This window comes from Zea mays, chromosome 8 (assembly GCF_902167145.1).
Source record: "Zea mays cultivar B73 chromosome 8, Zm-B73-REFERENCE-NAM-5.0, whole genome shotgun sequence".
In the NCBI taxonomy this organism is placed as follows: domain Eukaryota; kingdom Viridiplantae; phylum Streptophyta; class Magnoliopsida; order Poales; family Poaceae; genus Zea; species Zea mays.
In genome coordinates, this window is record NC_050103.1 from 103371034 (window position 1) to 103441334 (window position 70301).

At 45.8% G+C, this 70301-nt stretch overlaps 6 protein-coding genes and 1 long non-coding RNA gene across 13 annotated transcripts in view; 3 read left to right on the plus strand and 4 right to left on the minus strand.

The window, feature by feature from the left end:
- The first annotated feature begins 8546 nt into the window (after nucleotides 1-8546).
- On the plus strand, nucleotides 8547-12945 carry LOC100274472 (uncharacterized). The gene is made up of 10 exons (NM_001148831.1): nucleotides 8547-8653; nucleotides 8745-8955; nucleotides 9246-9339; nucleotides 9423-9526; nucleotides 10180-10428; nucleotides 10524-10637; nucleotides 10878-10961; nucleotides 11388-11558; nucleotides 12348-12461; nucleotides 12541-12945. The coding sequence occupies exons 1-10, from the start codon at nucleotides 8550-8552 to the stop codon at nucleotides 12679-12681; spliced, it is 1386 nt and encodes a 461-aa protein (NP_001142303.1). The 5' UTR covers nucleotides 8547-8549; the 3' UTR covers nucleotides 12682-12945.
- A 1087-nt stretch (nucleotides 12946-14032) lies between these two features.
- On the minus strand, nucleotides 14033-16555 carry LOC100276536 (uncharacterized). The gene is made up of 2 exons (NM_001150300.2): nucleotides 16277-16555; nucleotides 14033-14699 (listed from the first exon to the last, which is right to left on the minus strand). Exon 2 carries the CDS (start codon nucleotides 14678-14680, stop codon nucleotides 14381-14383), a length of 300 nt encoding a protein of 99 aa, NP_001143772.1. The 5' UTR covers nucleotides 14681-14699; nucleotides 16277-16555; the 3' UTR covers nucleotides 14033-14380.
- LOC103637145 (uncharacterized) lies at nucleotides 16137-18178 on the plus strand. The gene is made up of 3 exons (XM_008659399.2): nucleotides 16137-16386; nucleotides 16849-17569; nucleotides 17838-18178. Exons 1-3 carry the CDS (start codon nucleotides 16137-16139, stop codon nucleotides 18091-18093), a joined length of 1227 nt encoding a protein of 408 aa, XP_008657621.1. The 3' UTR covers nucleotides 18094-18178.
- A 7808-nt stretch (nucleotides 18179-25986) lies between these two features.
- On the minus strand, nucleotides 25987-27233 carry LOC100286041 (uncharacterized). The gene is made up of 3 exons (XM_008658034.4): nucleotides 26795-27233; nucleotides 26577-26613; nucleotides 25987-26469 (listed from the first exon to the last, which is right to left on the minus strand). The coding sequence occupies exons 1-3, from the start codon at nucleotides 27194-27196 to the stop codon at nucleotides 26288-26290; spliced, it is 621 nt and encodes a 206-aa protein (XP_008656256.3). The 5' UTR covers nucleotides 27197-27233; the 3' UTR covers nucleotides 25987-26287.
- Nucleotides 27234-57463: 30230 nt separating this feature from the next.
- On the plus strand, nucleotides 57464-63248 carry LOC100381733 (Protein NRT1/ PTR FAMILY 5.10). 2 transcript variants are annotated; one of them, XM_023300787.2, is made up of 5 exons: nucleotides 57464-57838; nucleotides 57937-58154; nucleotides 61570-61668; nucleotides 61870-62090; nucleotides 62199-63248. In XM_023300787.2, the coding sequence occupies exons 1-5, from the start codon at nucleotides 57706-57708 to the stop codon at nucleotides 63019-63021; spliced, it is 1494 nt and encodes a 497-aa protein (XP_023156555.1). In that variant the 5' UTR covers nucleotides 57464-57705; the 3' UTR covers nucleotides 63022-63248. The 2 variants fall into 2 exon arrangements, with proteins under 2 accessions (XP_023156555.1, NP_001168010.1); NM_001174539.1 differs by having other exon boundaries at nucleotides 57522-57838; nucleotides 61570-62090; nucleotides 62199-63224.
- Nucleotides 63249-63940: 692 nt separating this feature from the next.
- LOC103635620 (uncharacterized) lies at nucleotides 63941-68118 on the minus strand. Of its 6 annotated transcripts, none has more exons than XR_004851998.1 (8): nucleotides 67610-68118; nucleotides 67088-67182; nucleotides 66800-66941; nucleotides 66625-66707; nucleotides 65379-66438; nucleotides 64956-65047; nucleotides 64363-64460; nucleotides 63941-64220 (listed from the first exon to the last, which is right to left on the minus strand). It is a non-coding gene; the product is annotated as an uncharacterized lncRNA (long non-coding RNA). The 6 variants fall into 6 exon arrangements; XR_004851999.1 differs by having other exon boundaries at nucleotides 65379-65453; nucleotides 66354-66707; XR_002264688.1 differs by lacking the exon at nucleotides 66625-66707.
- A 1682-nt stretch (nucleotides 68119-69800) lies between these two features.
- The window catches only part of LOC103635621 (amidophosphoribosyltransferase, chloroplastic-like), a 1918-nt gene continuing 1417 nt past the window's right edge, over nucleotides 69801-70301 (minus strand). Inside the window, exon 1 of the mRNA NM_001323269.1 lies at nucleotides 69801-70301. This exon is cut by the window's right edge and continues 1417 nt beyond it. Coding sequence (NP_001310198.1) covers nucleotides 69950-70301 — 352 coding nt within the window. The 3' untranslated portion in view covers nucleotides 69801-69949.

Sequence of the window (70301 nt, forward strand, 5' to 3'; positions counted from 1 at the left end):
TGTGCATCGCCATCGAGCTAGGGGTTCGGCGCCCGACGCTCGTGGCGACTCGCAGCTTTTCATCGACCAAGTCATGAAGAACTCCCACTGTCGCGACCCGAAGATGGAGGCCTACTGCGACGAGGTTCGGCGCCTGGAAGACAAGTTCTACGGGCTCGAGCTCAACCACGTCGCTCGACGGTACAACGAGACTGCGGACGAGCTGGCTAAGATAGCCTCGGGACGGACAACGGTTCCCCCGGACGTCTTCTCCCGAGACCTACATCAACCCTTCGTCAAGACCAAGGACACGCCCGAGCCCAGGGAGGCCTCGGCCCAGCCTGAGGCACCCTCGTCCGCCGAGGGTGAGGCACTGCGCGTCGAGGAAGAGCGGAATGGGGTCACGCCTAATCGAAACTGGCAGACCCCGTACCTGCAATATCTCCACCGAGGAGAGCTACCCCTCGACAGAGTCGAAGCCCGGCGACTGGCGCGGCGCGCCAAGTCGTTCGTCTTGCTGGGTGACGAAAAGGAACTCTACCACCGCAGCCCCTCAGGCATCCTCCAACGATGCATATCCATCGCCGAAGGTCAGGAGCTATTGCAAGAAAGAACACGGTAAAACTCTCTCTTCTAGTCACTAATTGCTTTGAGTGGAACTGGGACTTGGAGAGATTTTGATTCAATCTATTTGTGTCTTGTATTGAATGCACTAGCTCTTGTATTGAATGTGTTGGCTGAAAACTTGGATGCCTTGAAGTGTGGTGGTTGGGGGGTATTTATAGCCCCAACCAACAAAATGGTCGTTGGGAGGGGCTGCTGTCGATGGGCGCACCGGACAGTCCAGTGCATCACCGGACACTGTCCGGTGCGCCAGCCACATCATCCAATTGTTAGGGTTTGACCGTTGGAGCTCTGACGTGTGGGGCCACCAGACAGTCCGGTGGTGCACCGGACAGGCACTGTTCACTGTCCGGTGCGCCTTCTGCGTCTGTTCTGACTTCTGCGCGCGCAGTCCGCACTGTTCACTGTTACTGTACACTTTTGCAGTCGACCGTTGGCGTTGTAGCCGTTACTCCGCATAACACACCGGACAGTCCGGTGCTGCACCGGATAGTCCGGTGAATTATAGTGGAGGGTATTTTCCAGAAACACGAAGCTGAGGAGTTCAAGTTGATCCACCCTGGTGCACCGGACACTGTCCGGTGGCTAGAGATGGCAATGGGTACCCGCTACCCGAAACCCGGTGGGTTTTTACTCTATTAGGGTATGGGTTTGGGTCAATTTCTGTACCCATGGGTTTGTTAATGGGTTCAAATGGAAACCCAACGGGTACGTGGGCATGGGTTTGTTCTTTCACTACCCATACCCGCAAACCCATGGGTTTTTAAAACCCACCTTAAAATCAACATTCCTTATAAATATGTCTCATAATATTATTAATTGAATATGTTCTAATTGAAATAAACTTCATGTAACAATTTTTAGGCTAAAATTAGTTATCACTTGTTGCTTTTATACTAGCTTATTAATGTATTGATTGTCATTTACATGATGAATTATTTTTTATGTTGATGTTAGTGGGTATGGGAAACCCGTTGGGTACCCGAAACCCGCATGGGTATGGGTTTGGGCAAAATTTTATACCCGTCATGGGTATGGGTTTTTTAGCGGGCGTATTTTTTCTTCGCGGGTACGGGTTTGGGCAAGTAATACCCAGCGGGTTTTTACCCATTGCCATCTCTACCGGTGGCACACCGGACAGTCCGGTGCGCCAGACCAGGGCAGCCTTCGGTTTTCTTTTCCTCCTTTCTTTTGAACCCTTTCTTGGACTTTTTATTGGTTTGTGTTGAACCTTTGGCACCTGTAGAACTTATAATCTAGAGCAAACTAGTTAGTCCAATTATTTGTGTTGGGCAATTCAACCACCAAAATCATTTAGGAAAAGGTTTGACCCTATTTCCCTTTCAGTTTTCCTAAAGAATGATGAGTTGATACTCTCCACTAGTCCTCATTGGAGCACCCAAACAAGGGTGTGGCTCCCCTTGACCTGTGCAAGGACTAAGTGCTCTCTATGAGCTAGTTATTTACCTCTATGGAATGGTGCACTCCTCACAACTATGTACACCCTTGAGTTGGGTCACCCACAAGCAGAGTGGTCACCGAACTCTTGATCACCACCAAAACATCTAGATGATGTTGATCACTAAGAGCAATAAGCACTAACTATCACTTGACCTAACCAAGTTTAATGAGGGTGATGAATGCACATAAGATACACTTAGTGCGGTAATAAGGTTGCTAACCAAGATATTATCAACTCTCAAGTCCTTCACTAGGCAAAGGCTCTTCTTCACCATCTAATAGATTTCTTCAGAAGATGAAATGGATAAGAGACATCATATGGATGAGTTGAGGAGGGTATAAATAGCCCCAACAAAGGAAGTAGTTGTTACCCTTCCACTTAGCCTAGTCGAGTGCATAAAACATGCCCAGTGCACACCCACTCTTTGCACCGGACATATTGTTGCTTATGGCTAGTTTTAGAAACTAGCGATTACTATACTAGTTTCAGGTGCTCACACCGGTAACCGGACATAATTAGTGACTAGAATGCTTGAGGTGCATAGTTGTAGACCTTTTTTAGAACCTTGTCCGGTGGCATATTGGACATATATGGTGAGTACTCTACCTCACAAACACAATTTACAACCTTTCTGAGTACTCTATCCAATGTCATGTCTGTTGGTATACTAGACAAATTTTCTCTTCAAGAGCTCCACACCCTCCTCACTAGGAGCACTTTTGTCTACTACGACAACGTCGGCGCCGTCTATCTCTTTATCAACTCTGTCCAACACGAGCGTACAAAGCATGTAGAGATCGACCTTCACTTCATCCGCGAGTGCATCACTATCGGTGACATTCGTGTCTGACGCGTCGTGACGACCTCACAGTATGTTGACATCTTCACCATGGGTTCTGTTCTTGGTGTTCTTAGAGTTTTGGTTCAGTCTCAACATCTATTGTCGCTAGAGTTTTGACTGCAATTGGAGGTGTTAGACTATTTTACTCTGCTTTTTGTGTGTATAACTGGTCATCAAGAGTCTTTGGGTCTACTTCGGACACCCGGTTCCTGGGTATCCGACATATTGTACACAGATTATTATTAAGAGATATCTTATTCTACTTCTCTTTTTAGATAGTCAAAGAGTGTATTATAAGTTTAGAATAGGAATATAGCATGATAATATATAAGACCATTTTGTATCTTTTACTATACGTATTTATTTTACTATATATATTTAAGATATGTTATACCAAAACTTCAGATGGTTATGAAATACCAAATTCTTAATCAGATAATCGTGTCTATTAAGCAAATTCTACTTCACACAAAAAAATCCAAATAGCGTGTTGACACCTTTTTCGGGCGACAAACACTGCGTGAGAACCGATGGCGGTGCCCTCTGCAGAGGCGCGGACGGTCCGCGGCCAGGGGCCGAACAGTCCGCGACCTGGTACAGGGGCTGGCGTTCCCTGCCTGACGGCCGGACGGTCCGCGCCTACAGGTCGGACGGTCCGCGCGTGCGCAGGGACGGCGAAGGTCACCGGCGGCGCCTGGATCTCGCTCCCGGGAGGGACCCCGTCGGGGAGGAGAGATCCTAGGGGTTGTCTAGGCTCGGGCCGGCCGATCTAGACTCCTCTAATCAGCGTAGAGTCGAAGAGAGGCGAAGAATTTGGGGATCGAGAGGCTAAACTAGAACTAGACTATAACTACTCCTAATTGTGCTGGAAATAAATGCGAAATAGAAGTGATATTGATTCGATTGTTGGGGGTTCAATCGATCGTAGCCCTTCATCTATATAAAGGGGGAGGTCTGGATCCGCTTCGAACTGATTTCCGAGTCAATCCCACGGTTTTAGGTAACAAATCCCGCGAGAAACTAGGAACCCTAACTGTCTCTGCGCACACGCGGACCGTCCGCGCCGCCACCGTGGACAGTCCGGACCGCGGACCGTCCGACCTCAGGGCCGGACCGTCCGCGTGACTCTTTTTGATCTCCAACATATGCCCCCTGCCTTTTGGTGAAGGTTGACGAACCAAAAGCATATGAACTAAACCTGATGTAATTCACCGGCTTTTCAAAATGGAGATCATTCAATAAAGCACCAATGTATAAAGGCCGTTTTGGATTGTATCTTTCTCGGCCATGACCATTTGATCAATGGATCAAAATGAATAGAATGGAGGTGCCCCCAGCCCAAATAGACAAAGGGACTATAAATGTACCATGGATTCGTCGTCGTGCCATTCCACATTTGAGTAGAACAATATACCAACGATGAATAAACAGGTGGAAAGTACTCTGGTCTCATAGGATGAACAGGCGATGCTTGTCGTGTCGCCTTTTGGGTCGTTTTGTTCGGCCGTTTCGTTTTAGCAGGTGACCGGGGTTTCTTCGTTGACCGATCATGTGGAACAGTCTTTTTGCTAGCATTTTTGGAGAGCAACTGATCAAAACTAGAGTCGGCTTTGATCAGCCGACTATATGTGATTCGCCCTTGCGTCTCTTTCCTTGCTCCGTGTAGAGGCTGACGCCTTCGGTCATAGGTGGGTTGTCCGGCTGGGTTAGCCGGACCGTTTGTCTGAGCATCGGACCGTCCGCATGTAGGTGTCGGACCATCTGTGATGCTCGGGCCACGCTGATGTGTTTGGTTCATTAATTGTGCCTGCCCCCCGGCGCCTTCGGACTTTTTAGCCTTCTCGTCCGAAGCCTTTCGAGCAGTGACCTTTTGCGATATAATTGACATGCGAGGATCGCCAATGACGATGTCCTTGCCTTTGCCTTTATCGGCCATTTCGGGCCGAACTAAGATCTTTTTGCATGTGAGTTCTATTGTATTAACAGGAAAAGGTTGTGTGTCTACTTGCATCTCCTGAAAAGCCAATCGGCCCTCATTTATGGCCGATTGTATCTGTCGACGAAAAATATTACAATCATTGGTGGCATGAGAAAAAGAATTATGCCACTTACAATAAGCACGCCTTTTTAATTCATCAGGAGGAGGAATAGTATGAGTTAATTTAATGTTGCCATTTTTTAGTAACTCGTCAAATATTTTATCGCATTTGGCAACATTAAAAGTAAACTTAACTTCTTCTTGTTGATTCTTTCGAATCGACTGTAAAGCAGAACATGCTGAAGGCTTAGCCTGTCCTGGCCAAACCAGTTCGGCGGTGTATACATCTGTGGATTCATCGTCTGAATTATCGTATCTCACTAGATGCATCTTATGGCTAGTTGATTTTGATGTTTCCTTACTTCGGCTTTCACAGGTCATAGCCCGCTGGTGCAAGTGCACTAGCAAAAAGAATTGGGTGACATCTAATTTTTCTCTTAAGTAAGGTCGCAACCCATTGAAAGCTAGCCCTGTTAGTTGTTTTTCTGCGACATGGATCTGAAAGCATCGGTTTCTAGTGTCCCAGAACCTCTGGATATAGTCATTAACCGATTCTTCAGGCCCCTGTCGGACTAAGGCTAAGTCAGCCAATTCTAATTCATGTTCTCCCGAGAAGATGTGTTCATGAAATTTCTGCTCTAATTCTTCCCAAGAGTTAATAGAGTTTGGTGGCAAAGCTGCGTACCATGCGAATGCAGTATCAGTAAGGGACAACGAGAATAAACAAACACGGTAGGCTTCCCCATCAGCCAATTCTCCCAAGTGTGCTATGAATTGGCTTATATGTTCGTGTGTGCTTTTCCCACCTTCACCGGAAAATTTAGAAAAGTCTGGTATTCTAGTTCCCTGTGGATACGACACGGTGTCGAATCGGTGGCTATAAGGCTTCCGATATGATTGCCCTGTACCTGACACACTAACACCGAGTTTGTCCCTGAACACCCCAGCTACTTCGTCTTTGATCCTCTCCGCCATGTCTGGCGACCATCCATTGAGTTTGTGGGTGGAAATCTCAGGTTGCCTGACATCACTCTGTCGGCTTTCCTCCCAGGGATGTTTGAGGTGTGTGTTAGGTGTCCTATTAATGTCACCAGCTCATGCCCTATACCTCTCATGCTCTCTTGTGGCCGAACAGTATTCAGCCCTATGTCCATGAGGTGGTATGGTATGATTATAATGTGTTGCTGGTGGGGCACCATAATGTTGCTGCGATGAATGTGGAAACTGTGCATATTGCGCAGCTCTCGGCTCTGCGTACGCATATCCGGACGGCCCGGTGTAAGAGGCCGGATGGTCTGCGACCTGGCCAAACGGTCTGAAGGTATATCTGGAATGTCCAGCCATATAAGGTGCTACGTGGGTAGTCTCGTACCCAGACCGTTTGTCGTAAAGAACTGGACGGTCCGCGATCGGTCCGAATGGTCCAGGGCTGTACCCGGACGGATCGATCATATATGGCGCGACTTGGGCAGTGTGCACGTGGACTCGTGTAGAGTCGGATGGTCCGGCGTAATACGTCGGCCGGTTCATGCCATATCCGGACGGTCCGACGTAAGATGGCGGACGGTCTGCAACATATCCGGACGGTCCAGCGTGATGCGCTGGACGGTCCGTGATGGGGCCGAATTGTTCGGGGTTGTACCCTGATGGTCCGGCCATGTACGGTGCGATCTGTGTGTTTTGTGTGCGGGTCTGCATCGGGTCGGACGGTCCGGCGAAACACGTCGGACGGTCCGCGGTATAACCGGACCGTCTAAGATGATGCTCGGACGGTCCGGTCGTGTCCAGTACCTGCCGCGTGCCTAGTGGTTGCGGCTGTGATGGTGGCACGAAAGCGTGCATCGGCATACCATATGATGGTTGGGTCAAAGGTGACCCATTTATAGCCGATGTGTTTGACGCGGGTGGTTCTGTATTAGACTCTCGTGATGGAAAGCTAGGAGCAGCTGATTTCTCGTATGCACGTAAATGCATTTTAACATATTCATCTACATATTGCTTTAACTGATCTCCTCGTTGATCCATGAAAGTCGTAAGAGATAGATCTGGAGTACTTACAGCGGGACCCTGAAGTGGAGGTAGGAGAGATTTCATATCGATCTCCCCTTGACGGATGATCTTCTGGTGGCGATCCACCGTGAAGTGTGACAAGTACTTTTCTGCCGCCTCCTTGCGCCGTTCGGAGAGTTTATGCAGCAGTTCCGCCTCTTCCTTGTCGTGTTGTTCGTTCCATTGCCGCATCACCTCCTTCTCATCGCGCATTACGAGGTCTTCAAAGGGTCTTTGGTCATCAGCCGGGAGCGCCTCCATGGCCGGCTTGATGATGTTGGTGGTGGAGATCTTGGTGTGATCCTTAGAACCGGCCATCTATGGGCCGATTTTTAGCAGGTCTAGACACCTATTCCCCAGCGGAGTCGCCAAAAGTATGTTGACACCTTTTTCGGGCGCCAAACACTGCGTGAGAACCGATGGCGGTGCCCTCTGCAGAGGCGCGGACGGTAGTCCGCGACCTGGTACAGGGGCTGGCGTTCCATGTCTGACGGCCGTACGGTCCGCGTGTGCGCAGGGGCGACGAAGGTCACTGGCGGCGCCTGGATCTCGCTCCCGGGAGGGACCCCGTCGGGGAGGAGAGATCCTAGGGGTTGTCTAGGCTCGGGCCGGCTGACCTAGACTCCTCTAATCGGCGTAGAGTCGAAGAGAGGCGAAGAATTTGGGGATCGAGAGGCTAAACTAGAACTAGACTATAACTACTCCTAATTGTGCTGGAAATAAATGCGAAATAGAAGTGATATTGATTCGATTGTTGGGGGTTCAATCGGTCGTAGCCCTTCATCTATATAAAGGGGGAGGTCTGGATCCGCTTCGAACTGATTTTCGAGTCAATCCCACGGTTTTAGGTAACAAATCCCGCGAGAAACTAGGAACCCTAACTGTCTCTGCGCACACGCGGACCGTCCGCACCGCCACCGCGGACCGTCCGGCCTCAGGGCCGGACCGTCCGTGTGACTCTTTTTGATCTCCAACATAGCGATATCAAAATTGATGCTGGGCAAGTTTAAGGTCTTAATTAAAACCTCTAACGCTAATAGTTAGTTGTAGAGGTTCAAACCCACTCAAACTAATGTTCCAGCTAATTGTTAGTTAACTCACAATTTACAATTAGTTAGCTCAACTTATATAATAATTTGTTAGTTAACTAACTATTAAATTTAAAGGTTTCAAATAGTACCTAAATGAAGCGAATTTGGATGCTCTCACCAGTTTCGTAAAAGATTCCAAGGTGATTCGACTATAGGAAATTTAGAAAGAGATCAATTGTTCAGACTTGACAATTGATCTTTGGGCATGAAATTATTTTTACTTAGATCACCATAGACTTTTAGATGTTGGAGTCGAGCGAACCAAACAAGTTTTTGACACCAACCCAGCAGCAGCAGGCGCAGCCAGGAGCGGAGGAGCCAGCACTTGCTTTCCAGCGGCGATCCCCACCTACCACCCCCACCTTCCCGCTTACCAAGCGGAGCAGTATAACGCAGGGGCTTGGTCCAGCGACTTCTCAGAAACGCGCCACCAGCCAACGAGCAAGGGCCGCAGCCGGAGCTCCAATGGCCTCCTTCTCCTCCCTCTCTGCCTCCTCCTCCACCTCCACCCCGTCCTTCAACCTCCCCGCAAAAACCTCCGCTGGCACAGGCTCCCTGTCATTCCACAGGTGAGCGCCTGACCGGCAGCAATCTGCCAACCTTCCTTTCTCGCGTCGTCGGCGTCGGTCAGTAAAGGCTGCTCGTGTCTTCGATTGGCAGGGCGAGGGAGTCGCAGAAGTCCAGGGCCAGGATGGTGACGGTGCGGGCGGAGGCGGTTGACACGACCATCAGCCCGCGGGTGAATGCGCTCAGGCCGTCCAAGACCATGGCCATCACCGACCAGGCCACGGCGCTGCGACAGGCCGGCGTGCCAGTCATCGGACTCGCCGCTGGGGAGCCCGACTTCGACACGCCAGCCGTGATCGCCGAGGTGAGAATTGAGAGCGCCCTTCTTAACTGGTTGGTTTGCGAAGGGAGGGGTGCACGGGGAGAGAGAGGGGGAAAACAACAGGAACGAACAGCTGTGTTAGGTAAAAGTGCTAGCCAGTTTAATTGCAAATACCTTCACGACGACTTTGTTTCGCCGGTTCATGTAGCAATATTTTCGTTTGGATCATAGCAACTCTGAATCTCAGGGCAGAGCCCAGAGCAATGTTTGCTAACATTAGTAGCAGCTGTAGGAAGTTAGGTTGAATATCTTCCTTTGTTGCTTGGATCCAGGCTGGGATAAATGCCATCAGAGATGGGGCCACAAGATACACGCCTAATGCTGGAACTCTGGAGCTGAGGAAGGCTATCTGCAAAAAGCTTGAGGGTGTGTGCGGACGGATTCCTCATTCCCTAATTTGTCAGATTGGTTAAGAAATTTAACGACTATTGCTGGCTTTTGATATGCAGAGGAGAATGGTCTATCATACTCCGCCGATCAGGTGCTAGTAAGCAATGGAGCCAAGCAGTGCATTACACAAGCAGTACTCGCTGTCTGCTCACCTGGCGATGAAGTAAAGCTCTCTTATCTCTACCTAGTTCTTTAGGAGGAATTTTCTTACTCCATGTCAATTGTTTAGGTATCCACGATAAGAGCAGCATATGCTTATCTATTGCAGATAATTAGTTACTAATTAGACACATCATTACTCTTGATACTGCAAATTCTACAGCTAGCTAATTGCTTCAGCTTATGAATATCCAAATCCATTATGGTCCTTGCCTGTATCTAGTTTCTGCTAGTGCAAAAGAAGTTATTCCCATAATTTGAGAATTCTGCTAATTCCAACTTCTACACTGTGAATATATATAGCTTAGGTTGAATCAAACAAACCATGTAAGAATTGTGTCCACATACTGTTATTATATCTGCTTGAAATTTACGATGAATGATCTTACATTCTCACATAGTTACATAATAACATTAATATTTGAAATGTCCATAAAAGTAGCAGCATTGGATCCTTCTGCCTTGATGTACTTTAGGGAGGTGGTTGTGGAAGGAATCTTTAGGAGCCTAGATGGCGGATTTATTCTTCTTAGTTTTAATGCAGTATGTGTAGCTTAATCCAGATGAAATAAAACTGTTATACATCCGTGGTGCTTATTGTTCTGGAACATTCTGCATTTTGTTCTCCAAAAATAATGGATTGATATCTTGTTGTAGGTTTTGATACCTGCACCATATTGGGTCAGCTACCCTGAGATGGCTAGACTGGCTGGTGCAACGCCAGTTATTCTCCCTACAAGCATATCAGACAATTACCTGCTAAGGCCAGAGTCACTTGCCTCAGTGATCAATGAAAATTCAAGGATCTTGATTCTCTGCTCTCCATCTAATCCAACAGGGTCTGTGTATCCTAAGGAGTTGCTTGAGGAGATTGCTGCTATAGTCAGAAAGCACCCTAGACTCCTAGTTAGCACTATGATCTTATTATATTCAATTCAATTCAATTATTTTAGACTCCACCTTGATTAATGATGTACCATGTTATTATCGTTTCCTTCCAGGTTTTATCCGATGAGATCTATGAGCATATTATCTATCAACCTGCTAAACACACAAGCTTTGCTTCATTGCCTGGAATGTGGGAAAGAACGTTAACTGTGAATGGATTTTCTAAGGTTGTTAGCTGGCTGTTATTTTTATTTGCTTTTTGTGGGTGAATCTAAAGGGATGTAAGGGTCCTTCTGTAATAGCACATAAGGCCTGAACTTTTCAGAAAATAATTTAGTGGCATATGAAACTTGAATACATGATAAGTGAAGAAGCAGATTTCACTGTTCATTGCATTATGCTATAATCAAGACCATATGCATGTCCAACTAATATTTTGAATATCTAAATGATCTGTATTCTTGTAGGCTTTTGCTATGACTGGTTGGAGACTTGGATACTTAGCTGCCCCTAAACATTTTGTCGCGGCCTGTGGAAAGATCCAAAGCCAGGTGGGTACTCGTTAAAAATGATATGCATTTAAATATTAGCTGATTTTATTCTTACTCTCTTTGTCCACATACTTACAATTGCAGGCTATAACTAATTTTTGCTTGTTTTTTTTGTGACAATGCTAATCTTATAAAATGAAGGGTCATCTCACAAAAGAACCTTATTTCTTTATTATGTTTACATTCTGACTTTCAGCACGAGAATATATTTATTTTTATGTTTAGTTAACCAATACATTAACATACTAACGTAATATTGCCAACCATCTCTATTAATTAAAATGACTGCAACCTCTATCATGCAGCTCTCATTGTGAATAATGCTGTGTCTTTATGGCATAATCTTGGGATCTTGTAAACACTGACTTGAAATTCTTGAATTAGTTATCACACTGGGCCCTGATGCTAGTGCCTTGTTTACTTCAGTATACCTCTGGAGCCAGTAGTATATCACAGAAGGCAGGGCTTGCAGCTTTGAACCTAGGTTATGCTGGTGGTGAAGCAGTATCAACCATGGTGAAAGCATTCCAGGAGCGTCGTGATTACCTTGTAAGAAGCTTTAGGGAGCTGCCAGGTGTCAAGATATCGGAACCTCAGGTATGTTCAGGGCCGTTCCTGACTTTTTAGGGGCCCAGTGCAAAATTCGATATGGTGGGCCCATCCACACACAAATATATATAATTATACATACAATATTGAATATTTAACGTATAAAAATTATTATGCACCTTTTAATGTTTATAAGATAACAAATGTAAAATATAGCCAAAAACACTTACTTCTCATCTGATATTATTAAAAATATCTTCTAACATTTTGTGATACGAAGTCATCCCTTATATCGTTGAGATCAATTTCATACAACAACTTTTTTCGATATATAGAATCGTCAAGTCATTTAACCTCTCTTAAGTTATGTTTGACCATAAATAGTCCACAAAAACATTTCAATTTTAAAAAGCTTCTGTTTGACGATGCAACTATCATGTGTATAGTAAATAATACTCTGTCTATATCAAAATAAAATTTGTTTGCTTCTTTAGTGGATTTATCATCATCTAGTTGAATATAAACATAAAAATATATAGCAAAAATAAATACTATTTTGAAACGAACGGAGTATTCGATAAGTCATTGAGACATTAGTTTAACAATCTAAATGAGACTGATTGATAGCGTATCGCTCATTGCGTATTTGTGTCTAGAATAGATAGGTTTAATAGGAAAAAGTGCTAGCGTCTGGTACTTAGGGGCCCTCTGATTTTGGGGGCCTGGTGCGGCCGCACCTTGGGCACCCCTACAGGAACGGCCCTGGGTATGTTCACAGTACATATTGAGAATATATAACATACACCAGGAAAGTATCTAAAGCTCTCAAGTTTACAGGGAGCCTTCTATTTATTCATCGACTTCAGCTCGTACTATGGGTCTGAGGTGGAAGGTTTTGGTACCATCAAGGACTCTGAGTCCCTCTGTCTGTTCCTGTTGGAGAAGGCACAGGTAAGAAGTTACTTCAATTTTGGGAACATCAGTATAAGATACAAGAACATTATAGTGCTTATTGTTGATTGCATTATAGGTTGCGCTTGTCCCTGGGGATGCATTTGGCGATGACAAGGGTGTTCGCATTTCATATGCTGCAGCTATGTCGACACTGCAAACTGCAATGGGAAAGATAAAAGAAGCGATGGCTCTGCTCAGGCCCCCTGTTGCCGTTTAACAAAACCAACGTATCGCTAATCAGTTGTGGACCAAAGGCTTCTGCAATGCACTATCATATTAAATACATTCAGTTGACATGATCTATCTTCTTCCCTTTATGGAAAAAAATGTTGCTGCTGTCATTTGGCTTTGGTTTGTATCTGAAGATTTATATGTACTTGCTATAATATAGATGAACTGTGCAACGCTTTTTTTACCTGCAAGAATAGAAATGGTAAACATGACTTTATTTTGACAATTTGAGTCGTGAATGTTTCATATTATTTGTGGAGTTTTTTACTTGTTTGAAGCGATAAGGAATTTCTCATGTAGAAGTGCGTCCATTTATGTAGTTCATATATCTTATTATGGAGAATACAAGAAAGAAACCATGAACATAATCTATGAAATAAATTAGGACTCGTTTGGTTGCCATGGTGATTGTAGATGATTAGGGTCATATAATCTCTTGCTAGTCATTGGTTGCTTGGGATTGGACGGGAATGGGTGATTTTTGACTAGCAAGGGATTATGGGCATGTTTGGTTTATGGCTAAATGTGTCACACTTTGTCTAATGTTAGTCGTTTGAATTAAATAACTAACCTTATGTAGAAAAGTTAGGCAAAGTGTGGCAATTGAGGTAATGAACCAAACATGCCCTATATATCCCTTAATCCCCATGCAACCAAACAATCTCTCAGGCTTTGTGGCTTTGTTCGTTTAATCCCTAATCCATGGGATTAAGGAGGATTGGAGTGTTTTGAAGGGGATTTTGAGTTGTAGGGAATTCAATCCGCTCTCAATCCCCGTGGACTTGATAAAAACGAACAGGGCTTTATTTGGAAACTTAAATTCTCTATAGGATTGAAGGGAGGAATAAACTAATTTTCTCCTCAATCTCTTCTAATCCTAGAAAAGCTTTAAGGGAGGAATGAACTAATTTTCTTCTCAATCTCCTCTAATCCTAGAAAAGCTTTGAGTTTTCAAACTAACCCTGCAAAACAAAAATGAAACAAGTTTTATCAAGTATCGCCATGCGCTTACATGAACATCAAGATTTGAATCGAGAACTACAGGTGAACAAAATTGTACTGCCCGGCTCTTATCAATCCCCAGGTTAGTGGAGATGCAATGTAAACTGCCTGATAAGACAGCAGGTGTCCACTCCTTTCGTGTTTGATGATCAAATCTGGAGAAGATTCCCATGGCACATCTTCATTCATGTTTTCAGAACCGTTCAGGAAGTCCAGCTCAAAGGCTTTGTTTCTGCCTTCATTTGTGCCAAGTAACCATACAGGGTTAAAACAGAGAATACGGACCCAATATGTTAAACCTGACATAGTGTAGACCTAGAAAGATCAATTGCAATGCACCAAAACATCACTTCCGTTTTCAATATCAGATCGAGGTCAGAAGTTGGATTCGTTCATAATAATATACATAAAGGTACATGTCAACTTATACATATTTGAAAATAGGAAAAGACACTTAAACATTTATCCTAGCTACATAGATACGCGAGCATATATAACTGCAACAATCCAGATATCGCTCCTGAAAGATATTATCCCTCTCGAGCATTTCCTCGTCTAAGTCATTAAGTATATAGTAATGGACTTCCAGACGTCTACTATGAAAAGAAATATATATCAAATGAAGGAATCTCCTCCCTGATAAATAGAGCACAAAGCCCAGCTGACAACTGTTGAAGGTTACCCTAATTTGCGACAATTACTTCGTCAAAGTTCCAATCTCTAACAAGGTCCCTGGACACAGCACGGCTGCGTTGAAGTCGAGGAGTGCCCTCCGTGCCAACTTGACCACTCACAATGGGTGGAAAGGGGGTCACTTTCGATGTCCCAGCACTAGTAGAAGTTCCAGCTGGTGTTACTCTTCGAGCTAAGCAGGCCACAGCAGCTCCACATCGGCTTTCCTCCTCTGAACTTGACACCGAGTAGCTTCTAAGAGAGTGTGAGGAGCTGCTCATGCCATGGCATACAAGACAAGCAAGACTCATGGTTGTTGTGTTGCTGCTACTGCAATTCATTATAAACAATAATTTAACAATTTATCAGAATGTATAGGAAATTCCATGCTGCCAAGGCATATAGAAAAAATGGTGTTGACGTGGCACCAAAGTAGCAAAAAAAAAAAAGATCCCAATACAACTTTCTGACCGAATTTAAATAATCTTAATCTCACAGTGCATAGAGTAAACAAACTTCTACCAGCATTGCTAATTCATTCAGTAATAACTGGTGGCAACAAACATAAGGCATGAGCTTTGCCCATTTTTTCTCATTTGTTTATAATGAAATGGAAAGTCAATAAATAACTACTCCCTCCCTTCTTTTTTACATGTCACATTAGGTTTGTCCTAAGTCAAACATTAGTATCTTTGACCATTCATTTCAAAAAAAATCCTTATAGTTTTACAGCACATTATATATTATGAAAATATTTTCATAGTGAATCTTAAAATATAAATCTTATATCATGAACCTAAATATTTTTTTTGAAATCGATGGTAAAGATACAAATGTTTGACTTAGGACAAACCTACGACATGTAAATAAAAATGAAGTACCATGCTGCATATCATCATCAATGCCCAACAAGCCAATGCATCTGCTGAACTGTGGAGAAAACGGTGGTCCAAGTCACAGAAATTCATAGGTGTGCAGGTTGCAAAATTTGATTGGCAATCACTAAGATTTATGTTCAGGGCTCAAATTTGCACAACCCAAAAGCACATTTAACACAATACTTTATGCAACTGTGAACCAAATATAAGGGCATGTGTAAGCATTTACAGTATGTACATGTTGGTAAATATTAATGACAAGGGTTAAATCTTCTTAAGACAATATTCTTCAATGTTCAGATTTATACAACCAAGAAGCATATATTACTACGAAATAAGATGTGAGGCTAATTTAAAGGAATAACAGATCTACTATGTGCATTCTGGCAATGACAAGGGCAAGCTGAACCCCTGGAGTGTCACCACATCCAATGAACGAAACCATCTATGGCAATGGATATGTTGAACTTTTAACAGTGTTTTGCTAAATGATTTATAAATTTTATTGGAGTCGGCTTATCCCGACAAACCTAGCTAAATTCGCCTATGAGAAGCAAGGACCGAGTTCTCATTTCTCAATCCCAGTGGTGGACCCAGTATAGGACATGGATATACACATATAAACCCAATATTTTCGCAAACTCCGAAGTTTCATGCATGTAGTCAGATCCAAACACAGATAGCGCATCTCCAACAGAATACTCAAAGCATCCCCAATACCAAAAAAACAGCAGGGAACTGAGAGGGCTCCAACAGATTAATCATTCAATTCAATACCCAATACCTAAATTTTCGACTTAGGTAAATACTCAAACCCAACCTCCTCAGATGGAGGGGATGCATCCCCTCAACTATAGCGAGTCTCCATCTATAGCCCCATTTACCTCAAATGAAGGGATGCATCCCCTCCCCTATCCGGCGGTTGGTTGTAGAGGGAGGAAATCTCCGGCGGCGAGGTCGCCCACCGCACAAACGCGACCCGCCGGAGCCCCCATACGACGTAAGAGAGAGAGGGAGGAAGAAGAGCACCTGCGACGAGCTGGGGGTGGCTTGGGCGGATATGGACGGCGAGCTCGCCTACAGATCCTCGCCGGGGAGAACGCGATGTGGCGACGATTTGGTTGACGAGGACCACCGCCGTGTGCTTCACGCAGGGCTACCGCAGAGGAAGGAACGGCGCTGGCGGGAAAAGAGGGTAGGGGGTGGAACGCCGTCGGGCCGAGAAGAGGGCTGGAGATGTGGTAGGAGAGAGGAAGAGGGAGAGGGAGAGGGAGAGATAGAGGGGGAGGAAGAGATCGGGGAAACCCGAGGAGGGAAGGAAAGGAAAGGAGAAGAGGAGGGAAAAGAGAAAATAATTTAGACATTAACTACTGTTATCAGCAAAACAAACAAATAAATTTAGGATCTTTTAGAATACAGGAGATATATAAAAATTACAGAAATAAATTTATTTTTTATTAGAAAAAAAACACAGGAATCCCACGTTCACGAAAAAGCCTCAGCACCATGTATTTGATTATAAGGCCACCATGTGTTTGATTATAAGGCTATTTCTAGCCGCTTATTCATTATCTCTACTAATAATTAAGAGTGCAGTGTAGACTGCCCCCGCCATCCCTTACCTCCGTGGATCCCGCGCGCACCCGGCCGCCCACCCCCACTCCTCCGCGGATCCCGCGCGCACCCGGCCGCCCACCCCACTCCGCATCGATTCCCACCGCGAATTCAGCCGCCATGCCGCTCCCGATCCCCTGCACCCGCCATCGACTGCTCCCCTTGCCCCCGCCTCGCCCCTCCAACCGCCACACCCGCCTCGGACGGAAACGGCCTCGGCCCCGGCCCCGACCCCGGTGTCTTCCTATCGCCGCGCGCGCTCTCGCAGCTCGACGAGCTCGCGGCCTTCCGCTACGAGCACGCCTTCCCGCACGGTCTCCTCACCGTGTGCGCCCTCTCGCGCGGCCCCGACGACGACGCCATGGCCGAGGCGCTCGTCCGCCTCCTCCTTCTCCGAGACCGTGCGCTGGGCCCGGCCCAGCGGTACGCGCAGCTCCTCACGTTCGTCATCCGCAGGTACCTCCACGACCGTCGCGGGCTCGCGCCGCACGCCGCGGTGCTCATGGGGTTCTACCGCCCCACCGACGTCGGCGCCGGCAACGCCAACGCCGCCCCGGAGTACGACAAAGGGGAGGGTGGGGATGAAGGGGAGATGGCGTGCACCGCGGAGGTGTCGTTTGACGCGGTGGGCGCACCAGGGGCCCCGCCCACTCCGCCGCTCAACTTCCCCTACATCTGTAACATGACTGTGAAGACGCCACTGAGAAGGTATTCTGGGTTGAGCAACCACTTTGAATATTTCTTGTGGAAAAATAAGTTTGATGCATGAGTGGATTGCAAATGTTTCATCCTTGTATGGAGAAACATTCTCGTCACATCCGAAATAAAAGCAACTTGTGTTTATATGAAGGATCAGTCGCCATTAAGACGATTCTATTGATCTGTTCTCAGTCACTGTTGGTTCAATGCATATCAAGTAGTGTATTCATTACATCATGTTTAAAATATGTCGACTGTAATGTTTTTGAACTATCAGGAGAGGAATTGGAAAGCAACTTCTTAAGGCATGCAAAGATCTGGTTTTCAAGATGAATGACAAAAGACGTGTATACCTTCACTATAGAATAATTGACCGAGTCCCATTCAACATGTACACGAAAGCTGGATACAGTATTATCCAGACTGACAGTATATTGGTCTGGCTGAGCCTTCAAAAGCGCAAGTACTTGATGAGCAAGGAATTACCCCAAGCTCCTGTTGTTAGTGAGACTTCAACCAAAAACTTTGAGTGATAATATTTGACAAGCTGAATGTGCCACGGGACCAACAGGTACACATAAAAGTAGATTTTTGTGTATAATGGGGGTTCTGTTTACCACACATCTCCACTATTGTATAGTTTGTGATGAAATCAACTGTCATTCATTAATTGGCCGTCGCCAGATGTTTTAACAAAAAATGAGTTGATAGTGCTTTTAACCTATGTACGTATTCAATATTATAGCCTACGGACTCACTAATTTCATGAGGATTAATTGACAATTTAAGTGTTGTAAAATATTTGATGGTTCAGTGTAATAACTCATATGGCCAGTAATCAGAAATGGCTTCAGCTTCCACATCCAACTCACTAATTGGATGCTTATGATTCAACGTGTGTTGCTGTTTTATGTGTGAATTACTGAATTGTATGAACTTTCTGTTGATTCTGTTTTATGTGGTGTAGGATTGTTCAGGGGCGGGAGGTAGGGGCCCGCGGCTGATTCCCCTGCTCAATCCCTGAACAATCCCGGCCCCGAGCTAGCCGCAAAAAACCGCCATCCTCTGAGCACCTTAGTTCCCCTACTCAATCCCCTGAACAATCCCGCACCACTTCATTGCCTCGCCCCGTCCTAGAGGAAGGACGAAGAAGTGCGAGCTTGCCCCGCCACCGGATAGGAATGATATCTGCTAATTGCTCAATCGCGCAGGCCTCGACCAAGGTATGATCTTCATGCTCAGGGATTTTTGTTTGAGGTGCTTGGTTGTTTCCTTTCTATGGATGTTCTGTGAATGCTTGTAAGCTGGTAACCCCAGAAATACTCATGTTAAGCTTTCAATATAAGCTGGACCGTTTGGTCCTTGGTCTAAAAAGATTAAAGTCAATGAGTTATTTCTTCTTTGTGCACCTCCTCTTCGTGTATCAGTGGTGACGCCGCAATGACAAAAGATGGATAAAGTAGTATTAGAAGGGAACAAGAATTCATGGACTCAAATTGATACCTCATCCCAGATACCAGTATTTCTATCCCTAAGATGCCAGAAAAAATAGAAATGTCAGAAAGGCGTTGATGTTAAAAATAGTAGAACATAATGAAAACAGAAAATAAAGAAAAAAACCTTGTTGTTGCAAAATAAGTAAAAACAAATACACTACTTTGACTGGTTACATAAGTGCAAGAGAAACAAAAGTTGGTAATTAGTTCTAATTATTTGTCAAAGATTACTTGAAAGGTTAGAAAAGATTCAGATATTGCAGCAGTCTTCAGTGTAGGGTTTCTGACCTTAGTTACTGAATAGTTTGGGAACTCAAAACATGTGATACATCTTAGGAGGCCAAAGATCAACCAATGAAGAATGTAGCTTTATCAAACAGAAATCATCAACTACCTTATTGGGCACATCCAATCCCATCCTTCAACATATTGTGTAGCAACATCTTTTCCAATCTAAAATGACCACATTGACATTTGTAGTAGTGCATCAGTAGTCCCTTTAACTAACGATATTCCTTTTTTAAATAGTAGTTATGAGACCAAATAAATATTGCAATTAGCAGTTGCACTTTAAATTGCAATATATACTTCCCAAAATGTACTTCAAATAGTAAAGCATATCCCAAACTGCCCAGCAAGGGCAGATCCAAAATTGACATGGCAGCTGGGCCTCTTCTAATAGGACCAACTTCTTATTTTATTTGCTAAATATGTATTAATTTGTTGTGGGTTTGCTACTATTCATTAGAACTTACAAACAACGAAATATGGCCTCCAAAACAGAGTATATGCAAGCCATTGTGTGTTTTTACCTATGCTTTCAGCACATGTGATGCAGGTAGCATATCAGATAAAAGTATATATTACAATTCAAGTAAGGTGATACTATGTAGCTCCTAAAGTGTAGTACCATCGGAGGGAAAACACATTGGCAACTAAGCAACACAAGTCTTGTTTGAGCTTTGCTAAAAAAATAAGCACAAGGCAATCCAAATCTGCACAATACAATAGGAGCTGTAAAATCACTAGAAGCAGATAAGTAGAAACAGCAAAGGTAACTTTACCTAAGTTTCTACAGACTTTAGTGGCCTTAAAATCACTAGAAGCTGGCAGATCTGCTGATAGTTTAGGACTCCTAGACGCCAAGTACTTTTGAAAGTTCTGAAGAAAAAGATCCCTTTCTTGCTCTGTTGTCAGAACATAACTTATTTTAATAATGTGTTGTGAATAAATTTAAACTCATAACATGTAGAAATAGTCTACCTTCACATATGTTTGGAATAATAACATGCAAATTTGCTATTATTTTCACTACGCATGATGTTCTTGTCTGTGCATATGCCATTGAAGGCACACTAGGGCGAAAAGGGCAAGAATAGTTAGCTTTAGCTTCAGTCAACATATTATCAGAAGCTAATAGTGCCACCTCAGATGCACCAAAAGGATCATAATCTAGACTTGCATCTTCCTCAATTGTTGGTAAGTTGACAGCGCACCAACTCGAAACAAATTCATCGTGAGGAGCAGCTATAATCTGGATTAAAAATGGAACCTACACAATTTATGAACAAAAAAGTTGAAGCAAGACATTATTTTGGCTTAAAACACATCCAGTTGCTAAGGAAAATACAACAATTGTGCTTCTGTGTGCTTCCCATGTGAGTTCCTGTTGTCCTGTTAGAGACGTATTTGCCTATCATTTTTATCTAGGTTCGGCAATATACAATGACTTATCAGTATCGCTAAAAAAGATTAGATTAATGTACGGTTATCGACATATTTGCCTATTATTAAAAATTGTAAGACATCACAATTTTAATTGAGGTTGCATCAATAAACAGGTTGATGTAGACCAATATGGTTTGTGTGTGGTTTACATGTTTTAAATATAAATATACGTGGGCAACTAGCACATCTAAATGTCAAACAAATCCCTTTTGATCTTTGAGCTTACAAGTTTCTACGATAAAAAAGTAATTTGATTACCAAGCAACTACTAACTTTATGTATGCCAGACCTCTGAACTGAATGTTATTTAAGTCTTTTGTGTGCATTGAGATATTAAGTTTATACAATTTGTATGCCTGTATTCTACTATACCTGATTACATGTTCATGTCATACATCTTAGGACCTGGCAATCTATTTTGACCTGTATTGCTCTTCTTGTTTATAGGCACATGATGTTTCAGTGATTTTGAATTTTAGTGAGAATTGTACACCAGAATTTTTGACGCCTTAACTGGATGGAATCGTGAATAAATTACTTATTCTTCTTCAGGTACGCAATTACTTGTGTTGAATTAGGTTTCAGGTTGCTTCAAATATATTTGTTATCGTGGTTAGTAAATAATGCTAACTGCTCATGTTCATATTCTAGAATGGCAAGCAAATGGTGCACGGGAGAGCATTGACAGCTCTAGCGTCAGTAGCAGATTCATCACATGCGTTGTTCACTTGGGAGTTTTATGCATAATGGATCTCTGTTATTTTGCATCATGGCCTCATGGGGTTGTCGTATTGTTGTTGCGCTTTCTAACTTACTCATAATAACAACTTTATATATCATTGTCGGGGACCATAATTAGGGGTACCCTCAAGACGCCTAATTCTCAGCTGATAACCCCCATCAGCATAAAGCTGCAGAGGCCTGATGGGTACGATTAAGTCAGGGATCAGTCCATACGAGCGACTCGATCACGCCTCGCCCGAGCCTAGCCTCGGACAAGGGCAGCCGACCCCGAGGGATTTCCGTCTCGCCCGAGGCCCCCCTCCAACGGCGGACACATCTCCGGCTCGCCCGAGGCCTTGCCTTCGCTAAGAAGCAACCCTGACTAAATCGCCGCGCCGACCGACCGAGTCACAGGAGCATTTAACGCAAAGGTGGCCTGACACCTTTATCCTGACGCGCGCCCCCCGGCAGAGCCGAAGTGACCGCCGTCACTTCGCCGCTCCACTGACCGGTCTGACAAAAGGACAGCGCCGCCTGCGCCACTCCGACTGCAGTGCCACTTGACGGAGTGGGACTGACAGGCAGTCAGGCCCTGCCAAAGGCACCATAGGAAGCTCCGCTCCGCCCGACCCAGGGCTCGGGCTCGGGCTAAGCCCCGGAAGACGGCGAACTCCGCTCCGCCCGACCCAGGGCTCGGACTCGGGCTAAGCCCCGGAAGACGGCGAACTCCGCTCCGCCTGACCCAGGGCTCGGACTCGGGCTAAGCCCCGGAAGACGGCGAACTCCGCTCCACCCGACCCAGGGCTCGGACTCGGGCTAAGCCCCGGAAGACGGCGAACTCCGCTCCGCCCGACCCAGGGCTCGGACTCGGGCTAAGCCCCGGAAGACGGCAAACTCCGCTCCGCCCGACCCAGGGCTCGGACTCGGGCTAAGTCCCGGAAGACGGCGAACTCCGCTCCGCCCGACCCAGGGCTCGGACTCGGGCTAAGTCCCGGAAGACGGCGAACTCCGCTCCGCCCGACCCCAGGGCTCGGACTCAGGCTCAGCCCCAGAAGACTACGAACTCCGCTTCACCCGACCCCAGGGCTCGGACTCCGCCCTGGCCTCTGCCGAACGACCTCCGCCTCGCCCGACCCAGGGGCTCGGCCTCGGCCTCGGCCAAGGAAGACAGACTCGACCTCGGCTTCGGAGGAGCCTCCACGACGCCCAATCTAGGGCGCAGGCCAGCCACGTCAGCAGGAAGCGCCATCATCACTCTACCCCGAGCCGACTCGGGCCGCAGAGAACAAGACTGATGTCCCATCTAGCTAGCTCTGCCAGATAGGCAATGATGGCGCCCCGCAAGCTCTGTGACGTCAGCGGCTCTCAGCTCTCTTACGGAAGCAGGAGGACGTCAGCAAGGACTCAACCGCTCCGACAGCTGTCCCTCCGCCAGGCTCCGCCGCTCCTCCGACAGCCACGACACCACACCAGCTGGGTGCCAAGATCTCTCCGGCTGCCACATTGGCATGTACTTAGGGCGCTAGCTCTCCCCCGCTAGACACGTAGCACTCTGCTACACCCCCATTGTACACCTGGATCCTCTCCTTACGCCTATAAAAGGAAGGACCAGGGCCTTCTTAGAGAAGGTTGGCCGCGCGGGGACGAGGACGAGACATGCGCTCTCTTGGGGCCGCTCGCTTCCCTCACCCGCGTGGACGCTTGTAACCCCCTACTGCAAGCGCACCCGACCTGGGCGCGGGACGAACACGAAGGTCGCGGGATTTCCACCTCTCTCACGCCCGTCTCCGGCCACCTCGCTTCCCCCCTTCGCGCTCGCCCACGCGCTCGACCCATCTGGGCTGGGGCACGCGGCACATTCACTCGTCGGCTTAGGGACCCCCCGGTCTCGAAACGCCGACAATCATATACATTGTTTTTTTGTTTGTCTATCTGATCATAAGTTTGTAGCAATAACTTTTTTGTTTGTCCATTTACATGGGGCAGCAGGCTGCTGCGCTCTTGGGAGAGCAGCCCGTCTACCACACCGTACATCGTTCCATTGGCTGCGGGGCCGCCATGCCCCCAGTGGTGCTGCCCGACAAGTAGGCTGGGTATTTGGGGGATTATCGGCGAAGCATCATGGCTCCCGACGAAGCTGGGGCTGCGACCAGCGCGCTGGACGTTGCTGGGGGGCCACCTGATGCTGACGGCGGCTGCTGCCTAGGGGCAGCGGCGGAGCTTATGATCGTCGAGATCTTTGATATCAGATTGGTAGGAGCTGCGTTTCCTATGCTGACGATATGTTTCCGTTGCAACGCACGGGCACCCACCTAGTAATATTTATATTTAAATTTTATTTTATAAATAGTGTACTCTACAATATAAAATAGTATTTTGAAAGATCGTATAGATAAACTACTCATACGGTCAAGAGGAGCGAACGTGCAATGGGACAGGATCCTTTATTAGCCCTAGTAGGGTGTATCTAACGTCAATTCGTAATTAACTCTAGACACCTCAGTGACTGCGACACATTAGCTTTCTTTTTATAGATTTTTGTTGCAAATGTTCATTCAGAGAAAAAAATCATCAAACACATAAATATAAAATAAATTTATGTAGTCCCTAAAGAAAATTAAAAATTACATTACTTAAAAGATTACACAATGTATAGGTCAAATTAAAATAAAAATTACACATTGCATAATACATAAAACTTACATTACTTAAAAATACACACTCATAAAAAATAAAATCTAATTTTTATAGTACAAATCTCAAATATATCCCATTAAATCATTTTAAAGTTGATCATGTATCGGGCTGTATCGAGTGCAACCTCATGCTGAAGGATGACTTCAAAGCTCATCGGTTCTTCGGGGGTGATGGTTGGTGTTGCAACAGGGGACTCGACTGTATTATAGTTGTTCATGTCATCCTTAATGATTATATTGTGTAGAATGATACATGTATGCATGATCACGCTGAGTATCTAGTGAAAAAAAACGATCTGGGGTTGTGAGAATATGAAATCAAGCCTTGAACACCCAAAATGGCCTCATCATGTCCTTCTGTGCGTCCTTCAACGTGAAATGTTTTCACGAGCACTAGCCACAGAAGGTAGATGCCATCGTCGAGGTAATACCCATGGTTATACCCGTGCCCATTCAACGCGAAGTTTATATTTGGTGCTTCACCCTTGAGTGCATCAGCGAACAACGGTGATTGGTTGAACTTGTTCACGTCGTTGTTCGATCCTACCATCCAAAAAACATGTTAGATCCGCAAGTCATACGCGGCAATCGCCTTGAGCATGATGATCGGTGACTTAATGTCCTCCTTGTGAACTGTCCTCCCCATCCAATAGGACAGTTCCTCCGCTTCCAATATATACATGCCATCTATACTCTCTATGGTACTAGGAAATCCTCTTTCCTCCCACTTAGCTAACAGCAACACAGACAACTCTACTTCGGTCATGTTGATATCCGAGATAGACACAATAACAATTTTTATTCGAACGGAACGAGCGTGAGAGGAGTATAATAAGGAGGTGTAAGGTGTTAGAGAAATTCCACGTGTGAGTTTATGGGAATGAACTCAAACACTATTTATAGATCAGATTTCGAAATATTTTTATTTTTTTTTAAAAAAATAAAAATTTTAAAATAGTGCGTACTAATCAGAACGTATCGCATGGCACCAAGTAGACTATACCGATCAATTAGGCCGGTATCGACCGATTAATAATACAGACTGGCACGGGACCAACACGTACGGTCAAAATATCGATTCTGGCGCCCGGCTGGTCAGCAGCCTAGACGACCGTGCATGCCTCTACCTACCGATGTTGGAGCTGTGACTGGCGATACCGACCGATGCCACGTACGGGGATGAACGGCGGTAACGCCGCCGAGCGCTGAATCAAGCCAAACCGCTAATCTGCCACGTGCAGCGCAGCTAGCGTTCCACGTTGCATGGCCATGGCTGGCTTTTGCCTGCTCCAGTGCTCCTGGATCGGCCTGCCTGCCTGCCACGATTGTAATCGACTGATGGAAGCGCCCTGAACTGAACTGTAGTGTGCGCGGTGGTCGCGTCGCATCATGTCGATCGATCCCACACACACATGCAGCAAGCGTACAAGGCGCCCGTGTACCACCAGCAGCGAGCTTTAATTTTTTTCTCGTGGGGCGTGCCAAGGAAAATGCCACTGGAACGCCGCACTATGCGCGAGTAGTACACGCACACAAGTGCTGCTGCTTCAAGTTACCATGCATGCATGCATGCTGTCACTAACTCACTATTGTATCAGCTAGCGTCAGCGTCAGCCAGCCAAACATCACATATATATATATACTATTATATAAGGGCATGTACAGTGGGTATTTTAAGTTGTGTCTTACGGTGTGTCTAGGGGGGTGAATGTAAAAAAACTCAAGACACGTATCTTGACGAAGACACAGTGTCTTAGCTCTATGTTCGAGACAGGAGACTATCTGATTGGTCACTTTAATTTATTGAATACTCTGATTGGTACAATGAATATCGTAAGACACATGTTTTAGACATGACCACTGTATTGTGTTGTGTTTTAGTTGTATCTTGTACTTGGAGTACCGTGCAGCCGTATCTGGGTTGTACATGCCCTAATATGTTCATTTATTTATTCATGCATGCACGCGCACAATATAATGAACCAACAAGGTAGTAGAGCAGCAGCAGCTAGGTACTCTTATATATATGTAGGTATCATGTCTTTTTGGCAAAGCTGCTGATGCTGGGAACCACGGTGGATGGATCACGGGCACTTGTGCTGGCCGTCGTGGGTCTTCATGTTGGCGTAGCAGGGGCAGACGTCCTCGTTGCCGGAGGTGCCCGGCGGGACGCAGCCGCAGCGCTGGCAGCAGGTGCCGCACGCCCTCAGGCACATCTTGGGCCGTCCCGACTTGCTGCACCGGTACGAGCAGCTCGCGCCGCAGTCTGCATGCGTTCACCACTCATTACACGTAACGTAACGTAACGTAACGTAACGTACGTCAATATATACTGTGATGATCGGGCATGCATGTGCAGCTAGCAGGGCTTACCGATGGCGTCAGCCTGTCCATGGGGAGAAGTAGTGGTCTGCACACAACAGCTAGCCAAGATATTAGAACAACAACCATTGCAGGAACCAAAACCAACAAACAAGTCAACTATAGCTAGCACGAATGCATGCATATATGTACCATGCATCGATCGATCAGAGAAGCTAGAGCTAGCGCTTTATATATAGTTAAACGATCTCGACCGTGTCTGCTCTCACCTCCACGAGGAGCAGCAGGACGACGAGCGAGAGCGAGAAGAGCAGCCTGCTGCTCGCCTTGGCCATGCTGGAAGAAGGTTGGCCTCTTGCCTGCTTAATTCCTTGCACGAGAGAGGCCAGAGATCGACACGGGCCGGTGGTATGGTTGGTTGCTCTACTGTGGCTTGCGCGAGAGAGAGGCGAGTAGAGACTGGCTCTGGCTGCTGGCGCGCGCGCGGAAGCCAATTTATAGGCCGACCACCAGGCGACCAGCAGCCCGGCCGGCGCGGTTGGAGAGGATTCCGGGCGACGCACACTCGCACGGTGGGGGCGGCACGCTTGCTGTGTGCACGCACGACACGAGCTAGCTGAGCGCGCGTACGCACGCCGTTGGCGTGGTTCCGTTCCGTGTTGTTGCTTCATCTCTCTGATCACCGAACGTTGCGACAGTGCTGCGAAACCAACTGAACCGTCTCACTCGCCCATCGTCCGCTATTTAAGAGCAATTGTAATTGTCGCCACACTTGATCAAGCTAGAGTGATGTCGACACTTACCATTAGGGTGTACGGTGTAGCAATCAAACTAAGGTCGGCCGGTCTCGATAGAGAATTTCATGACACAGTTGCTAAGATTAACACATCAATTTTTTTATAATTGACAAGATAAACAAGAGGCCTGCGGTAGGGGAAATGATCCCGGGATCCGGGACTACCGGAATCGCTTTTTTGCCGAGTGTCATTTTACACTCGGCAAACATTTTATCGATAAAGGATTCTTTGCCGAGTATTTTTTTTGGATACTCGACAAATACTTTGTCGAGTGTCGAAAAGCACTCGGCAAATTAAGAATTGAAAAAAAAACAAAAAAAACAGCAAAACATTTTTAAAATTATAGAAACAACTCTCTCCAAAACCACTATCTATTTACCATACCCATCGCCCTAATCATTTTTCACTATTATTTTGAATCAAATTTACATATTTTGTAAATGGTGAGATTCGAACTCGTAACCTCTCTCTGACGCATACCCTTATCTATCACTACACTACTACATCAATTATGTCTATATTACGTTTTCATTCCTCGTGTATTATAACCAACCGAGAGTAATTTGATTATTTAATGCACTAAATAAATTCATTTGAAAATATGACCAACTATAAAGTTGCATAACTTTTCGAGATCTACAAAATTTATTTTGATAGTTTCTACATCCGAGGCCGTTTACAAATTTTGAATTTCAAATTTGAAAACTTTACACGAATTATTTAATGATAAGATGATTTCAAATAAAAAATTATCAATTACAAAGTTTCATTACATTTGAAAATCTACAACTTTTAGTTTGCTGATTTTTCTATCCGAGGTAGTACGAAAAAAAATCAAATTTTAAAATTCAAACATAGTTTTGCATGACAAAATGATTTCAAACCAAAACATTGTCAACTACAAAGTTTCATAACTCTTCAATACCTACAACTTTCATGTAGGTGGTTTTTTCTTTCGAGGTCGTTTTCAAAATACAAATTTTTAATTTTTTAAATTCAGACGTAGTTTTCGTTGACAATATGACTTCAAATGAAAAAGTTGTCAACTACAAAATTCTATAACTTCTCAAGATCTACAAAGTTTATTTTGGTTGTTTGGTCATTTGTTCATCTCACATGATGGTTCTAACAATATGCATAAAACTTATACATCTCTCTCGTAGTTTCATAAACTACGAGAGAGATATAGGTTGTATGAAAAAATTATTTTTATTTTGTCATATGAAGAAATGTTCAAAATATAAATTGTACATCATGATGAGTTATAAATACATACATTTAACAGAATTAATCATATATAATAACATATTATTTACATATATTAAGACAACAAAATTTATTTATCAATTCACAAGATAATATCATATTAATACAAATATGAAATGATTACATGAAATAACAGTTGGTTCACATGATAGTACACAAACATAGATATGAAATTATAATTAGGAGCTGTTAGTGTAATGGCCGCCTCATTAAAAACCTTCTTAGGTAAAAACTCACACCTCGTGAGAAAACCCTAAGAAGGAAAAAAGAGTGCAGCCCACCTCCAAAGTTTATAGGTTCATTACAGTCCATTACAATGTACTGATCATTAGTTCAATACAACTCATAAAACATAAGACTAGTAGGTTGCAAGACTAAGCATTTTCATTATCCCTAACTGATTGTGTTGCTGGATCATCAAGCCACCGGTTGTCGTGCTCAGCTTCAAGTTCTTGTATGTCTTCCTCCACACTGTGTTGCAGATGAGCATCAGAAAGTTCCCAATCTTTGATGCAGGATAATATCTCTACATATCAGGAGCTAGACGACGTCAACGCTCTTCAATCACCCTGCCAGCAAGACTAAAGGTAGACTCAGAGGAAATAGTAGATGCTGGCACTGTCAAGACATCTTTAGCTAGTAGTGAAAGAATAGGATAAGTTAACTTATGCTGATGCCACCAAGAAAGGACATTGAAGTCCTCATCAAACTCAGTGATAGTATCACTGTCTAAGTAGGAAGCTAACTCAGAGGTAGATGCAACAGTACATATAGCTTGAGGGGGTTGAAGAAGAACATGATCTCCTTCCTAGAGAAGTAGAGAACTCACCATCAAGGTCATCATCACCATAAATGTCATCCCATGCCATTTTTTCTTACTAGATAGGTGAGATGATGGTTGGTGGGCGCCACACATGCGTGTGTCACCAAATTTGGTCTCATATAACTGAAATACCTTGGTTAGCTTAGTACGAACATCAAATGGAAGCCTAGAGTAATTAGTACGAACATCAAATTTGGTCTCAAATCAAAGTCATTCCAGCACTTGGACCTTTTCTTCATGTTGCTACCACTAGCATCAGTAGCCTGATCAGGATTAGGGACTGCTGCTGACGAGCTAGTGGATCCGGTGCCAGTGCCAATTTGAGAGCCGACAACAGTATCAACCTCAATAGGATCTCCATGGGTGTCACCAAACCCCAGGAAGTACCTAGCATCCTGCGCCTCATTGTGGTCCTCAAGCTGGTGCTCCTCCTCTGCAGCCGCGTCAAGGTCCATGACCCCGACTTCGACCACGAGCCCGAGGAGCTAAACCGGTTAGAGGACCGTCGCCTCCGGTTCCTCGACGACTGTAATGCACCAAAAATACAATTAAACTAAATTATACAAACAGTATACTAAAGTGTGTCGAAAACTGACCTTAGACAAGTGTGGTATAAAATATAGGACAACCCGTGACACATTAAGATTGTGAGTTCAGATATTGTAAACTAAATCTAAAAACAAAATGTATACGACCGACTTGGAAGGAACAGAACCTAGACATTACTCCCACCAAGGCATGCATCAAATACCCCTTTGCTGAAGAATCCATGCATCAAATACCGCAGCCAGAAGTTGGTAATCAACACTGCTCCATACAAATTTTTAAAGCAAGGTATAGCCTACACAAGCTTCTTTTACAACCTGGAAACATCTCAGGATCCAACCAAGAACGACGACATGTATCTTCTGATAAACTAAATTATACAAACAGTATAATTAAACAGCCCAGGATCAAGTACTAAGAAAACAGACACCAAATAAAGCATCTACAAGCATGCATCTTCTGATTCCGATTAACTCCCGTTCCCCTCCCAATATTACTGGCAAATTATACTAGGATGGATGCACAGTAGATGAGTAGAGACAGACCTTTCAAAGCCGGAACACCAGAGACGACGTGTGGTGTGCCACACGATGGACAAGAGAACGTCGGAGAACTAGAGCCGGAGAAAACGGTGGGCGCGAACGAGATCCCCAATCGACCGCCTCAAGACCGAGAAGGGCGAGCACGAGCTGGACAAGCAGAGCCACGACAAGCTCGCCAATGAGGTAGATGTCGTGCGCCAGGAGAAGCTCAAGCTCGAGGAGGAGATCAGGGCCCTGAAGGCTTCTGCCACCACCGCGGTCGCTGCCGAGAAGCCCACTCCTATCAGCAGCGTTGCGAACGGTGAGGGGGTCCCCGGTGCCCACACTGCCGCCAAGTCCTACGCTGTCGTCGTCGTCCTCACGGAGATCACTGCCCTCCACACCGCCAAGCTGGACCTAGGGCCAAGGCACACCAGAGACGGAGAACACGACGAGAGGCGAGAGGCGAGAGGAGAAAACGGCGGCGCTGTCGCCAGAGACCGAGAGGGGCGTCAGGTCGGGCTCAAGGACTTGGGGATAGCGGATAGTGTTTGCGTCTGGACGTGGCGGCGCCTTTTGTTTGTTAGCTCTTCGGGCGCCGGGGAATTGGGCCTGCGCCAATGTGTCCTGCGGGAGACAGGATGCACCAATGCGGCCTGCGGGCTAGACACGTGAATTTGGGTTGTCAAATACGCGAGCCGCCGTCGTGCCGACCCATATATCGTGCCGGGCCGGGCCAAAGCACGCGGGCCGCCCTAGCTGCCCATACCCGGCACGCTAAACAAGTCGTGCCGGCCTGGGCCCATAACTAACCGTGTCGGGTCGTGTTTGGACCGGGCTAAATTCGTGTCGTGCCACGGGCCAAACGGGCGGCCCGCACTGTTTGGACATCTATAACGTAATATAAGTCTTATCAAGATAAAAGTCTTGTGTCTTATTGCATCTCTATCTAAGTCTGGACACTCAACACTAATTCACTAGTTGGTCGAACCTTCGGATCAAAATGGCGACAATTATATAACTCATCTAATAATCTATGTTATTTGTTTGACTTTTAATTTATTTAAGTTGGATTATATAATCTCAAGTTAAACAAATAGTGCCTTAGCGAACAACAGCACTTGAGCACTTCCAGTTTGTTGCAATCTATTGTGTAGTACTCAGTGGCAAATGGAGAAAGACAGAGACAAATGACAGGGACAGTTCTTTATTGCAATATAGTGAAGTATATATACAAGAGTTCCCAAGGGGTGTGTCCCTTGGGAAATAACTGTCACTATGACACATGGATGGATTAGATCACATGTACAAAATGTTTTGTAACACTCCCCCTTGATCAATCCTAATCCATTTGATCATCTGCAATCTGTCATCAAATACTTGATCTCCTCAAAAACCCTGTGGGAAAAATAAGGAGTACACAATGTCCTTTGGATAATGAGAATAATCTCACATAGTTTCCAAAAGAAAAATATGCTTGTAATCATCATGTATAAAAACCCCTGTGGAGAAAATCAATGATGAAGCATATAGCTTAGTTGATATTACCTCGTTAAAAACTTTGAATGAGAAAACCTTAGCAAGGCAAAACTCATACAAAGAAAAGAGTGTAATGTGATGGCTCAATACAGGTTATATATCATGGAGAATTACTCCCCTTGAACCTTGCAAGCACTTAAGTTTTCTCATACCAATCCCCTCAACACATTTTTGAAATGTAGAGTATGGTAGAGACTTGGTGAATAAATCAGCAAGATTATCACAAGACTTTGTTTGCAAGATGTTTATATCCCCTTTTTCCTGAAGTTCATGGGGATAAAACAATTTAGGAGAAATATGCTTATTGATATTACTCTTGATATAACCTGTATTCATCTGAACAACACAAGCTGAATTATCTTCATAGATAATAGTTGGTGAGTCAAGAGAACCAATACCACAAGTTGTGAGTATATGATTCACCATTCTACGAAGCCATACACATTCATGTGATGCTTCAAATAATGTAATTATTTCAGAATGGTTGGTGGACGTGGTCACCAAAGTCTGCTTAGACGATTTCCACGAGATGGTAGTTCCACCTTGTAAGAATACGAATACTGTTTGCGATCGACCATTGTGGGGATCAGATAAATAGCCAACATCTGTATACCCAATTAAACTAGGATCATTACTTCTTTTGTAAAAGAGTCCTAGATCCTTTGTGCCATTTAGGTACCGGAAAATATTCTTAATGCCAACCCAGTGTCGTTTCGTTGGAGCAGAACTGTGCCTTGCTAACAAATTTACTGCAAAAGCAATATCTGGCCAGGTATTGTTAGCAAGATACATAAATGCACCAATAGCACTGAGATATGGGAACTCCGGTCCCAATATCTGCTCTTCATCATCCCGTGGTCTGAATGGATCTTTCTCTAAATCCAAAGATCTGACCACCATATGAGTCTTTGAAGGATAAGACATATGCATATTGAATTTTTCCAATACCTTTTGGGTATATGTACTTTGATGTACAAGGATTCCAGAAGGTAAATGCTCAAGTTGTAGACCTAAGCAAAATTTGGTTTTACCCAAATCCTTCATCTCAAATTCCGTCGTTAAATGATGACGTGCTTCATCAATATCAAGTTTATGTCCTATGATGTTAAGGTCATCAACATAACTGATATGATACAGAATCCCACTTTGGATCTTTTGATGAAGACGCACGGGCAATCATCATTTTTCGTGTATCCCTTACGCAAAAGTAATTCACTCAATCGGTTGTACCACATTCTGCCCGATTGTTTTAAGCCATATAATGACTTCTGCAACTTCATGCAATACATGTTGCGCTTTGCCTTTGGATTCGGTACATCTATTCCATCAAGAACTTTCATGTATATATCAGAATCCAGTGACCCATAGAGATATGCGGGCACTACGTCCATCAACTGCAAAGATAAACGATTTTGTACTGCCAAAGATATTAAATATCGGAATGTTATTGCACTCATGACTGGTGAATAAGTTTCGTTGAAATCAACGCTGGGTCTTTGCGTAAACCCTTGTGCTACTAGCCTTGCTTTGTATCTCACTACCTCACCATTTTCATTTCGTTTCCGAATGAAAACCCACTTATATCCCACAGGGAAGATGTCATGTGGTGTAGGTATTACAGCCGAGAAAACTTCTCTTTTGTATAGCGAGGCTAACTCCGCTTCAATTGCTGCCTTCCATTTGATCCAATCCAAGCGCTTAGTGCACTCTGCCATGGTCTTAGGATCTAGATCATTTTGAAGGTCCTCAGCAATCTGCTCGGAGAAATATATGTCGACATTGGTAGCTTTTCTATCATATGTTTCATCAGTCTCAACATAGTTGATGGCAATTTCATCATTCCTTAGAGACTCATCAGAATTTCCCAAATTGATGTGTCTAGGATTTTCCGATGTCCCAGCCTCGGTTATGTGCACATCCGAGCTGGGTCGTGGATCATCACAATCCACATGATACATTGTATCATTTTGGTGTCTTTTTGCATTCACTATTGTTCTTTGCTTCTTAGCAACAGAACAACGCTTATTCACCATACTTCTCCTCTCTAGGAGTTGAGTGGCCTTATTCGGTACTTCCACTCTTTCTGGTGCATTCCTAGCAGGAATGAATGATTTAGTGACACCTTTGTAATTAGTGAATGCATCTGGCAGTTCATTTGCAAGTCTCTGCAAATGTATAATTTTCTGAACTTGCAGTTCAGTTTCTGTAGTACGTGGATCAAAACCTTGAGTATTCTAATTTATTTCCTAGCATTCTTTTTGGTACTTAAAGTCTCCCCCTAATGCCGAGAAATGTTCCTCACCAAAAATAGAATCAGCAAAACGGGCTGTAAATAGATCCCCTGTCAAGGGTTCTAAATACTTAATGATCGACGGAGATTGAAATCCCACATAGATCCCCACTTTCCTATGTGGGCCCATAGCTATTCTCTGAGGTGGTGAGATTGGAATGTATACACAACATCCAAATTTACGCAAATGGGAAATACTTGGAGGATTTCCACGTACCATTTGTATTAGGGATGTAGAATGATATGCAGTTGGTCGTAGTTGTATAAGGTCAGCAGCATGCAGTACTGCATGACCCCAACACGACGAAGGCAATTTGCAATTCATCAATAATGGCCTAGCTATGAGTTTAATCCTCTTGATTAGTGACTCAGCCAAACCATTCTGGGTGTGGACATACGGTACCGAGTGCTTGTCACACCCGGTTTTTAGAAGGCAAACCGAATGCGAACCATGTACGTGCCAGGATCAGTTATTCACGTACACAGCAGTTACATAACATGGACATCATCACACAGTGCTCAAATAGTATTAAAAAGGGAAATAATAGTCGATTACATCATACGTCCGAGACGTCCATATAGTCCTTACAATAAATCAAAGTGCGGAAAAGAAACGTAGATAAACGCGGCCTTCACAGGCAGCCGACTGGGGGTTGCCGCTAACCCACGCCTAGAACTCGTCGTAGTCTTGGAACTCCTGAAGGTCTCCTTCCACAGCTTCATCTTCTCCCGAGCAGTGGTTGCAATGCTGACAACCTAGGGATGGGGGGGTTTGGTGTGTAGAGCAAGGGTGAGTACACATCAACATACTCAGCAAGTATCCTGTTTGGCTATAGTGGACTAGCTTTATGTGGGGGATAAGTCAAGCAGTTGCTTTTAGTTGGTCAGATTATTATTTACTAATAGAAAGCCAGGTTTTAGCATTAACCCAAGTTATTAGCCCGATGTACCCTTTCCAAACGGAAAGAATACCACTTACCAGCACCATAGTCATAACCAAAACCATCGATCTCATAGCCACCTGTACCATAATGTCTCTGATCAAGTACCACTAATCACTGGAGCTCCCTTGGCCGCTCATAACCGTGAGCACGGCTGATATATCAGTTTTCAAACACTCTGCAGAGGTTGTGCACTTTACCCACAAGCCGTGATTCCCTTTCTGCCCGGAGAGAGCTACTCCCCATTGACCACTACCTAGGTGGCCTAGCAGGGCATCACTACGTAGCCTTTACAAAGATTCCTCGGGGCTGTAGCCACCCGTTAGGTTTCCTAAATGCACCGCACTCCTCCCCAAGGGGCGAACCCAAACTTGGCGGAGCGAGCCGCATACACCGAGCCCCATTGACGGCACGACGGCTAAGTGAACTACACCCCGGATCCTCTAATTATTCAGCTAAGGGCATCCCATTCCACCCTCATGGTTGCACTGTTTTCCCGGGCGGTCATCCATAGAACAGGTCCTTACGGAGAGGCACTCGAGAAACCGCTCGAGCCCCCTTGAAGACCACAAGTATAACATCATAATAAGAGAATGGAAAACAGCGTATCATAGATAATCTCATCATGTTCATTGATTAGAGTTTGAGCAATAGCATAAAGCTAAACAATAATAATCCAACCCAAATAGGTAAACAAGGACATGGATAACAAAAGCTAGTCAATCCTTAGGCATAAATGTGTAATGCGGGAGGTGAATTAAAGAGTGAATAGGACAGAGATAGGTCAAGGGACACTTGCCTCCACCAACCGACTGCTGCTCAGGGGCTTCTCCTGCGAGTTCCTCGGGTTCTTCGACCGGATCGTTCTCTATGCGATTGCAAGCATACATACATCCATCCATTCAAATTAGGGAACAAACAGTACACCATACAAGAGAACAAATGAGGTAGATATACATAGAATATCTCATATGATAATAAACTTACCATGGTTAGGAAGAAATGAGAAAAAGGTCTCGCGAGGGTTAGAGCTTAAGCCCGAGATGCACTACGAGTAGGCGAATAACTAGACGCTACGTGTTCTAGTTCCAATTGGTTCTAACAAAAGGATTAGTTACATGCACTAAACGTGACCACTTTTAGTAGATTATCATTGAATGAGATAGATGATTAGCTATACAAATTAACTGACGTAACCAATTTCCAAGTTGAGACTCCTATCTTATTAATATAAACACGTGATTAGCGCGCATAGGACACAGGGGGGTAGACGGGGCGTCTGGGGGTAGACGGGGCACGACGGGTCGTGCCAAGGCACGCGCACTACGCGAGCACACGCGCGAGACCGCACGCACACGCCACGAACTAGCCGTGCGCACGTCGGGGCCGAGCGCTAGCCGAGCTCAAAGCCGCTCGCTAAAGGCACGCTGGGCCGAGCTCGAGGCCACGCCGGGGCCGTCACGACGCGAGCAAGGCACGGCGGGGCGAGCGGGCGAGCACGGTGCACGGGCGGGGCGGGGGGCACGGTCGGGGCCGGGACGGCACGGGGCCGAGGCGGGCGCGGGCGTGGCGGGGACGGCCGAGCGGGGCTCGCGCGGGGGCGGCCAAGCCGGGGCAGCCGGGGCGTGGCGAGGGGCGGGCTCGCCGGAGCGAGACGCGCCGGGGCCGGGCGCGATGGGGGCGGGGCGGCCGAGGCCGGGGTCGGGGCGGGGTCGGCGCGAGCTCGCTGGAGGGCCGGGCGGGGCGAGGCGGCCGAGCCGAGCTCGCCGGAGAGCGGCGCGGGGAGGGCGGGCGCAGGCGAGGCCGGGGCCGGGCGCGATGGGGGCGGCGCGGCGCGGCCGGGCGCGGGCGGCCGAGCCAAAGGCGGCCGGGGCCGGGGACGGCCGAGGGCGGCGCGGGGAGGGCGGCCGAGCGCGGGGCGGCCGGGGGCGACCGGGCGCGGGGGCGAGGGACGCCGGCGGGAGGGAAGGAGGAGGGAGGGGAGGAGAGAAGGGAGGGGGAGAGAGAAACCTCACCAGAGAGGGAGGCCGGCGCGGCGGCGACGCGGGGGGCGGGATGGGGGCGACGACGGCTAGGGTTAGGGTGAGGGAGAGAGAGAAGGGATGACGAGCGGGGCCCGCGGGGAGGGGATTTTTGGAAAAAGAAAAGGGAGGGGGGCGGTTGGGCCGGCTGGGCCCAAAGGGGGAGGGGGCGCGCGGCTGGGCCGCCAGGCGGCCCACAGCGGGGAGGGAAAGGGGGGGCGGCTGGGCCGAAAATGGGGAAGGAGGGGGAGAGGAGAAGGAAAAGGTTTTCCTTTTTCTAAAATCTATTTTCCTCTAGATGAATGCTTTCACATTTTTAAACAATCAAAAAAGTATGCATGGTTCGGCATGGTGCATCACCCAAAATAAAGTATTTTAAGGTTTTGCTTTACACGAGGTCTAAAGCCAAAACCCGTTGTAACTTTGGAAAAGATCAAGGTTTAGCGAGGGGAAAAGGGAAAAGGAAAGGGTAACACCTGAATTTGGTGAGAGAAAAGAAGAAAAAAAATTCTACCCCCAAATTCAGGGCGTTACAAACCTATCCCCCTTAAAAGAATCTCGCCCTCGAGATTCAGGGTTGGCTAGCAAAGAGCTCTGGGTATTTAGCCAACAAATCATCTTCACACTCTCAGGTTGCTTCTTCCTCCGAATGGTGATTCCATCTAACTTTGCACATTCTGATGGTCTTCCTTCGGGTGACTCTGTCTGCGGTCTCAAGGATTTGCACTGGCTTCTCAACGTAGGTCAAGTCCTCCTGGACTTCAAGACCTTCCACTGGCAACTGCTCTTCTGGCACACGCAAGCACTTCTTCAACTGAGACACATGAAAGACATCATGCACAGCAGACAAATTCTCTGGCAGACTGAGCTGATAGGCCACTTCTCCACGCCTTGAGAGAATTTGGTACGGACCAATGTAGTGGGGTGCTAGCTTGCCTTTGACTCCGAACCTTCTGACTCCTCTGATCGGTGACACTTTCAGATAGACAAAGTCTCCAATTTCGAAACTCAGCTCTCTTCTTCTTGTGTCTGCATAGCTTCGCTACCTCGATTGCGCTATCTTCAGATTCTCTCGAACCATCTTGATGTTCTCTTCAGCTTCAAGTAGAATGTCTGGCCCAAACACCTGCTTCTCTCCAGGCTGATCCCATTGCAACGGAGTTCTACAACTCCTCCCATAGAGCGCCTGAAATGGTGACATCTTCAAACTGGCCTGGTAACTGTTGTTATAGGAAAACTCTGCATAAGGCAATCTCTTGTCCCATCCGGACTGATCTTGCAACGCACAGGCTCTCAACATATCTTCAAGAATTTGATTGGTCCTTTCGGTCTGGCCATCTATCTGCGGATGGTAAGCTGAACTGAAATTCAGATGTGTGCCCAAGGCTTCATGCAACTGCTGCCAGAAATGAGAGGTGAACTGCGTTCCTCTGTCTGACACTATCTTCTTTGGCACACCATGAAGACAAACGATCCGAGACATATACAATTCTGCCAATACTGCACTGCTGTAGATGGTCTTGACATGTATGAAGTGGGCTGACTTGGTCAAGCGGTCCACTACTACCCAAATGGAATCATAGCCGGCTCGAGTGCGAGGCAATCCGACTATGAAATCCATACCGATTTCATCCCATTTCCACTGAGGGATCTGCAATGGTTGTAGCAATCCAGCTGGTCTCTGGTGCTCTGCCTTAATTCTTCGACAACTATCGCACATAGCCACATGCTCTGCGATTTCCCTCTTCATTCCGTACCACCAGAATTTCTTCTTCAGATCCTGATACATCTTCTCACTACCAGGGTAAATCGAATAAGCTGTCTCATGAGCTTCCTTGAGAATCAACTCCCGAATAGACTGGACATTGGGAACGCACAAGCGGTCTTTGAACCATATCACACCCTCTGCATCTTCTCGAAAATCTTTGCCTCTGCCCTCTAGAATCAGTCGCCGGATCTCACTGATCTTCTCATCATTCTTCTGCGCTTCTTTGATTTCGCGCTCCAAGGTAGGTTCCAACTCGACTGTGACTCCTCACGAATTGTTCAGAAATCCGAGACTCAACCTGTCAAACTTCTTGGCCAACTCGTAAGGCATCGGACGAGCGACCATCAGATTGACTTGACTCTTCCTGCTCAAAGCATCTGCCACTACGTTTGCTTTGCCTGGATGGTAATGGATCTCCAACTCATAGTCTTTGATCAACTCTAACCATCTTTGCTGCCTCATATTCAACTCTGACTGAGTGAATATGTACTTCAGACTCTTGTGGTCTGTGTAAACATCACATTTTTGTCCATATAAGTAGTGCCTCCATGTCTTCAGTGCGTGAACCACTGCTGCCAACTCTAGATCATGGATTGGGTAGTTCTTCTCATGAACCTTCAGCTGTCGGGACGAGTAAGCCACAACTCTTCCCTCCTGCATCAACACACATCCCAAACCTGTGTAACAAGCATCACAATACACCGAGAAGGGCTTGTGCACATCAGGCAAGATTAGGACAGGCGTCGTAGTCAACTTCTCTTTCAGCGCTTCGAAAGCCTCTTGACATTTCTGGGTCCACTTGAACTCAACTTTGTTGCCTAGCAACACTGTCATTGGTTTCGCAATCTTCGAAAACCCTTCAATGAATCGCCGATAATATCCGGCCATTCCAATGAAACTCTTGATTCCTCGAGTATCTGTTGGCGCTTTCTAGTTCAGAATGTCTGCCACTTTCTTTGGATCCACAGCCAATCCTTCTTTGTTGATTATGTGACCCAAGAATAGGACTTCATTGATCCAGAATTCACACTTGCTCAACTTTGCATACAACTGGTGCTCTCGCAATCTCTGCAATACCATCTTCAAATGATCTGCATGCTCTTCTTCGCTTTGAGAGTAAATCAGAATGTCGTCAATAAATACCACCATAAACTTATCGAGATAGTCCATGAATACACTATTCATCAGATTCATGAAAAAGGCTGGTGCATTGGTTAAACCAAAAGACATCACAGTGAACTCATACAAACCATACTTGGTAATGAATGCCGTCTTCGGAATGTCCGAAGGTCGGATCCTGAGCTGATGATAACCTGACCTTAGATCAATCTTGGAGAACACACTGGCTCCTCTCAACTGGTCGAACAAATCTTCTATTCTGGGCAAAGGGTACTTGTTCTTGATCGTGACTTCATTCAAAGCTCGGTAGTCGATGCACATCCTTTTGGTGCCATCTTTCTTTTCCACGAACAAGACAGGAGCGGCCCAAGGCGAGGTGCTTGGTCGGATGTAACCTTTCTCTGGCAGCTCATCAATTTGCTTCTTAAGCTCAACCAACTCTGGTCCAGATATTCTGTAAGCTCTCTTAAAGATATGGGAGGTTCCAGGAAGAAGCTCTATGACAAACTCAACTTTCCGCTCTGGTGGCATACCCGGTAAGTCCTTTGGAAACACATCTGGGAACTCGGACACAACCTTGATACTCTCAATTGGGTCTGCTTCACTGCTATCGACAGCTATCTGATAACAACTTCCTTTCTTTGGCTCAGGCGGGACTAACTCGGTCACCACTTCCTCTCCTAGTGGGGACACCAACTTGATGGTCCTTTTATCACAACTGATAACTGCCTGATACTTATCTAGCCAATTCATCCCTAGGATGACATCTATTCCCTGAGTACCCATTACTATAAGGTTGGCGGGAAACGCTATCCCCCTTATTTCCACACTCACATTCAAACAAATGCTATCGGCTCGAATTCTACCACCGGCTGAGTCAATTTGAATGGGGGTTGACATGGTAGTAATTGGAAGATTATGTGCTTCTACCCATGATGCAGTAATGAAAGAATGCGTTGCTCCAGTATCAAATAACACTTCTGCAATATGGGAGTCGACTGGGAACATACCTACTATCATGCCGGGGGTCTCCTGAACTGCTTCAGCCTCCAAGTGGTTCAGTCTCCCATGATTGTAGCGCGGCTGAGAGCGATTGCCTGCTCCAGGCTGAGACACGTTCTGCTTTGCTGGGGCATTGGGGCCTGACTGCTGATGGGCTACCTTCTTCGGACATTGCATCACCCAGTGGCCTTGCTCTCCACAGTGGAAACATGCTCTGTTTCCAACCTGAGCTGGTGCTGCCTGGCTGTTCTGCTGGGCTGCTGGGGCAGGAAGACGAGGTGCCTGCTGATTCTGCCTCTGAAACTGACCTCCTGACTGATTGCTCTGATACTGGTGCTGAGGATACTGCCTTTGGAATTGCTGCTGCTGCTGAGGTGGACGCTGGTTCTGCCTGAACTGCTGAGATTGATTGCCTGAGAAACAAGGACGATTGCTGCTTCCAGGCTGGGGTCCACTGATCTCGCGCTTACGATCCTCCATCTCCTTACACTTCCTTTCTGTCATGATTGCTCTATCAATCAGGTGCTGGAATGTCGGAAAGGTGTGATTCATCAGCTGATACTGAAGAGGGTCAACCAAGCCTCTCAGGAAACAGTACTGTCGCTTGGTGTCGGTGTTGACATCTTCAGGAGCATAGCGAGACAACTGCAGAAACCTGTCCCGGTACTCACTGACAGACAATGGCCCTTGCTTGAGGGCCAGGAACTCCTACTTCTTTACTGTCATCAGACCTGCAGGAACATGGTACTGACGGAAGCTTCCTCTGAACTCTTCCCAGGTGATGGCGTCAGGGTGGGCATGGGTGGCGAGGTAAGACTCCCACCATGACTGAGCTGCTCCTCTCAACAGACGGGGACCATACAGGACTTTCTCCCTGTCATCGCACTGAGCGGTATGCAACTCCCGCTCCACAGTGCGCAGCCAGTCTTCAGCATCCATGGGGTCAGAAGAGTGAGCGAACGTTGGTGGATGACCTCTCATGAATTCAGCACGCTTGTCTCTGGGCATCTGAGGCATCTGAGGCTGAGGTGGGGCCTGCTGCTGTTGATGCTGAATGGCAGCCAAAGTCTGACCGATGGCTTGAACTGCCTGAGTCTGCATCAGAAACATCTGCTCGATCGACATCGGAGGCGGGGGCGGCAGGTGCTGTTGCTGGGGCACCCCTTCCTGTTGAGCGGCTCGCTCCTGCTGAGCACGTCTTCCTCCTCTGCGCCTGTTCTCTGACATCTGCAGAATGCAACCACACATCAGAACTAATCTGGCAAATCTTGCAGCATAAGAAAAGAGTATAGAAACCTTCAATAGCACTGAACAGATGAACATCTTCACTGATCTCCAACACAGACCACACAACTTCTCAGATAAAGAGGAAAGTGGAATAAAAGGTTTCCCAACTATATAACTAACTCCATTAACATAATAGGTAAACCAAAATGCAGGGGATACCCACACTCTGGTGACAGTCATTACAAAGATCCAAACCAAACATAGTTCATCATGACAACCATAAATGCACAGGATATAGCAAACTACCCTATCTAACTAAGACTAACTAAGAGCGAGACTAACACTAAGACTGTAGCTTCTACGTATATATTTTGTATTAATTACGAGATCCAACTCTAACGATCTATGGTTCTAGATTTATCTTGGTCTTGCAGTCGGGGTGGCCATAAGGCTGGTGTCCACGCCGAGGTGAGCGGTACAGGTGCTGAGTCTCGACGGGAGCGGGGGAACCATCGTCCAGGTGACGACGTTCCGCGCGCTCAGCCCGCAGCAGGGCGATCTCAGCACGAGCCCTACTCAGCTCGTCTAGTGCATGGTCCAGCTTCGTGTTTAGCACGATGGCTAGGTTGACTGTGCTGCTCAACCTAGGATTGTCCTCACCGACAGGTGAGACAATCACGCCTCCTGTGCTGCCAGATGGACGGCGGGGGTAATACTTTAGGTCAAGACCGTCAGCTACCCCACCGAGAACCGAGCAGTAGTGCGAAAGCGCACGCCGTGCAGCATCTTGCATGGCCGCCTCAGCCGAGTCCCGCTCAGAGATAGAATAGTGCTCTGAGCAGGCCTCCACACCCTGGAGACTGTTCTCCGGACGGCGCACCAAGCAGGTCGCCTCCCAGCGGTCCGGGTAGACCCCGCGACTATGCTGGTAGACCACACAGCGATACTCGATGGACCAAGTACGTCGGTTAAGTGCCCGACGTAGCAGGGTGTCGAGCGCATCGTGGAAGTGACACCCGCGAGCAGCGTCTCGAGTGATGGGTCGAGCAACCCATCCTTCCGGCTCATGGTCAGTAGAGAAGTCGGTGTCGTGGCTCGAGCTGTCGTCGCCACCTCCGCCGTCTGGGTCTCCTCCAGCAGCTACTCCAGAGGCTGGGGCGCCCAGTGGTGGTGCAGGGGGCGCCTCCAGAGGAAGCACGGGGGAGCAGCTCCTCACGGACTCTATCTCCTGCTGGAGCGAGAAAGAAGAGCCCTGCTGCTCCTATCGTCGACGTTCCTGCTCCTCATGCAGGCGGTGGTGCAGTCTCTCCAAGTGGCTGGACTGTCCGGCCACAGGACGGCGAAGCGGACGCTCAGCAAGGCGAGAGGGTAAGAAGGGGATGACGGACTTTCGTGCAGTGTGTCTAAGTCGAGCCATCTACAAAAGACATCACAAGCAAAAGGGTGAGGACAGAATTAATATGACCAGCAAATAATGAATCATAAATAAATGAAGGATTAGAATAAAACACAATTTTCAGCAAGGTATAATGTATAGTAGAACATAGGTTTGGTCGGTATGACCAACTTTTGAAGGGATATCAAAGTCAAGGCAGGGACAAAGGTCTATAGTCTTTAGAACGACCATTCTATTCTAGGTTAGCGGTCCTACAGTCAACACGGCTTTGATACCACTTATGTCACACCCGGTTTTTAGAAGGCAAACCGAATGCGAACCATGTACGTGCCAGGATCAGTTATTCATGTACACAACAGTTACATAACATGGACATCATCACACAATGCTCAAATAGTATTAAAAAGGGAAATAATAGTCGATTACATCATACGTCCGAGACGTCCATATAGTCCTTACAATAAATCAAAGTGCGGAAAAGAAACGTAGATAAACGCGGCCTTCACAGGCAGCCGACTGGGGGTTGCCGCTAACCCACGCCTAGAACTCGTCGTAGTCTTGGAACTCCTGAAGGTCTCCTTCCACAGCTTCATCTTCTCCCGAGCAGTGGTTGCAATGCTGACAACCTGGGGATGGGGGGGGGTTGGTGTGTAGAGCAAGGGTGAGTACACATCAACATACTCAGCAAGTATCCTGTTTGGCTATAGTGGACTAGCTTTATGTGGGGGATAAGTCAAGCAGTTGCTTTTAGTTGGTCAGATTATTATTTACTAATAGAAAGCCAGGTTTTAGCATTAACCCAAGTTATTAGCCCGATGTACCCTTTCCAAACGGAAAGAATACCACTTACCAGCACCATAGTCATAACCAAAACCATCGATCTCATAGCCACCTATACCATAATGTCTCTGATCAAGTACCACTAATCACTGGAGCTCCCTTGGCCGCTCATAACCGTGAGCACGGCTGATATATCAGTTTTCAAACACTCTGCAGAGGTTGTGCACTTTACCCACAAGCTGTGATTCCCTTTCTGCCCGGAGAGAGCTACTCCCCATTGACCACTACCTAGGTGGCCTAGCAGGGCATCACTACGTAGCCTTTACAAAGATTCCTCGGGGCTGTAGCCACCCGTTAGGTTTCCTAAATGCACTGCACTCCTCCCCAAGGGGCGAACCCAAACTTGGCGGAGCGAGCCGCATACACCGAGCCCCATTGACGGCACGACGGCTAAGTGAACTACACCCCGGATCCTCTAATTATTCAGCTAAGGGCATCCCATTCCACCCTCATGGTTGCACTGTTTTCCCGGGCGGTCATCCATAGAACAGGTCCTTACGGAGAGGCACTCGAGAAACCGCTCGAGCCCCCTTGAAGACCACAAGTATAACATCATAATAAGAGAAGGGAAAACAGCGTATCATAGATAATCTCATCATGTTCATTGATTAGAGTTTGAGCAATAGCATAAAGCTAAACAATAATAATCCAACCCAAATAGGTAAACAAGGACATGGATAACAAAAGCTAGTCAATCCTTAGGCATAAATGTGTAATGCGGGAGGTGAATTAAAGAGTGAATAGGACAGAGATAGGTCAAGGGACACTTGCCTCCACCAACCGACTGCTGCTCAGGGGCTTCTCCTGCGAGTTCCTCGGGTTCTTCGACCGGATCGTTCTCTATGCGATTGCAAGCATACATACATCCATCCATTCAAATTAGGGAACAAACAGTACACCATACAACAGAACAAATGAGGTAGATATACATAGAATATCTCATACGATAATAAACTTACCATGGTTAGGAAGAAATGAGAAAAGGTCTCGCGAGCGTTAGAGCTTAAGCCCGAGATGCACTACGAGTAGGCGAATAACTAGACGCTACGTGTTCTAGTTCCAATTGGTTCTAACAAAAGGATTAGTTACATGCACTAATGTAAACGTGACCACTTTTAGTAGATTATCATTGAATGAGATAGATGATTAGCTATACAAATTAACTGACGTAACCAATTTCCAAGTTGAGACTCCTATCTTATTAATATAAACACGTGATTAGCGCGCATAGGACACAGGGGGGTATACAGGGCGTCTGGGGTAGACGGGGCACGACGGGTCGTGCCAAGGCACGCGCACTACGCGAGCACGCGCGCGAGACCGCACGCACACGCCACGAACTAGCCGTGCGCACGTCGGGGCTGAGCGCTAGCCGAGCTCAAAGCCGCTCGCTAAAGGCACGCTAGGCCGAGCTCGAGGCCACGCCGGGGCCGTCACGACGCGAGCAAGGCACGGCGGGGCGAGCGGGCGAGCACGGTGCACGGGCGGGGCGGGGGGCACGGTCGGGGCCAGGACGGCACGGGGCCGAGGCGGGCCCGACCGAGCCGGGCGCGGGCGCGACGGGGACGGCCGAGCCGGGGCATGGGGCGACCGAGCGGGGCTCGCGCGGGGGCGGCCGAGACGGGGCACGGCGAGGGGCGGGCTCGCCGGAGCGAGACTTGCCGGGGCCGGGCACGACGGGGGCGGGGCGGCCGAGGCCGGGGTCGGGGCGAGGTCGGCGCGAGCTCGCCGGAGGGTGGCGCGGGGAGGGCGGGCGCGGGCGGCCGGGGGCGGCCGAGCTGAAGGCGGTCGGGGCCGAGCTCGCCGGAGGCGGCCGAGCTCGCCGAGCCGGGGACGACCGAGGGCGGCGCGGGGAGGGCGGCCGAGCGCGGTGCGGCCGGGGGCGACCGGGCGCGGGGGCGGGGGACGCCGGCGGGAGGGAAGGAGGAGGGAGGGGAGGAGAGAAGGGAGGGGGGAGGGAGAAACCTCACCGGAGAGGGAGGTCGGCGCGGCGGCGGCGCCGGGGAGGGGCGGCGACGGCGCGGGGGCGGGACGGGGGCGACAGCGGCTAGGGTTAGGGTGAGGGAGAGAGAGAGGGGATGACGAGCGGGGTCCGCGGGGAGGGGATTTTTGGAAAAAGAAAAGGGAGGGGGCGGTTGGGCCGGCTGGGCCCAAAGGGGGAGGGGGGCGCGCGGCTGGGCCGCCAGGCGGCCCACGACGGGGAGGGAAAGGGGGGGGGCGGCTGGGCCGAAAATGGGGAAGGAGGGGGAGAGGAGAAGGAAAAGGTTTTCCTTTTTCTAAAATCTATTTTCCTCTAGATGAATGCTTTCACATTTTTAAACAATCAAAAAAGTATGCATGGTTCGGCATGGTGCATCACCCAAAATAAAGTATTTTAAGGTTTTGCTTTACACGAGGTCTAAATCCAAAACCCGCTGTAACTTTGGAAAAGATCAAGGTTTAGCGAGGGGAAAAGGGAAAAGGAAAGGGTAACACCTGAATTTGGTGAGAGAAAAGAAGAAAAAAAATTCTACCCCCAAATTCAGGGCGTTACAGTGCTGTACTTGAATACCCAGCGCCATACAATAATCATTGAATGCCTGAGATGTGAATTCAGCAGCATTGTCCATTCGAATTGAATTAATCCGATGTTCAGGAAAATTTGCCTTTAACTTGATAATTTGAGACATTATCTTGGCAAATGCATGGTTGCGTGTTGATAGTAAACACACATGTGACCATCTAGTAGATGCGTCAATCAGTACCATGAAATACCTGAACGACTCAGAAGTTGGCATAATTGGCCCACAAATATCTCCTTGAATCCTTTCAAGGAATTTAAGCGGTTCAACTTTAATTTTGAGATATGATGGTCTCAAAATAAGTTTCCCAGTTGCACATGCGGTGCAAATAAAATCCTTAGATTTGGGAAAACTCGTTGTAGGCAAATTATGACCAATTGAATTGCCTGTAATTTTCCTCATCATCCCTATGCCTGGATGACCAAGTCGATCATGCCAAATCTGGAATGCATCAACATCTTGGAAAATTACCTTATATGCAACATGTGCATTGCTCTTAATATATGTATAGTACAACCCAGACGTGAGTGATGGAATTTTCTCGCATATGCGCTTGCCATATTTATTCGGCTTGGTCAAGAAGAAAAACTCTTCTTGATTTTCATCATGGGTTTCAATATGAAATCCATTTTCCCGGATATCTCTAAAACTTAGGAGGGTACGTGTAGAATCAGGATACAATAATGCATCCTCGATCACAATTTCAGTACCCATGGGGAGGGTAATATTTGCTCGACCAGAGCCAACTATCACAGCATCGCGTCCGGCGATGGTCAAAACTTTCCCATCTCTTTTCTTAAGAGTCTGAAAGTATTTGATCTCCCTAAGTATAGAGTTTGTGGTACAACTGTCCACAAGGCATAATTCCTCTTCCGTCGAGTTGTCATCATTATGCATCTATACATAAAAAAAATCTGAATAAGAATTTTGTGATGCAACTTAGTACTATACATAACATGATATTAAATATCACAATGTCGAAACAATATTACAATAATGGTATGGCGACTCAAATAATGAGTTTGCACTACTCACAGGACCCAACACTGGTCTGTAGAGTATGTTACAACTCAGAACATGAGATTGTATATCTCTACTTATTACAACAACATTATAAAGACAGTATAGGACAATCACACAAGTCACAGTGATCATGATCAAATCTCCAAGCATGGGAGATTATGCCAAATCTCCAAATGGATCCTTTGACGTATACTCAATGATCATATCATCAGTTTCATCTTCTTGTAGAAGGGGAGACTTGTTGTCAACCGCATTGAGGTGCTCTTTAGCAAGAGTGTTCTTCAGATCAGCGAAAGCCAGTGAAGAACTTCCAACCTCAATTGATGCTTCAGTAGAATTGAAATGAGCCTCAAAACCAGGCTTATCAGACTTTGGCTTCTTTAGGGATTGTTGATACAAAAGAACAAGGTGCTTAGGGCAAGTGCAATCCCTAGCAAAATGGCCCTCAGTACCACATCTAAGGCAAGCTCTATTGCCCTTAGATGGTAGATGCTTGCCTTTTCCTTTTTCTTTGCCTTTTCCTTTCTTGTGAAATTTGTTCTTATTGAATTTGCGAGGTCCAGGAGGATTCTTAAAATTTTTCTTGAATCCTTTCTTATTCTCAGTCTTATGCACATTGAAATGTACCTCAGACAGAGGGGCAGACCCAGGACGGTGCTGCTGAGCATTCTTTAGAAGAAGCTCATGATGCTTTTCTGCTTGGGTCAATGTGTGCACAAGTTGAGAATATCTCTGGAAATTACTAGAGCGATACTGTTGATGCAATATCCTGTCCTCTAGGAGCATGGTAGATAGAGTCTTCTCTATCTTATCTGCTTCAGAGGGCTCTTTCTCGCAAAACTTCAATTTAGAACAAATGCTATGAAGAGCATGGTTATATTCTGCAACAGATTTAAAATCTTGCAGTCGAAGGTGGTTCCACTCATGGTTGGCTGACGGCCATATGAGTTCCTTCTGCTGTTCATAGCGCTCCTTGAGAGCTTTCCACAAGTTGTGAGGGCATCTCTCCATAAGGTACTCTTGCTTAAGGTCCTTATGGATGTAAAGCCTCAAAAGGAAAAGTGTCGTGTTCTTTTTAACCTCATTTACTGGATTAGTACTAGTGATGGGTGCTGCTATAGCATCAATGATCCCACGAGAAGCAAAAGTTATTTCAATACCTGAAGCCCAAGTAGGGTAGTTATGCCCATCAAGGGCGAGTTCCTCGAACTCTTTGGTTGACATGTTCCTACAGTCATTACCATGGACATCCATTAATTTACGCATAAATTAATAGTCACAATGGTGATGTTGTATGCTCAATATGCAAAAAACCTTAAAATTACATGTGTAATGAGTTGCCTGAAGGTTCCAAACCTTCCAATTGAATAAATACTTTGAATTTTAGTGAGCATTGTATAGATAATCCTCAAATTAATGAGGTAGATCTCCTAGTAGTGGGCAAGAAACTTGCTACCTAAAAGCACGGTCTCTGGGCTGATAAGTTCATGGATGAACAAACCGCAACCAATGCTTAGGTCTCCACTACCCATGTTCGACTAATTATCAAAGTAAAATTCAAGAACTCTTACATGTGATATGAGTTGCCTGAAGGTTCCAAACCTTCCAATTGAATAAATACTTTGAATACTAGTGAGCATTGTATAGATAATCCTCAAATTAATGAGGTAGATCCCCTAGTAGTGGGCAAGAAACTTGCTGCCTAAAGCACGGTCTCTGGGCTGATAAGTTCATGGATAAACAAACCGCAACCAATGCTTAGGTCTCCACTACCCATGCTCTACTAATTATCAAAGTAAAATTCAATAACTCTTACAAGTGATATGAGTTCCCTGAAGGTTCCAAACCTTCCAATTGAATAAATACTTTGAATACTAGTGAGCATTGTATAGATAATCCTCAAATTAATGAGGTAGATCTCCTAGTAGTGGGTAAGAAACTTGCTGCCTAAAGCACGGTCTCTAGGCTGATAAGTTCATGGATGAACAAACCGCAGCCAATGCTTAGGTCTCCACAACCCATGCTCTACTAATTATCAAAGTAAAATTCAATAACTCCATATCCTGTTATTTTGGATAGCACATATAGGTTATCATCCCGGACAGTTCTTTATTGCAGTGTAGTGAATTATATATACAATAGTTCCTAAGGGGTGTGTTCTTTAGATAGTCCTCCGCACTCACCGCACCGCACTCGCCGCACTCACCGCACCGCACTCGCCGCTGCCTCCGGCGGCCGGCTCGGCTCTCGCCTGGGCTGGACCCCGCTTAGGCCCCCACGGCTCCGACCCCCAATCATCCATCCCACGCAGGCGGAGCGTCTCAGAGTTCTCGTCAATGGTGCCAACATTCTTGGCTTCGGCGGCGAAACTGAGCTCTCCCAGTCTTCCACGTAGAGTAAGTCCCTTGCTGTTCTTCGTTTGTTTTGTTTTTCGTCCTCTATGAGAGGCAAGGTTCGTGTTCGTCGTCTACGATTAGCGACGACCCCGAGATCGAAATTCCCTCTGGGTCAGTATCCTGATGATCCAGACTTAGAACGGTTCTTAGAATTGGAGCAATTGCATCGTTTCAACGAGTGCCTAGTTGCTTCAGCCTCTAGAACTGGTTCACACGTTCATGGAATAGAGGACTTTCATGGTGGCCGTTTCTGGGCACTTGGAAGTACCTCTGATTCAGAATCTGTTGTAGACGAACACATCGTTTCACCTGGGGATTGCGAAACTCCTGCTCTCCCGATGTCCCGTTCGTCTGATCGTCTCCCGCCTCTAGTTCCTGAGCCTACATCTGGCTCGTACTCGGATATGGGATTACCTCTTGGTTCTTATACGGTGGAGTCTGGAACAAAGAGGCGGTCAGATCAACGTCCTTGGAAGGGGCGGTTGCCGACACCTAGGATTTCTCCTCGGCTGACCCTTGGCGACGCCATTGGTAGAGCATTGATCTCCTCGCATCGATCGCAGATCAGTGCTGTCCTGCCATGGCGTTCGGCACGACAGGATGTAAGGCTTTCCTGTTCTGCAGTCCGTGGTGACCTTCAAAAAATTTCAAATGTGCGCAATGATCGGGCTTCCATCTGTCAGGGTCTTGGGCCGCTTGGTGATACCAGGCATCGGACTCTGAAAATTGGGCCACATATGCCATACAAGCCTGCGTCGGGTTTAGTGGCTCTGTTTGCCAGGACTGGAACTGGTGTGGGTCTTGCTAGGGCTCCTCACATTCGTTCTGCTCAACCTGTGTCTCGTTGCTTTCGCGCCGCCACATACGCAGACATTCTGCTTGGCTCCATGGAGGGGGGAGGACAACGTGCAGGAGGTGCTTCTGGCCGTGATGGAGCTCAGGGCGGTCGTGGGGGCCGTTCAAACAGCCAGGGAGACCTGGTAGGTCGCGGGGGTTATCGCCGGCCGTACCTCGGGCAAGGTGGGCACAGGGGTCGATCTGTACGTGGCCGTCATGGGAGCTATGGCCTGGGTGCTGGCGTCGCTGGTGGGCACCGAGGCAACTTTGGGTATGCAGGTTCTAATCCTGGAAGTCGAGATCAGTTCAGAGGAGGCTTCCAGGGGAACAGAGGCTCTCGTACTCCGGTTAACCTGTCAGCGGCGGCTGTGTCGGACCCATCTGCATCTTCTACTGGTATGATTGCACAAGCTGTTGCATTGCTAAGCCATGCGATCGGGCAGAAGTCAGCTCCGGTGACTAACTGTGCTGCTCTTCAGTTGGGTGCTGGTCATTCAAATATTGCATCGGACAAGGGCAAAGGTGTGGCGGTAGATATGGATGATTATCCAGTGGTGAAAGAAACATCTAGTAAACAGCCGTACTGCTATCGTTGTTTGACCAAAGGACATGCCATGAAAGGTTGTACTGCTAAGCTGTTTTGTGACATCTGTCGTGCTGATGCCCACAACACGGAAAGGTGTCCGAAGTTCAGGGGGGACAAACCTAGTGCCTTAACCTGCGGTTACGCCGTGGATGGTTTAGGTTTCTACTACATCCCCTTTGTGCCACAACAGAGAAACAAGACCGTGTCTTTGTTGGCCTCAGTGAAGATCACTAGCGGTGTGCTGTCGGAGTCGCAAGTTGTGGCTGAATTAGAGAGATTGGTCTCAGGCAATTGGAATTGGGTTGTGGAGAAATCTAGTCCGAACTGTTTCAGGACAGTGTTTCCATCGCGAGAGGACTTGGACCATATGTTGGAGTGGGGGGTGGTCCAAACAAAATACAATGCGGCCATGAAGATTGAAGAACCAGTCGCTGCTAAGATGCCTAAGGCTGTACTTAAAAAAATATGGCTCCAGTTTACGGGTTTACCTTCTGAAATGAAACAGTATTTGTTGATATGGGCTGTTGGATCAATCTTGGGGGTGACAAAGGCTGTCGATATGAAGTTTACGAACAAGTTTGATGTTTGCCGTCTTCAAGTACTTGTTCTTGATCCAAACCTCATTCCTCAGTTTGTGGATATTGTCATCGGTGACCATTTATATGAGCTGCAATTTCGGGTAGAGGAAAATGTGGACTCTGATAACCCAGTTCTGATGGACATGGATGATGAGGGTTTTGGAGATGATGAACCTTATGGTGCTGATGGAAATGGGCCTGTCCCACAGGATAAGGAAGGGGGCACTAGAAAGAAAAATGATTTGGCGAGTAGCTCGACTAGTAAAATTGGTGGCGACGGTCAGAATGGCAGGCGGGTGCTCGAGGCTGTCTTGCAAGAACAATTTGTTCCTGCAGACACCGTCACTCGATCACATAGAGACCAGATCAGTTGTGGTGTGGTGCCGAGGTCGCCCATTTCTAGGGGCTCGACAAGTAACTCTTTGGGTACAGTGAGCAGGGAGATGGCTGGGGTCTTGACACCTAAAGCTTCGATGTTGGCTGCTGTCCCGGAGAGTCTTCTTGGCAATGCGGTATCGAAAAGAAGCAAAAGGAGAGCAAATTTAAGCACTGGGGATTCTATTGAGCGAGCTACCAAGCTGAAGGCTGCTAGGAACCTGGATAAATCTTTTACTGAAGGTACGCAACATGTTGCACCCTCTTGTTTCTTGCCCAGTGAGAAAATCCTTTCCAACCTTAGACATATCGGTTTCAAATTTTCTGATTGCTCTAGTGACTTACAAAAGTTTGTGGATTTTCTTTCTAACTCTGTAAATTCTTGTGCTTTAGTACCGAGTGACACAAATGTGATAGATAGGGCTATTGCTAAAGAGGAAAAGGAGTTTTATGAGGAGAAGGAATTAGAAAAACTTATGTTAAGCAGCCTGTGTAGTGACATCCTAGATGAAGTTATGGATACAACCAGTGAGCAGTTTATTCGGGCTCGTACTGCAGTATCTCATAAAAAGAAAAGAAAAGGTAGGAAAAAATCTCGCTCTGTTTCAAAATGAAGGGTGTTTTTTGGAACAGCAATGGGTTTAGAGACCCCAAAAAATTTAGGTTCATTTCAGATTTGTCTAAAGAACTGAACCTCTCTTTTATTGCGATTTCGGAGACAGTACGTAAATCCTTCACCGAACCTTCCCTTCGTAATTTATGTGGAGGTAAAAATTTTTTGTGGCACTATAAACAACCTGAGGGACGCTCTGGTGGTTTGTTATTGGGTGTTGATTTGGACATTTATGATATTGGGGCTATAGAAGAAGGAGATTTTTTTGTTAAATTCACTTTGTGTAATAAAAATGATTGCTTCAAGTGGGCTTTAACATTGGTCTATGGCCCGGCTCAATTAGAAAAAAAGAGATGTTCTTATCTGAACTGGTTCGCATGGGCAACCATGAGACGCTGCCTCTTGTGATTGGTGGTGATTTTAATATCTTAAGATTCTCTAGCGAAAAAAATAAAGACAATTTTGATCATCGGTGGCCATTTCTTTTTAATGCCGTTATTGATGGTCTATGTCTTAAGGAACTAGAGTTGACTGGTCGCCAATTCACTTGGGCAAACAACCTCGAAAGACCTACGTATGAAAAGTTGGATAGAATCCTGGTAACCACAGAGTGGGATCAAAAATATCCTTTGTCTTCTGTGAGGGCCCTAAGCCGTGACATTTCCGACCATACTCCTCTATTACTGAATTCTGGGGAACAAATCTCTAGTTCCTCCCAACATTCTTTCAAGTTCGAGCTTGGTTGGCTTCTGAGGGACGGGTTCTACGATATGGTTAGAGAAGTTTGGTCATACGAGTCTAGGGGTCTGTCACCTATGGAGAATTGGCAAGCTAAAATCAGGAAGCTTAGGCAGCACTTAAGAGGGTGGGCAAAAAATGTAAGTGGGGCGTACAAAAAAGAAAAGAAAGGAATTTTGAACAGTTTGGATGTGTTGGATAAAAAAGCAGAAGTATCTGTTTTGTCAGCACAAGAGCTTGACTTAAAACAATACTTGCAAAGTAGACTTGCAGAATTACTAAGAGAAGAGGAGGTAAAATGGTATCAAAGAGCCAAGACTAAGGGTTTGTTACAAGGTGATGCTAATACAAAATATTTTCACTTAGTGGCAAGTGGTAAACATAGAAAGTCGAGAATTTATCATCTTCAAAATGGGGACCAGGTTATAGAAGGTGATGCACTTTTGAAAGAGCATATCACTTCCTACTATAAAGGTCTTTTTGGTCCACCTGAAGCATCTGGGGCGTCTTTTGACTCGTCTGTAATGGATGATATCCCGCAAGTTTCTCCGGATGAGAATTCTTTTCTAACGACAGTGTTTACTGAAAACGACATTAGAGAAGCAATTTTCCAGATGGAACACAATAAGGCCCCGGGGCCAGATGGCTTTCCGGCAGAATTTTATCAGGTGTTCTGGAATGTTATAAAAAATGATTTGTTGGCTTTGTTTGATGCCTTCCATAAGGGGGAGTTACCTCTTTTTAGACTTAATTTTGGCCACATTATTCTCGTGCCTAAAAGTAAAGATGCTATGTCTATTCAACATTATAGACCTATTTGTTTACTAAATGTTAGTTTTAAGATCTTTACCAAAGTACTTACAAATCGAGTATCGGGGGTAGCAAGTAAGGTAATAGGCCCTTCCCAGACAGCTTTTATACCAGGCAGGAATATCATGGAAGGGGTAGTGGTTCTACATGAGACTATTCACGAGCTGCGTAGAAAAAAGGATTGTGGGGTGATTTTGAAGCTTGACTTTGAGAAAGCTTATGATAAGATCAAATGGCCTTTTGTACAACAAACATTACGTATGAAAGGTTTTTCCGAAAAGTGGTGTGCCTGGATTAATTCAGTCACAACAGGTGGTCATGTTGGCATTAAAGTGAATGGCCATATTGGTGCAAATTTCCAGACTTATAAAGGTTTACGCCAGGGGGACCCTCTTTCTCCTATTTTATTCAATATAGTTGTAGACATGCTTGCTATTTTGGTAAATAGAGCAAAAGAGGAGGGTCAATTCGAAGGACTCATCCCGCATTTAGTGGATGGGGGTTTATCCATTCTGCAATATGCGGATGACACAGTCCTTTTTTTGCAACATGACTTAGCAAAAGCGGCAAATTTAAAGCTCTTATTGATAACTTTCGAACAAGTTTCAGGGTTAAAGATAAATTATCATAAAAGTGAGCTTTTTGGTTTTGGTCTGACTGAGGAGGAAGAAACACTCTATCTCTCTCTATTTAGATGCCAAAAAGGCGGCTTTCCTTTCAGATACTTGGGGATCCCAATGCATTATAGAAAGTTAAGTAATAGTGATTGGAAAACCATAGAGATAAAGTTTGAAAAGAAATTGAGCAGCTGGAAGGGAAAACTTATGTCGGTAGGTGGCCGGTTAGTCTTGATTAATTCTGTTCTCACAAGCTTAGTTATGTTTATGTTGTCTTTTTTTGAAGTGCCTAAGGGTGTACTGGAAAAAATAGACTACTATCGCTCTAGGTTCTTCTGGCAAGGAGATCACCATAAAAAAAGTATAGACTTGCACGTTGGGATATTCTTTGTCAACCTAAAGACCAAGGAGGTCTAGGTATTCAGAACATAGAGGTTCAAAATAAGTGTTTGCTTGGTAAATGGTTATTTAAATTGATTAATGAGGACGGTCTATGGCAGAATTTACTTAGGAACAAATACCTCAAATCTTGTACCTTGTCAAAGGTAGGTAGAAAACCTGGTGACTCTCATTTTTGGTCTGGGCTACTGAAAGTTAAAGACCAATTCTTTGGTCTTGGTTCCTTTATTCTTAAAGATGGGAAGCAGATTAGATTTTGGGAGGACACGTGGACGGGTAAACAACCTCTAATGATAAAATTTCCGTCCTTATATAATATAGCTCGTAAAAAAAGTGATACAGTGGCAAATGTTTTTAATAGGATTCCTCTAAACATCTCTTTCCGCAGAGCGCTGGTGGGTGGTAATCTTTTATGTTGGAATAGATTGGTCTTGAGTATTGCTCATACTCATCTATCCAGTGGGAGAGATGAGTTCAAATGGAATTTGTCAACCTCGGGGCTTTTTACGGTCCGTTCGATGTACAATGCTCTTATTAGTAATCCCAAGATTTTCTATTTCAAACCGCTTTGGAAGATGAAAATACCTCTGAAAATTAAGATCTTTATGTGGTATCTTATTAGAGGTGTAGCTCTCACGAAAGACAATCTAGCTAAGCGTAGATGGCAGGGAAGTAAAAAATGTGTGTTCTGTGATTCGAATGAATCTATACAACACTTGTTTTTTAAATGTCATTACGCTAGATTCTTTTGGAGGCTTTTATATTGGTGTTTTGGTCTAAGTACCCCGAGATCATTTAAACATATTTTTGGATCTTGGTTGCATAGGGTGCATCTCAAAGTTAAAAATCTGATTATTACAGGTGTTGCAGCTTTATGTTGGGCTATCTGGATAAGTCGGAATGACTTAGTGTTTAACAAAACCCCGATGGTTACTTATTTGCAGGTTCTGTTTCGGGCGACCCATTGGCTTAGGTTTTGGGGATATTTGCAGAGGGTTGAAGACCAGGAGATAATCAAGGAGACGTGTCGACGGATCGAAGTCGCATCTATGCAATTTTTTTCTTATTTTGGTTGGAGTTTTATGAACAGGATTACATATTGAGGTTATAGTATGTCTGTTGGGTGTCGTGTTTATTTTAAGGATTGTGGTGTAAGATTGTACTCTATGTTAGGAGTGTTGATCTTTTGATGTTACTTTGTTTGTAAGGCTGTACCTCCTTTCATAGAGGATAAAGCCGGGACCTGGTTTCCATTATCTAAAAAACTGTTACTATGACAGATCACCTGTACAAAAATATTTTGTAACACAGTTCACTCTCATTTTACAATTTTACAAAGCCTCCGCCGCCGCTACCGAGGCGGCAATCCACTCCCCCCCGCCGTCCAGGTTGGTTGGTGGGTTTGAATTCGAGCTCAACGAGCGACGGCTTGCCCCTGCCGTTTCTCTGCTCAGCGTGCCAGAGCTAGTTCATCTCCAGCATCTCCGGCCGTTACTTGCTCTGAGCCAACAACAGTATCAAAAGCCCCGACCCCCCCATCCTCCGGCGACGATGCCTTCCGGCGACGATTCCGACCCCCTGCTGGCGCCCGCCGACGGCATACGCTTCGCGGCGCTGGACTACCGCGACCACCCCGCCGACCGCGGCGCCACCGGCGGCTGGCGGTCGGCGCTCTTCATCATAGGCAAGTCTAGCTTGCTCCTGTTGGATCGATCTCTGACTTCACATAGCGACCAGCACATAGTAATTAGTTAGTCAACCGCTCGGGCTGATCGGATGCAGCGGTGGAGATCTCGGAGCGGTTCACGTTCTATGGCGTGTCGTCGAACCTGATCAACTACCTCACGGGCCCGCTCGGAGAGGGCACCGCGGCGGCGGCGGCGGCCATCAACACGTGGAACGGGGTGGCGCAGCTGCTGCCGCTGCTGGGCGGGGCCCTCGCGGACAAGTGGCTCGGCCGCTACCGCACCATCGTCGTCGCATCGCTTCTCTATGTCATCGTAAGCAAACCAACCCAGATGCCAAATCGGCAGATCGCTTTCCTTGTCTCATTGTTTTTTGTGAAGTAGTTTAGCCCTTCGCCCTTCCTTTGAAAAAATCCTTCGTCCGTGGGCGAGATCTGGAAAGCTGTCCAGGTTCTCTAGTAGATGTACTCACTGCATTTGAGCCAAGTTGAAAAATCCTTAGACTCACAGCTAATTAAAATACAAATCAGATTACACGATCTCTGGGGAGAGGAGGTCTGAAGCTAGCACCCTTGTCGATTAGTTCACAGAACAGCTTATTCAGATACAAATCAGATTACACGATCTCGGGGAGGAGGGGGGTCTGAAGCTAGCAGAGCAATCTATATGAAGGAATAGAGAACTAGGGAAGGAGGGGAGAAAAGGATGAGGAGGAGTGCAAAGCTAGAAGAAGAATAGGACATGAACTGAATGCCCTCCCCCTTGCTGATGTCTCTCCTCTTGTAGTTGCTGCGATTTGTTACACAGGCGAATGGGCCATGGCCCACACGAGAGGTAGCCCATTTGATGCAAATACCTGTCATTACCCTCTTCTTGAGAAGCTGATTGCCCCAAGCAGCTGTACGAAAACCTTGGAGATATCTTGTCTTAAAGCCGGTTTGCAGAGACATCCATTGTTACTTCAATTGTCCCCTGGATATCTCTATTGTTTCCTGGTATGAAATGATCATGCCTTAGTTCCGATCCATTTCGTATGGCGTCACTGGAACACATCTTGAAGACGTCAAATGAATCAGCACGCAAAAAGTGCACAAGTTTGGCTCCTGAACCCCATATGATTCTGGACAGGTCAAGGCAAAATTTTAATACGCTAACTCCAGTGCTCCCCTTTGCTTCCATACTGATCAATTTTGGAGTACCAAAAGGCTCACAGGACGAGGAATATGTCAAGCTCAACCAATTCGCTCCAGACTGCAGTTCCTTACTGGTACGAAAGAATCCTTCATCAAGCGGCAGCAGTTTCCAGCATATGTCGAAGGGTGCATCAAGGTCCCAAGTATACTGAACTTCTTAGCATGAAGGCTACATGCAGTAATATATGATGGAAGTTGGTCCACAATTCTGTTGGTTGCCAGCAGGAAAGTGTCATTGCTAGTGCCATCATTGAAATCAAGAAACATTGGTTCCTTTGACAGACCCACAAGGCCACAACCATGGACACAACTTGCTAATATTGGCTTCTGTATAGTAGAAAGTCAAAACTGCAAGTGCATTATCAACAGCAAACACCTCACACTGGTACCCAGAAGTCGACCATAGGGCCATAGCTGAATGTAGCCTTGAAGGATGGCCATGGCATTGGTTGCAGATTAGCACCACCAGTAGCCTGTTCAATGATGGTATCATGACAATTGACAGTCATTGCTGCTAGACTTCTTTTTAATCATTTTCAATTTTTTTCTTATTTCTCACCATCTAAGTTGACCATATTGTCTCTATTTTTTCTTACTCTCTATCCCGTGCTGAACACGACATCCACAAACTGATGGGAAATATTTTTTTAGATAAAGGATCTGATTCTCGCCTCCGCGGAGCTTCATACATCATGTGTTATTACATAGTTTCATCTATTGGTTGATCTCTCAGGAACAAATTATATTACGAGGTACAAAGTCTATTATTATATTTCCATCCATATCTAGCAAAAACTTCCATGGCAATAATCTCCAGGCTACGGCTCACCGCCTGGATGTTCTCCTTTGTCACGTCCTCATGCTGTAGCAATGCCCAACACCGCAACCAATATGTTTCCTTGAAAATAGCCTGTATAAAAGATGTATATATGACATTGTCAAAAATTAAATCATTCCGACATCGCCAGATAGCCCAACAAAGGACAGTCACCCCAACAAAATAATATTCTTTTCTTTTGTAGCAACTCCTGAAAGCTAGATCCAAGCATGTGAATAATCGACGTAGGTGTTGTTAAACCAATAGCTATATTAACTACCCTCTAAATCGTTTTAGCGTGGTGACAGTCAAAGAATAAATGTTTAATTGTTTCATTACAATTACAGAAATAACACTTTTGACTATCTTTCCGATTGTGTTTCATCAAATTATCAGGATCACCCCATGTTAAAGATACCAAAGAAAAATCTTAATTTTTAGCGGAACTTTCAAACCTGATCGTGGTCTTCCTAGATGAGCAAAGCATCCTGTCATTGACGACATTGATTCAATTATTACAGGGTAGGGATTGAAATTCAATAGAGCGCATACATGATTGCTTATAAAAGCAAGTTTCAGTATAACTATCTCAAATTTTATGTTCATGCAAAGGGTGCTATAGTAACTCTGCTTCTGTTTTTGTATCCATGCAAAGAGGCTGCAACAGATACCTGAGGCAAAAGTGTCAGTTGGAACTCGTGGGTGTCAATGGTGATTGCCTTCATCAGTTCAATCTTCTCCATCTCATCCAAGAAAAATTGCTAAATAAAAGAACTGAAGAAGTCACAGAGCGAGCTCAGCGAAAGGGCCTCTAGCCTAGTGGTTGAGGACTTCCGAGTAGCACCTCCAAGTCCTGGGTTCGATTCCCCTCGGGAGCGAATTTTCAGGCTTGGTTAAAAAAATCCCCTCGCTGTGCCCCATCCGCTCTCGGGTTACGATGTCCTGTGCGCCACCCTCCGGTTGGGCCGTTGCAGAGTGGACAGTTGACGCCGACCCGTTAGTGATGGGGGCCAGGGTTCGGGGATTTTCTCGGCCGGGACCATTGTTTCGGTCTCTTCTTAATATAATACCGGGAGGGCGGTCTTTCCCTCCCCGGCCGAGTTTTTTTTTTTCACAGAGCGAGCTCAAGTAGGAACCTGCTTGCTGTCTGTTACCTGCACGGCTTGTTCGATCACGAAGTCTAGCAGCAAGCTGATGGTCTGCTTCCTGTAGAAGGATAGCTCCAAGAGCCGCCGCGCGCGGCCAACGGCATGAGCAGGTCGGCCATGCGCCCGAAACCGGCGTCGGATAAGCGCCATGTCGTCGTCGGCCGTCGGGCAGTCGGAGACTCGGAGTTGGATATCACTATGGGGGCCATGGGGCTGACCCTGTTGGCGCTGCGTCGGCCGAGGGGTGGCAGACTGTGGCCTCGCGTGGAGGCTCGTTTTATTGCAGTGAAGCCTCAGTGCATTTATTACAGTATGGTTAAAAAATAAGGAAAGCAAATAAACATTTATTACGTGGAGGCTCGTTTTAAAGAATAGTTAAACTTCTAAACTGTAATAAAACGAGCCTTCACTTGTTTTCTTCTGGTCTTCGTTGATAAATGCGCTGAGGCTGTCTTCAACAGATCGTGTATATGTTATCTAACTATTTATAGAGTAAAGTTTGAAATAGAATAGAGACAGCCTAAATCTGACTAACTGCAACTCTGCAAATGACCACTGGAAAACGAATGCAGGGTGCAGGCATGCTGGCCTTCTCGACCTTGCTCTCCTCCGGCAGCGGCCACCAATGCACCACCGCCGGGGGCCAGACCTGTGCGCCGTCCACCATTAAGGTGACCTTCTTCTACGTCTCCCTCTACATCGTGGCCGTGGCGCAGGGCGGCCACAAGCCGTGCGTCCAGGCGTTCGGCGCCGACCAGTTCGATCAGAGCGACCCCAAGGAGACCGTCTCCAGGAGCTCCTTCTTCAACTGGTGGTACTTCGGCATGTGCGCCGGCACCGCCGTCACGCTCCTGTTCCTCAACTACGTGCAGGACAACATCGGATGGGGCCTCGGTTTCGGCATTCCGTGCGCCGTCATGGCAGCTGCGCTCGCCGTATTCCTTCTCGGTACAAGGAGGTACCGGTACTACGTCACTGCCGGGGAGCGGGGCCTGTTCGCTCGTGCCGGCGAGGCTTTTGTTGAGTGGCGGAGCAGGCGAAAGGCTCTTCAGCATGGTGATCGACCTGTAGCAGAGGGGGCGCCGGGATTCAGGTATGTACATGTACTCTCTGTCACTATATGCGGGGAGTCTCACAATCTTGCACAATGTGTTCGACGGCACAGCATGAATTCGTTGCCTTTTGATGTCGATTTATGCAGCGCTGGTGTCGACGAGGAGGAGCAGGCTGCAGTCAGCCATGACGCAGGCCTCGTCAAGGAGACCAAGGACATCCTCCGTCTATTCCCGATATGGGCGACGTGCCTGCTCTACGCGGTGGCGTTCTCGCAGTCGTCGACGTTCTTCACGAAACAGGCGGCGACCCTGGACCGGCGCGTCGGGCGGCACTTGCAGGTACCACCGGCCGCGCTGCAGAGCTTCATCAGCATCACCATCGTGGTCTTCATCCCCCTCTACGACCGCGTCCTCGTGCCGGTGGCGCGCCGGTACTCCGGCAACCCATCCGGCATCACCATGCTGCAGCGCATCGGGACGGGGATGTTCCTCTCGCTCTTGTCCATGGTGATCGCGGCGCTCGTCGAGAAGCACCGGCTCCGCGTGGCAGTGGACGCTGGCCTCGTGGACAAGCCAATGGTCCCCCTGCCGATGAGCCTATGGTGGATGGTGCCGCAGTACGTGCTGTTCGGGGCCGCCGACGTGTACACCATGGTCGGGCTGCAGGAGTTCTTCTACGATCAGGTGCCCGACAAGCTGCGCAGCCTCGGGCTGGCACTCTACCTTAGCATCTTCGGCGTCGGCAGCTTCATCAGCAGCACGCTCGTGTCGATCATCGACAGTGTGACGACGGCCAGGGGCGGGAGCTGGTTCTCCAACAACCTGAACCGTGGCCACGTGGACTACTTCTACTGGCTACTCGCCGCGCTCAGCGCCCTCGAGCTCCTCGCCTATGTCTTCTTCGCGGTGACATACAAGTACAAGAACAAAGCAACCGTGCATGCAACTGTTGTTGGTCAGTCGCTTTAGTTCAAAAATGAATTAGCGGCAACAAATATTCGAGAATGGAGTTAGTACATCATCCTACGACATAGTATAGGTGATATGACACACAACTAAATGTAAATGGTACCTTTTCTCCGTTAGGGTTTGTGGTCCATACTTATCTTTGATTTTGATTCCCATTTGTATCTGTTGGGACTTGGGAGGGTCAATGCTATCATTCAATTCTTAAGGCAAGGGTTCATCCGTAATCAGCAAATCGGTCGTTCGTTTACGAGTTCCTCCCTCAATGCCAAATCATAATTCACTCTATCTTTGTTCTAAGTTAAATTTACCTAGTTTTGAACAAGTTTACAGAAAAATACATCAACTCTATGATATCAAATTACATTCATCGATTTTTTTTCATGAATCATCTCTTAATAGTGCAGTTATACTTATTGTTGGTGCTAATTTTTTTTCTAAAAGCATGATAAAAAATGGATCATGTTTGTATGCGTGAGTGTATTTTCCGCACCCTTTTTTCTGCAAAAGTTAACTGAATTTGTTAGAAATGACCCAATACAATTGTCCGCTACTATTTGTGCAGATATGTATGACAACATATGTATTGTGAGCACAGTCATAAACTTGAAATTAGACATTAAAGGTTGCTATATATCTCAATTCCAAAGAAATCTAATGGACACCCTTTTGAGTTGATCTCCTATGAATTTTGAATTTTACTAGAACATGATGCGCCCATACGGGCGCCCTATCGAACAACATAGAAATGAACATTTTTTTAAAGTTTATGACTATGAATAGACCTTTGCAAAAGCTACACATTTTTGTATGTTCGGACAATAAAAGCATGTCAATTTTTTAATTGATGTTGAAAAACCTGTAATAACTAAGTTCATATCAACATGCAAGTTTTTGCATTACAAGTATCAGACAACTGATCTGCACATTTCCTGCCCTTCTTTTTCAAAAGGGTGTTGGTCTCATAATTATTGGCAAATTGTACAATCACATGGTCCTAATACAAAATTATCCTACTTTGTCTAGAAAAAATGAAAAAAAAAACTATTTGATGGAGCAAAATATACAGAAGATAGATGACCCTTGCCAAAATGAATCGAGGAACTTGAAACAGAGGTTCTGCAAATGAAAATCAACGATTTTACTAAAGAGAAACGTATTGTTCACTTCGCTTGTCCATGATGAGAACTTTGGGAACAACACTACAAAGAGAGATACGTTCAGGTCAGATGAATTGCCTAATTGGAAACTGAAGGCTCTGTACATAGATGTTTAGCAAAGGTATGACTAAACAGAAAAGATCCAACTGAATTTACAAATAGATTATTACATTCATTTACTTACTTTTGGTAACCTAAATTGGGAACCTTTGTCCAGCATATAATTTTTAATCCCTTTAATGTTTGTGCGTTTGTGTTTATGCCACGTCATCTACACCGAGCCTGCAAGCACATAAAAAATCATCATTGTAGACAGGACCATAATCCTATACCAGTATAACACCATGTAAAGATCGCAAAGCATGATATAATGTAAAACAATATAAGAGAGTTCTCAAGTAACTTGAAAATTATTGAAAATTCATGTATAATATTAGAAGGAAAACAAGCCCCTCAAATTTTATTATACATGGGAGTAGAATTACTACATAAATATGGGAAACAGCTTAAGCGAAGAAAATGAAGATTCCAATTTTTGGGTCTAAGTCAAAGTGAAGAATGACGCAAAGCAGCAAAGTTGCCTTAAGAAATTGGACTCGACAACCATATATAATGCTCAATCCACTGAATGTACACCAGCTCCAACCACTTTTCTTTTCCCTTAGCTGGGACACAAGCGCAAAGCGTCTAAAAAACATCAAGGATTGTATGCCTGCAAAGTAAATATATCAATTGGAACGTGTAGCTGTAACAGATGAAAACAAGCCATGAACTTACCATTTCACGCTTACGCTTCATTGCAATCTGCTCATGTTCCTGCTATCGCAGGCTCGCAGCCTTTCACTTTCTTCATGAACCTTTTGCCCAGCCTACAACCAATCAATTATTTCAGTATTCGTAGGTTTAAATGATTTTTTGTGATTGAATCTATAACATCAAGTTACATAGTTAGATGCTACAACTTATAGAGAACACATAATTCCTTGGAAATATAAAAAGCATCCGACTGTGTGCTCTCAATCACAATACATATTGTTATATAAAATGAGCTAACAATTATGAAGGGGCACTGACCTTAAGATAGTCGATTCTGTATGTGATAAAAAAAGGGTAAGAAGCTAACCAATCAGGAATAACCTTGCACCTCTTAGACGGATTCAATAATGTAAACTGTAAACAAGATCAAGTCAAGAATAAAACCTTTGAAAGGACTTCAGTTAGTACACGCTTAATTTCCTTGTTGATCGCTGCCATTCGAGCAGCTTCAATCTCATCCTGAGTAAGAGCGCAATAATTTAAACAAGAGCCATGTTGATACTCAACATAAAAATGTCCAAAAAATGACAACATGTTGTTCAATGATATGTTCTACTTATTCTGCAACACATGAAAATAGCAAAGTTGATTATTATTTTAATCAGTATTGCTGCTCATGATAGGTTTTTCCAATAACTGGTGTATGGGCATAACAAATCTGTAGGACATAAATGAGTCATTGTATGACAAAATGTTTACATGCCCTCATTAGGTTATTTAAAGGCACTGGAGAAATATTGGACATGTCTACATGGAGAGCTGGATAAGGAGGCACTTGAAGGTGGAGTCAACACCCTGCTGCAGGTGGTCATGGACATACTGGTGTTTAAATTATAGGAACACAGATGGATACTCAAAGGAAAAGGTATTATTTCATACTGGTATTTAAAAAGGTTGTTTAAAATGGAGGATCATACATTCTCTCCTATGGAAAAATCATTTTAGCATTTGTGTTGAGGGACAATTCCAAAAAGAACAAATTCAATGAGATATCCTTTCTCAAAGACTCAAATGATTTGTCCTGACAATAGGTATGTCAGCAATATAGATATGGCAATGCAAGTAACAATTGGCATGCTAGTGAACAAGATATAATTATTCGCTCCATCAGCTATGTTTCAGTCAAGGCAAAGTACAGGTTCCATGTACCCAATCCATAACAGCAATTAAAACTGCCCCATGAACCATACTAAATTCCAGTTGTTGAGATCAACAATGTTTCCCAATATGTTGCCCTTTTTCAATGTTCTGCAGAAATGGATAGCTACTGGTGTTTCTATATTTCATTTCACAAAGAAATCAGCATTCAACATGCAAATTTAAATTTAAGTGTTTTGTGTGGTTTCTCTGTTCCAGGACCTAGAGAACATGCCAGGAGGTTCTTGGTGGTAACTGGCCAGTTCCTGCTAGGAATGTTGGTCGTACCTTCAAGCATTATTGACCACTGCAACAGTAGTTGACAAAGCAATTCATCAGCAAATTCCAGAAAATTATGTTTGAGATGCACAAAGAATTCATTTCATAAAATTACAACTATTTGCTTCAAACTATCAAAGAACTACAACTTTTAGGATCAGTTTCATGGTACACTACTTGTGCCCTCAGTTCCACAAACCTTCATTGGACCCACCTTTCAATCACACAAATAGTGTGCCCATGCAGATTGTTGTAAGGTTTGAAATAGATGCCTCGGGTAGTTTTACGAAACTGGTCCTAGAAGTTTTGTTTTGTGAAATGAATCAAAAAACATAATTAATGCCTGATTTTCTTCAGAAGGGCAAAGCAACCATCTTTGCTTTACATACCATCAAGACACCATCCCATGTATAAAGGGCAGATGGCAACAGCATCATGAGCTGCAACGAAGCTTTTTTGACGTGTATCAAGAAGAACAAAGGAGATTATTCCATCCAACATATCCACAAATTCTTCCCCAAATTCTTCGTACTGTGTAAAGAAGATATTAAAGCAATTAAAAGGTCTCAATGCCAAGATTAAATAACTTTATAAGAGAGGACGATGCTTCGATGGAGATAATTAAATCATTGGGAAAAGTTATGCCACTGCTAAAATAGTATAAATATGTAACTTACAAGATGGGCTACACTTCACAATCACTGCCAGTTTAGAATTCATGAGTTCTAAACTTAGCTTTCAATTCGTCATGGTTATAGATCTCTTCGTTCACCTAAAAATGACAACCAGAAGATAAAAATGGTGAAAACATGTCAATGAAAATGGCAGACACATGTTAATGCAAAATGAGAACCAGAAAGTGAAAACTTAGCTATATGCGCACCTCACGAACAATTGCAAGCCTTAAAAATTGTGCGGAGATAAGAATGGCATGAAGTTATTTAGTTAACAGGATCTAATCCTTAAGGTTGCCGCAGAATCCCTCCTATTACACAGCGCTATGGCTGGGAGCCATAGTTGGGTTCAGCCTTACAAAAAAGGAAGAAATAGAGCGACTACTACTGAACTTGAACTACATATAGACCACTTCAACTTTAAGAAAGCACCCAAATTGAGCATATCTACCCTGCTCCAGCTGGAACAACACATCTACTATAAGAATCAAACAGGCAAAATGAGTTAAGAGTGTAGATCAGGACCTGGATTCTAGGTTCCTGGTGATGTTCTCGAAGAGCTGCAACGACAACACCCATCGTCATGAACAGCAGGTACACCTGCGCAGCACCAACCAAACCAACATCACACAGATCAAAGAGAGAGAGAGAGGAAGTATGTGTGTGTGTAATCGTAGAGTCTGAGGAACTCGCCTCCGGTCGGACCCAGTCGTTGGCCCTTAGACCGAGACACGACCGCGGCGGCGAAGGATGGAAAGACTGGAGAGGCAACGTCGGAGGAGGGGGAGCCGCCATCGCCGTCTGGTGCACCGTCGTTGGCACTTAGACCGAGACACGACCGCGACGGCGAAGGATGGAAAGACTGGAGAGGCGACGTCGGAGGAGGGGGAGCCGCCACCGCCGCCTGGCGCACCGTCGTTGGCCCCCGATCCACCGCTGTCGAGGTCAGGGTCCTGGGTCGCGATGGCGAGCGACTACGGCGGCGCTCGAGAAGCCGGAGGGACGGTGTGGGGGAGAGAAGTCTGAGGGGAGACCGGGAGAGTGATGTGGACCTCGTGGCTGGAAATTTGGCGTCCGTCGAAAGTGAGGTTTCGCGTCCACGACCAGGACGCGTGCGTGGCCATCGGTAGCACGCGTCGTGCGATGGATGGCGCGGAGGCCGCCGAATGCGGACAGGCCTCCAAAAGGGGTCGAGTTTTAATAACTCTGATAGGATCACATGGTAGATATGCAAAACGAAATAGACCACATCCTGGATGTATTGAAAGCATCTAGGATCCAACTGAACTTTGGATGTCAGTGTAGTACTGGCTTTTATCCACGAAACAGTCTTATCGCACAGACAGCAAAGTCCTTCAGCCTATCGGGAAATGGTAAGTTGGTAACGAAGGTGAACTACACTGAAGTCATAGGGCACAATAACGATTTCACTCACTGTTGATTCTTCTGGGGAAAAAAAATCTGAAGTTGCTTCACAAAGCATAAAATTGTGCAAAGCAATTTTTTTCTTTCTTAGGGCTAGTTTGAGAACCCCAATTTTCCATGGGATTTCTATTTTTTCAAGAGAAATTAGTTCATTTTACCATGGAAAAATAGAAATCTCTTGGAAAATTGATGTTCCCAAACTAGCCCTTAGGGTGTGTTTAGCAGGCCAAATTATGTTCTGAATTCAGAATTTAGCAAGGCCATGGATAATTCGATCAGTACTAATAATGTGATAAGACCATCTCCAACCATTCCCTCTACATTTCTCGTCCTATCTGTACTTTTTTATATTTTACTACATCATCTTAAAATATACCCCTATAAACCTACATACATGATGTCTCCAACCATTCACTCTATCTAGCTCCCCTATATACTATAATTCAGTTATTTAACATGTTTTCATCAATTTTTAAAGGTTTAAAATCATAGAGTATTTGTACTATCGTAGTACACATTATTATTATGCTATAGAGCTTAAAAAAGATTAATTTTAGAAATAACAAAGTAATTAAAGAATATGGGAGATTAAAACTCCCCCCATTCTTGGGTGAGATGCATGTCTCCCTCCATATAGTGAGTCTTGGAAGGTGGTTGGATCACTTAAACCCCCTAAAGTATATGGGGTGGGGGTAGGGGTGGTAAGGATCACGATCTAAATGTCCATTTACAAAAAGATAGAGCTCTTAAATAATTCTAGTTTAAAAATGAATAGGAATAGAGTCTGATTTTAATATGATTACATCCTTAAAGTTTACGGTGTAAAACTAGAGACTATTTCCACCAAAGGGGGAGTTTTGGGGTTAACCATTGGAGGTGGTCCAAAGAGCATGTTCGAATCCTTCGTAACAGATTTTTTCTGATGAAGCTAAAGATAGAATCATATTGTGCACGGCGCGACACAAAAGTTTACTAAAGAGAATATTTATCTCTTATGAACTCGTAGATTAGATGCATTTCTAAGGATTTTTTTATTTCTCAGAAAACAAAAAATAAAGTGTCAAGTCCCGTCAAATTTAATATCTTTATTTTCATGAATTTTTTTTGTCTATCCGGCACATTCATGATATGCCCCTACTACTCATTACTCATATGTGTTTTGAAATTGGAACTTTTTGAAGAAACTTTATACCCCGTATCTATGAAGTGGGAATTCTTACGGGATCCATTTGACAACGGGCGGACACAATAGTATTCCGTACTAAATTTTTGGCTTTTGTTATTTTTTTTATTAGAGTACCATGACATAGCGCTTTATCGTCATATAAAACTACAGCCGCGCACAATTGTCCAACACTCGGAACAGGGCTGAATCCAGCGACAGCAACCTAGAAGTATGGCAGACGAAGCAGAGCAGAGCAGAGCTCATCTGCTCCCGGCTCACTCCTCCGGCTCGGCGGCCGGGTCGGCTAGTGTGGGCAGCACAGGGTACTTGCGCGAGAAGCACGCGTCGCAGTAGTCCCTCGACTCTTCGCCGTAGATGCTGTGCAGCTTGCCCAGCGAGAGGAAGGCGAGTGAGTCGCTGCCGATCTCCCGGCGCACGCCATCCATGTCCATCCGATTGGAGATGAGCTCGCCCTCGCTCGGCGTGTCGATGCCATAGAGGCAGGAGCCCACAACTGGTGGGCTCGCGATCCGCATATGCACCTCCCGCGCGCCGGCGTCTCGGAGCAGCCGCACGATCTTGCTCGAGGTGGTGCCGCGCACCAGGGAGTCGTCCACGACAACGACG

Coding starts and splice junctions, on each gene's coding strand:
- LOC100274472 (NM_001148831.1), top strand. CDS start 8,550: ATGGCCTCCTTCTCCTCCCTCTCTGCCTCCTCCTCCACCTCCACCCCG. Junction 8,654..8,744: donor GGCTCCCTGTCATTCCACAG/GTGAGCGCCTGA, acceptor TTCGATTGGCAG/GGCGAGGGAGTCGCAGAAGT. Junction 9,340..9,422: donor TATCTGCAAAAAGCTTGAGG/GTGTGTGCGGAC, acceptor TTTGATATGCAG/AGGAGAATGGTCTATCATAC.
- LOC100276536 (NM_001150300.2), bottom strand. CDS start 14,680: ATGAGTCTTGCTTGTCTTGTATGCCATGGCATGAGCAGCTCCTCACAC.
- LOC103637145 (XM_008659399.2), top strand. CDS start 16,137: ATGAAGGGATGCATCCCCTCCCCTATCCGGCGGTTGGTTGTAGAGGGA. Junction 16,387..16,848: donor GGTTGACGAGGACCACCGCC/GTGTGCTTCACG, acceptor AGTGCAGTGTAG/ACTGCCCCCGCCATCCCTTA. Junction 17,570..17,837: donor GTGAAGACGCCACTGAGAAG/GTATTCTGGGTT, acceptor TTGAACTATCAG/GAGAGGAATTGGAAAGCAAC.
- LOC100286041 (XM_008658034.4), bottom strand. CDS start 27,196: ATGAAGCAACAACACGGAACGGAACCACGCCAACGGCGTGCGTACGCG. Junction 26,614..26,794: donor TCCTGCTGCTCCTCGTGGAG/GTGAGAGCAGAC, acceptor TGTTGTGTGCAG/ACCACTACTTCTCCCCATGG. Junction 26,470..26,576: donor TGGACAGGCTGACGCCATCG/GTAAGCCCTGCT, acceptor GAACGCATGCAG/ACTGCGGCGCGAGCTGCTCG.
- LOC100381733 (NM_001174539.1), top strand. CDS start 57,706: ATGCCTTCCGGCGACGATTCCGACCCCCTGCTGGCGCCCGCCGACGGC. Junction 57,839..57,936: donor GTCGGCGCTCTTCATCATAG/GCAAGTCTAGCT, acceptor GATCGGATGCAG/CGGTGGAGATCTCGGAGCGG. Junction 62,091..62,198: donor GAGGGGGCGCCGGGATTCAG/GTATGTACATGT, acceptor CGATTTATGCAG/CGCTGGTGTCGACGAGGAGG.